The sequence below is a fragment of the Oncorhynchus gorbuscha genome, linkage group LG09 (genome assembly GCF_021184085.1).
Source record: "Oncorhynchus gorbuscha isolate QuinsamMale2020 ecotype Even-year linkage group LG09, OgorEven_v1.0, whole genome shotgun sequence".
In the NCBI taxonomy this organism is placed as follows: Eukaryota; Metazoa; Chordata; class Actinopteri; order Salmoniformes; family Salmonidae; genus Oncorhynchus; species Oncorhynchus gorbuscha.
The window spans coordinates 57,871,266-57,943,354 of NC_060181.1; the positions used below are offsets into that span (position 1 = coordinate 57,871,266).

Here is a 72,089-nt window from a genome sequence, read left to right on the forward strand (position 1 = left end):
CCCTAAGATTCTTGGTCCTAAGACAGGTGTCCCAACACTTGCAGCAGCTAGAAGGCAGTGATGGTCTTTGATTCGAGCAGCTTGCACATATGATATAACAGTACAAAACATCAGAGCAGCATGGCAATCCAGATGTGTTGTCCAGACTCCACCTGAGTGATTGTAGGGGTCCTACCCCAAATCCACTGTGTAGAGTGTCATTTATAGATGACTTGCCAATCACTGCTAAAGATATAGCACTTGAAACTGAGAAAGATCCTGTATGAAAATAGTTACGCATTTATGTCAAAAGAGAGTTGGGATGACTCTGTCCTTTGGGGTTACAGGGTGTTGATTTCACAAAGCAAGCAAAGCAGACCACTGGCAGAAATACATGAGAGTTATTGGGGTATAGTTAAGATGAACTCCTTAGCTAGAAGTCTTCACCTCGGGCCTTATTGCTTAATTATACTGCAAAATTACTGCAATAAAAAAACGGTGTTATTTTGGACACAGTATTTGCAGCATACTTCAGTTATACTGCACTCTGACTGCAATCTTTTTTCATAAGGGATAGGGTCCACGGCAATCTGATTATAATAAACCAATTAACATTCATTGTTTATTGATTATAATAAACCAATTAACGTTCATAGTCTATTTACATTCCCTCCAAGTTTTGGTGCTGGTCCCACCCAAAAGCAAGAGTGTTCCATCCAAACAATCACTTCATCTGATTTGTTTTCATAATCAACTGTCAGAGTTCAGTCGAACCTCCTCTGCAGAGCACACTTTGCATCTGACTACGTTGCAAATCAGGCTAGGTATACATGTGGATTTCCCATTAGCTCCATCAAGCATCGCCTAGATCTTGAAATCATCAGCAGCAGCAACCATTCCTCAAGTGTCCAGATAGTTATTTTCCTATTATAAGTAAAGGACATGGTATTCATGGGTTGCATGCTTCGTCACTATATCGTTTTGAAAATCCCTTTTTCCACCACCATTTTCGTATTTTCGGACAATTTAGCCTGAATGGAGGATGCTTTATGTACATGCCGGTCACAAGTGTATTACCGGGAATGCATATCAATCTTAGACAATAGTGCAGATCTAGCGCCCCACTATTGGCTGCTTAGGCTACTGATATATGATCCCCCCAAAAAATGTAAAGCCTTCTGGCTGCTGAATGCAAGAATGAATGTATACCCCTTATGATATATCATATGACCTATAAAAGCCCCGGCTGGAGGTCTAGCTGGTTTGACTTTACTACAGGCATACAGTGGCAAGAAAAAGTATGTGGAGCCTTTGGAATTACCTGGATTTCTGCATAAATTGGTCATAAAATTTAATCTGATCTTCATCTGAGTCTCAACAATAGGCAAACACAGTGTGCTTAAACTAATAACACACAAATTACTATATTTGTCTCGTCTATATTGAATACATAATTTATGGAAAAAGTATGTGAACCACGAGGCTAACGACTTCTCCAAAAGCTAATTGGAGTCAGGAGTCAGCTAACCTGGAGTCCAATCAATGAGACGAGATTGGAGATGTTGATTAGAGCTGCCCTGACCTATAAAAAACACTCACAAATATGAGTTTGCTATTCACAAGAAGCATTGCCTGATGTGAACAATGCTTCAAACAAAAGACCAAAGATTAAGAATTGTTGACTTGCATAAAGTTGGAATGATTTACAAAAGTATCTCTAAAAGCCTTGATGTTCATCAGTCCACGGTAAGACAAACTGTCTATGAATGGAGAAAGTTCGGCACTGTCGCTACTCTCCCTAGGAGTGGCCGTCCTGCAAAGATATTACTGCAAGAGCACAGCACAGAATGCTCAATGATGTTAAGAAGAATCCTAGTGTCAGGTAGACTTACAGAAATCTCTGGAACATCTCTGTTGACGAGTCTACGATACGTAAAACACTAAACAAGAATGGTATTCATGGGAGGACACCACAGAAGAAGCCACTGCTGTCAAAAAAACAGCCGCTTGTCTGAAGTTCGCAAAAGAGCAACTAGATGTTTACAGCGCTACTGGCAAAATATTCTGTGGACAGATGAAACTAAAGTTGAGTTATTTTGTAGGAACACACAACACTATGTGTGGAGAAAAATAGGCACAGCACAGCAACATCAAAATCTCATCCCAACTGTAAAGTGCGGCTGGCTTCCGGTTTGGATGGCGCTGTGTTAAGAAGCAGTGCGGCTTGGTTGGGTTGTGTATTGGAGGACGCATGGCTTTCAACCTTCGTCTCTCCCGAGCCCGTACGGGAGTTGTAGCGATGAGATAAGATAGTAGCTACTAAACAATTGGATACCACGAAATTGGGGAGAAAAAGGGGTAAAAAAATATTTTAAAAAAAAAAAAATTATAGCCTGGTCCCAGATCTGTTTATGCTGTCTTGCTAACTCATGTATGATAGTTGTCATGCCATGTTGACTTGGCTATACATAGGAGTTTGATATATAGGACAAACAGATCAAAGACCAAGCTAGCACTTGGCTGATTGTCAGAATAGAAAGGAACTACTCTAGAAATTGTTGGCTTTGTTACAGGAAAGATAAGAGAATTACTTTTTTTGTGTGGCACCTGAAAGGGCAAGCAGTAGTGTATGATATTATAGTTATGATGTAACTTGTACATTGTTTTCAGGTTTTAATTAGAAAATGTATTCCCCTATCCTTATTCTTTCAATACAGTTGTTTAATTAATATATCACTCGTCTCTCCTTATATGAAAGAGTCAATGCTTTCTGTGATTTTGTTTTGGTTCAGATATGCGTTTAATTTACTAGCTGGATAAGAGAGAGTCTGATCACGGAATATTCCGTAGAATTGTAGAAAAGTACCATCAGTCCCAAAAACAGGATCAGAATGGAAATACCTTTTTATTGAGAATGAGTTATATCTTCCAGAGCTTGAGTTGTAAAGACATAACTTGAAAAGACATACATGCCATGATTTTTACTTTCATTATAACCTTGTTTGCGATCTGAGACAGATATGAGTTTTATTTATACAAATACATGTGCCACAACCAGAGCACTTTGACAGTTTACAATAAAGAAAACAATTGCAGTGCATCTGTTTTATGGTCTTATGTAAATAATTGACAAGAGAATTTACAAAGAATGACAACCTTTCAATAGAGTCTGATTTCTTTATTGACCTAAGAATGTTTACTCATTAAAAAACATGGAATGTTAACTCCAGTGTCATCAAAGTCTATTTTGCAAAGTGATGAAATAGACTTCGATACTGAAGATTATACCATGGGCATCTCAGAGGCCTAACACAGCAAGTAATACCAAGCATACTTAGTATTGTTTATTAGTATTGCCTCAGACGCAGATGCCTATAGCCCTGTAGATAATCATGTCATTCTGCAATGAATAGACGGCCAGGACGGTCCACCAGATAAACAGGCTGTTCTGGTCCTGCATCTTCTTGTGACCTATTGAAAACAGTACAATAATGATATAGCAAATTAAGACGCATTATGTATGCCTTTTGTTTTGATGACAAAACAAAGTAGCCTACACACCTGTGGAACTTTGTCGCTTTCAGGGTGCGACTCCAGCTCCAACTGACAGGCCTTTGTTTTGTTTTTTAAGGGGTAAGGCCAAATCAAATGTAATTTGTTGTATGCTTTGTAAAACACAGGGTGTAGACTAACAGTGAAATGATTACTTATGGGCCCTTCCCAACAATACAGAGAAAATGAGAAGGCAATCAGTCTGTGTATGTAAATATCTCATTTTACATTTAGTTTCCTAATGCCTACACAATGCGATTGAGCATTTCAGTGGCCCAAAGAAGATAAAGCAAGATAAATGAACAAATGAGTATTATAAAAAAAAAATACACAGTGACTTATTAGACAAAGTGACAATTTTAAAATTACATTTAAAAAAGACTGCATGGGGGCTTTAATCTTCTCTGAACAATGAGAACATGACTTTAAATACAACCATGAGGAAACATTATGCTGAAGTACTGAAATTCCCCACAAAAGAACATTAATGTTCTCTGAACTATTTGAGAACATTCCCAATGTCAAACCAGTTGGAGAATGTTCCTAGAACCTTACCAAGATTTAAATGAAATGTAACCAAACTTTTAGGAAACATTCTGTTAAAGTAATGAAATCCCAAGAAAATAACGTTTTTGTCAAGTTCCTTAAAATATGTTGCTGATAATGTTCCAATGCCAAGCAACTACCCTGCACAATTCCCAGAAAGTTATATGCAAAATAACCATAGGAAAACCACGCTCTCACCAAGCCCTAAGAAACATATGGTTCTCAGAACATTATGTGCTTGCTGGGTCTAGCCCACTGATAAAGACAAGTGAATGAGAGAGCACTGAATATCTGTGTCCGTTTAATCCATTTAAATTGTGGAGCACACACTTGTCTGTGAAAACTGCAGCCTACATTCAATCAATTTTCCATTTATAAAATTGTCCTGTGCTTGGGTTCTCAAAACATCAGAGCAGTAAAACTAAAACAGTTTGTGAGGTATGATGACTCACCTCTGCATCTGGCACCACAATCAACTGCATTCTCATTTTCACATTCACCTATGTAGGCATATCAGAAGACAATATCATCATGATCCAGTAAAGCAATGTCACTAGAATCAACATCTACGATAAGCAATATTTAGATTTCCCTTTTCACCATCTATAAACTAGTTTCAAAACTGCTTATAATCCCTATATCCTGTTTTTAAAAGGTACCTTGATATAAAGTGGTGTATCTACCAGCTAATTGTCCATCTAAAACCAATGGTCAAAAAAGCTGATACATTTGTAATTCACCATGGATACCAAAAACACCCTTAACACACAACACAATTGTTTTTATGAAACTGATGAAAAGCCATGGTGAATGCCATCTGCAAATACCGGTAGGTGCTATACCTTTAAAATACTGTTCCTACTGTTTCAAATGTGTAGGGATTCGCCAGAGCTGGACAACCTTGCAGCTGTACAATCAAAGCCATTACACCAAGGTGCCTGACTGAGCCCCTAAGTGAAATCGCAAGTCATTTACTTCATCGTCTGTGTTTAACTTGGCACCAAACTACATGGTACAATAGTCAGGACACTGCACTAGCACCATATGGTGTATGCACCGTGTGCTGTCTGTTCTACGATACCTCAAGCCCAGACATACCTCCTGGTCAGGAAAAACTCTAAGCCCCATCTATGGCCTCTTGGCAACACCATCCCAGTTATGAAACCAATGTGGTACATTTTGAAAAACTGTTTCGAAAAGCCCCTGCACTTCTCTGATCAACAGTCCCTCAACCCCTGACATGCCTCTGGTGTAGTCAGACTCTGTCCTCCATATCAGGTCCCTAATGTAGATCTAAGTGCTGTAACTTTCAGAATGTAGAGGTCAGCCAACTGGGCAACAGAATAAGGTTAAGGCTATTCCAGATACAGACCAAGTTCAACAACCACTCGAGAGTACCGTACTATTTACTGAATTCTTGCAGGACAGTGGAACCTGATAAAATCGTGCTTATTTATTGACCAATGCATCCTTAGCCTTCATCAGGTTAACAATAAACACTCAACTTCCACTGTCCTTCAAGAATCGATTGATTCCCTCTTGCACCTTAGTTGAAGAGCGAGGTACGGGCAGTGTTCCCTTCTCTTTCTATGGTCTGTAAATCCAAAGTGAATCTGACAGAAGGCCTCCCATACAGCTACCTGAATGAAAATCACTACACAACAGCCATGGGTGACCACATTGCACTCAATATTTTAAGTCTGCTAAATGACTAAAATGGAAATGTAATGCATTTCCATAGTAACCCATTAGCAAAGCCACGTTGAACGCGGGGGTTCTATTCGCTTTCATTCTCACATGATCCCTCTATTCTTCAAGGCCAAGGCTACCTACAGTACATGCTGTTCCTGGATGAATAGCACAGCTTCAGAAGATTGAAAGAACGAGAGAGAAAGCAAGAGGGAAAGAGAAAGGGGTGTGTGTGTGTGTTTTCCAGGGTGTCAGGCTGCGTAGGAAGTTGAAAAAGCAACTCCTTCAAAGAAAATGATTTGCCAGCTTAGTGACAAAGTTTAGAAATGAATATGAAGAAATCAAGGCCCTCAGGATCTCTTGAGCTCTGTTGAATGATCCCCACCACCACAGGCAACACTTTGCTTCAATGTTTTAATTAAAACGCTACCAAACCTAAAAGCTGAGGGGAAACAAGCACACAAATAATATGCATTACTGTCATCTTGTGTGGGAATTAGTCTAAAATAACTTCTGCCATTTGCTATCATTTGCATGTAAATGGAAAGCATAGTGAGTGAACAACCGCCCGTATACACAAAGCAGCAAAATGAGATCGTTTTCAAAACTACATCTGGTGATTGTGGATCAGTTCACAGTAGCACAGTCAGGAGACCATTAAAATGACCAGTTAATATTGACCATGTGCGAGTCCCGAAAGGCACATTACTCCGCATAAAAAGTGCTCTACTTTTGACCAGATCCCTATTGGCCTCGGTCAAAAGTAGTGCACTATAAAAGGGAACAGGGTGCCATTTGGGACATTACCTAGGATGTTGTCTATAAAAGTCAGTTGCGGCAGACAACTGACATATCCATTGCTTTGCTATTTACCGGCCCCATGCCGATTCAGGAATACAAATGAGTGCAGGCGACACCATTTACTGTACCATTCTAGACTTGCCTTTTGTTTCTCTTCGGGCAACTGCACCACAATTTAAGAAGTTCAATTTAGTCATTAGGGCCTAGAATACCCTCTGACATTTCCCAAATGAAAATGTATTTGTTGCATTTTACAAGAGATTGAGCTGTGTTTAATATGGAAATGGATTAACATGCCCTCCATACTTTGCTGCATTTCATTATTTGTTTCGTAGTCGACAAGCTGGACACAAGAAAAGTTCCTTTGTGCAGTGAGCAGCTTACGTCTCTGCTGCAGGTCAGTAAGACTTTAGGGTCTGCACTATGCCAAGGCAAAGGAACTGTCTAGTCGGGGAGGACAAAGGCAAATATGCAAAGCTGAGGAAATTAAAATGTGTCTTGGATTTGCATAACAACCAATGCTAATACTCACCACTTCTTTGCTTATCCTGACATAGTTGCAAAACTATGGTAACGTTCACAAACTTCCCGGAATTTCCAGCAATCCTGGTTGGAGTATTCCAGATTTACTGTTTATTCCGACCTCAATTCTGGGAATCTTCCAACTGTCATTTCTGGAAAAACCTGGGGATTTTGGAAGGTTTCCAGAATTTTGCAAACATATCACGGCATGTAAAAAAGTTCAAGTTTAGGTCATGTGCAGAGCTCCGCAGTGGGCAAATAATGTGGGGCATTTGTTTTGATGAGGGGAAAAAGGGTTCATTTGATGTTGTAACTGACAGATGAGACACAGAGCATCTGTTTTTTTTCTCCATTTAATTCATAGAAATCACTACTTGATATAAAATGTTAAAAAAAGAAAGAAAAAAGGCTGAAGTTTGACTTCAATTACTTTGACAATGCACAAATTAAGACGATATAACTTTACAGGCATAACTTCTGCTCCCGTATGAATCGAGTTCAGCGTCATCTAGTAAATATTTTTATTTGCTCTTTTAACATTTGTCTCAATTAAGCTGATGAAACAACCAAACAAAGAACAGGTACACAAATGTGAAATGTATGGTGATATAAAACGTCTCTGTGACAGGACACGTTAGACGACGTTGCCAAAGGAAGGAGTAAAGAGTGGCTATAACTGTCTGCAGCACAATTCTACAACACAGTGTGTTCGCTAAATACGTTACAGGTTGGATGAAATACCAAGAGAATTGTTCTAACAATATTGTAAACACCAGTGCAAGAGCGATGCAGTCAAAGTAGAACTTAAACTCTTTTTTTCTCTCCCCTCATTCTGATTACTGGAGTTTGTGTGAACTATAAAACATAACATTTTTTGGCAAGTTGTTTCTTTTCTCCAAATGCATCAGCGACAGTGCAAGCCAGGAATGCAAAGATCGCTAGTGCAATAACAGCAATAAAGCACGGCCAATATTGCTAAATTAAATATGTTCAGACATTTCTCAGAAAAATCGGCAGCTCTAAAGCGATATACAATACTCAAATGCCCAGGTAACAGTTTCTTCCTTGAAGAATGTGACTATTAGTTCAATATTCCTATATCTTAAAAAGGGATAGTCACCTAATATCTAAGACTATTGGCAGTCTTAAATGCCCTGTAAGCCATCTTTGGATGCCAAAATTTGTCCCACCAAGTGTTTAAAATAAATACAAAACGTGCCACTTTAAGAGCACTGAGCTCAACCGGTCCATTTTCTCCTGTGTGTTGTCCAGGGGAACTGAACTGCCTGCCGGATGTCTTTAAAGGCCTTTAGGTTTCCTCTCCCTGCGCACCAACAAGGAAGAAGCTCAAAAGTCCGTTTTAATTTTGTCCAGAGAGTTGTCGATTTTTGTCAGAGTCTTTTTTGATGCGTAGCGCCGTTAATCTGGCGGATGGATTCTGGTACCAGCACTCCTTCATAAGTTTTGCGATGGACGTTAAAGTCTGGAAAGCGAGAGGAAATCAGAGTTAAAAATCCATTAAAGTTCACTTAAAAAAAAAAAAATCAAGTGTATAGTTCCGCAAAGCAAAGGGTAAAGCAATTATTCTTAAAATCAAAAAAAAAAGCTTATGTCCAGTACACAGAATTGTAGATGTTATCACAGGTGCAGAGAAAAGAACAAATATCAGATTGAGTAATATAAAAGAAAGTTAGAATTCTAAGCAAAAATTAATTCTGAGCACAAAAGATTTTAACTGCCAATCAGACCGTATGTTTTCAATGGAGCTGGGAAATGCGGTTGACAGGCTGTTTACAGAGACAAGTAACCGTCTGATGAGAAAGGACAACCTAGCAGATTGTGCAGAATGCTGCACTGTTTATAAATAGAGATTTGGACAGGCTCATATTCTTTATGAAAACATATTAGCTAGTTCTCTCTCCAACTCTGCTTGTCTCGTCTCTGTACTCACTGGGTCCGAGAACCATCTGTTGGGGATGTTGGGTCTCTGCTGGTCCACACACACAACCTTCTTCATGTCTTCAAAGCTGGGGTCGCTGGGCACCGCGTCATGGAAGGGAGGCTTGTAGTCCTCTACAATGCCTACACGGAGTGTGTTGGAGAATACACAACATATACATGTCAATGAGATCTCACATTAATCCGCATGGGAATTTTAATATTGAGCAATATGCAAGTGTAACAGGGAATAGGAAAAATACATGACAGAAATATCCATAAAATCTGGCGATTGGAGTTTTTATATGGTATTCCATCCTACTTAATTTGACAGCATTTTTTTTTTGTAAGTGTCACAAAATACGAGAAATGGCACATAAAATTGCTAACAAGGTACTTTGTTTGCATAGTTCTCGCTTGCTACTTATGTACTAGGTGGAAAGCCATGGGGAGAGTAAGTCATTTAACTGTGTGGAGAAAGCAAGATCCATTTCAGATAAGATGCCAGTGCCTCTAGTCCCAGACTAAGACCACAGACACGGGGGAGACTCCTCCTCTGAAGTCACATTCACTCATTTCCTCAATGAGACGGTGTTGATTTTAATCCTCGACTTGTCCTGCCAATGGTCAATACAACTGTATGCATAGCAAAGTGATACAGCGGTCTTGCTATTAGATTGCTAAACACTTCCTCTAAAAAGTGGAGGAATCAATTCTCAAATCCAGCTGGACATTATGTTCCACATACAGCTGAAGTCGGAAGTGTACATACACTTAGGTTGGAGTTAAAACTAGTTTTTCGACCGTTCCACAAATTTCTTGTTAACTAACTATATTTTTGGCAAGTCGGCTAGGACATCTACTTTGTGCATGACAAGTAATTTTTTTCAATAATTGCTTACAAACAGATTATTTCACATATAATTCACTGCATCACAATTTCAGTGGGTTAGACGTTTACATACACTAAGTTGGCTGTGCCTTTAAACAGCTTGGAAAATTCCAGAAAATTATGTCATGCTTTAAAAGCTTCTGATATGCTAATTGACATCATTTGAGTCAAATGGAGCTGTACCTGTTGATGTATTTCAAGGCTTACCTTCAAACTCAGTGCCTCTTTGCTTGACATCATGGGAAAATCAAAAGAAAAATCAGCCAAGACCCCAGGAAAAAAAATTGTAGACCTCCATAAGTCTGATTCATCCTTGAGAGCAATTTCCAAATGCCTGAAGGTACCACATTTATCTGTACAAACAATAGTACGCAAGTATGAACACCGTGGGACCACACAGCCGTCATACCGCTCAGGAAGGAGACGCATTCTGTCTCCCAGAGATGAATGTACTTCTGTGCGAAAAGTGCTAATCAATCCCAGAACAACAGCAAAGGACCTTGTGAAGATGGTGGAGGAAACGGGTACAAAAGTATCTATTTCCACAGTAAAAAGAGTCCTATATCGACATAACCTGAAAGGCAGCTCAGCTAGGAAGAAACCACTGCTCCAAAACCGCCATAAAAAAAGGCAGACTTCGGTCTGCAAGTGCAGATCGTACTATTTGGAGAAATGTCCTCTGGTCTGATGAAACAAAAATAGAACTATTTGGCCATAATGACCATAGTTATGCTTGGAGGTAAAAGGGGGAAGCTTGCAAGGGAAAGAACACTGTTCCAACCGTGAAGCACGGGGGTGGCAACATCATGTTGTGGGAGTGCTTTGCTGCAGGAGGGACTGGTGTACTTCACAAAATAGATGGCATCATGAGGAAAGAAAAATGTGGATATATTGAAGCAACATCTCAAGACATCAGTCAGGAAGTTAAAGCTTGGTCGCAAATGAGTCTTCCAAATGGACAATGACCCCAACATAACTTCCAAAGTTGTGGCAAAATGTCTTAAGGACAACAAAGTCAAGGTATTGGAGTGGCCATCCAAAGCGCTGACCTCCAGCCTATAGAAAATTTGTGGGCAGAACTGAAAAGGCGTGTGCGAGCAAGGAGGCTTACAAACCGGACTCAGGTACACCAGCTCGGTCAGGAGGAATGGGCCAAAATTCACCCAACTTATTGTGGGAAGCCTGTGGAAGGCTACCTGAAACGTTTGACCCAAGTTAAACAATTTAAAGGCAATGCTACCAAATACTAATTGAGTATGTAAACTTCTGACCCACTGAAAGAAATAAAAGCTGACATAAAATCACTCTACGCTATTACTTTGACCTTTCACATTCTTGAAATAATAGAGGTGATCATAACTGACCTAAGACAGATTTTTTTTTTTACTAGGGGTTAACAGTTGGGAATTGTGAAGAACTGAGTTTAAATTTATTTGGCGAAAGTGTAGGTAAACTTCCGACTTCAACTGTATTATGATAGGTTTTGATCATGCCCTGACAGGGACATTTGAATATTCCAAGAACAGCATGCATATGCAGACAGGCAGTTAACAGAAAGATACCTACAGAAGCTCTTTATGATCGAACTACTACATGACATGTTTAACATGCTTTATCAAACAGCCCTAAATGTATGACATTCTACATGTTTTTTTTTTAAATTCTACATTTTTCTTGAATACTTGTTATAGTTGCTGCACTGTTTTAGATGAGAGCTAGCAAGTAAGTGTTTCATTGCACTGTGTACACTGCACTGTATTCTATGCATATGACAAATCAACTTTGATTTGATGGTCAATGAGGAAAGGAGTGAGAGAGAACAGAAGAAACCATTCAACGTGTATTGTACTGACCGTTGCTGACCGTGCTCCTTGCAATCTCCCACAGGACCAGGCCAAAGGCCCAGATGTCCACTCTCTTGAAGGACTCAAAGCAGTCCATCTGGATGGAGTCGTCCAAGACCTCTGGGGCCATGTAGCGCTTCGTGCCCACTTTTGGGTTGTTGCCCACGTCTAACTCGTTTGTGTCTTGGAAATGCATCACAGCAAGACCTAGGCCAGAAAATATTTTTATTATCATTAAAAGGATTCAAAATATGGTGTCTATGTACCAAAATGATTGTCCCTATTAAATTAATATATCTGAAGCACAGTGTACTGTCCTCTGGTGGACGTGATTAAAATAGCATTGGTAAAAATAAAAACTTGTCAAAAACAACCACATTTATCCAACATCAAATTATGCCACGATCGCATCACAACAAAAACAACTCGTCAACATCCTGTTTGTGAGCAGAATGCAGCTCATAAACAACTTAAAAGGGATGACGGTCGTGATCTTAGCAGTAGTCTCAATGAGTAGTCAGAGCTACCTGAAATGACTCACGTACCATTGGCACCGAGAACTTTTGAGTGTGGGACATGAGTGCTCCTTAATGCATGTTTGGTTAAGGCTTAAAGAGCTTCCTGCTCTGTTCTTCCTCTAATGCTAAAAAAAACAGGGTAGATGAGGGAAGAGGGTTGGAGTGGTTTGGTATTTTATTAGGATCCCAAATTAGCTGTTGCAAAAGCAGCAGCTACTCTTCCTGGGGTCCACACAAAACCTAATACAGAATGACAAAATACAGAAGATCAATAGACAAGAACAGCAAGGACAGAACTACATACATTTGTTTAAAAAAGGCACACGTAGTCTACATGTCAATGCACATAAGATGGAAGATGAGTTGGTTCAGGTTATTAGATCAACCTACACTGTAGTGTCTACAAACACTACAAGAACAAGACCATCCACATGTATCGATCACATTTTTACCAATGCTGTAGAACTTTGCTTTAAAGCTGTATCCGTACCCATTGGATGCAGTGATCCCAATATAGTGGCTATATCCAGGAAAGGCAAAGTTCTAACAGCTGGGCCTAAAATTGTGTATAAGAGATTATACAAAAGATTTTGCTGTGACTTATGTGGATGATGTTAAAAATATGTGTTGGTCTGGTGTGATTAACGAGGAGCATCCAGACGCTGCATTTTATGAATTTATGAAATTGCTTCTTCCAATTATTGATAAACATGCACCTGTTAAGAAACTGACTGTTAGAACTGTTAAGGCTCCATGGATTGATGAGGAATTGAACAACTGTATGGTTGAAAGAGATGGGGCAAAAGGAGTGGCTAATAAGTCTGGCTGGACATCTGACTGGCTGACTTACTGCAAATTGAGAAATTATGTGACTAAACTCAACAAAAAGAAGAAACTTTATTATGAAGCCAAGATCAATGATATAAAGAATGGAAAAAAATGTTGGAGCACTTCTAATTAAATTATGGTCAGAAAGACAAATTAAACTCCATCTTTCAGCGAATCAGATGGCTTATTCATTACAACGCCATTTGATGTTGCCAATTATTTCAATGATTATTTCATTGACAAAGTGGGCAAACTTAGGCAGGAAATGCCCACGACAAACAGTGAGCAAATATATTCATGCATAAAAAATAAATAATGAAAAGAAAAGCATTGCAAGTTTGAATTTTGTAAAGTTAGTGTGGGAGAGGTGGAAAAATGATTGTTAACGATCAATAATGACAAACCTCCTGGCATTGACAACTTAGATGGAAAGCTACTGAGGATGGTGGCTGACTCCATAACCACTCCTATCTGTCATATTTTTAATCTGAGCCTAGAGGAAAGTCTTTGTCCTCAAGCCTGGAGGGAAGCCAAAGTAATTCCGCTACCCAAGAGTGGTAAAGCGGCTTTTACTGGTTCTAACAGCAGAACTATAAGCATGCTGCCAGCTCTTAGCAAACTGTTGGGGAAAAAATGTGTTTGACCAAATACAATTTCTCTGTAAACAAATTAACAACAGACTTTCAGCATGCTTATAGAGAAGGACACTCAACATGTACTGCACTGACACAAATTACTGATGGTTGGTTGAAAGAAATTGATAATAAGAAGATTGTGGGAGCTGTACTGTTAGATTTCAGTGCAGCCGTTGATATTATTGACCATAACCTGTTGTTGAAAAAACTTAAGTGCTATGGCTTTTCAACCTCTGTCATTTCGTGGATTCAGAGCTATCTAATAGAACTAAGGTTTTTCTTTAATGGAAGCTTCTCTAATGTCAAACATGTGAAGTGTGGTGTACCGCAGGGCAGCTCTCTAGGCCCTCTACTCTTTTCTATTTTTACCAATGACATGCCACTGGCATTAAATCAAAGCATGTGTGTCCCTGCATGCTGATGATGATTCAACCATATACGCATCAGCAACCACAGCTAAAAGAAGTCACTGAAATCCTTAACAAAGAGTTGCAGTCAGTTTTGGAATGGGTGGCCAGTAATAAACTGTTACTGGACATCTCTAAAACTAAGAGCATTGTATTTTGTACAAATCACTCCTTAAGTGCTAGACCTCAGCTGAATCTGGTAATGAATGGTGTGGCTGTTGAATAAGTTGAGACTAAATTACTTGGCGTTACCTTAGATTGTAAACTGTCATGGTCAAAACATATAGATTCAATGGTTGCACAGATGGGAGGAGGTCTAGCCGTAATAAAGAGATGCTCTGTTTTTTTGACACCACACTCCAAAGAGCAAGTCCTGCAGGCTCTAGTTTTGTCTAATCTTGATAATTGTCCAGGCGTGTGGTCCAGTGCGGCAAGGACAGACCTAGATAAGCTGCAGCTGGCCCAGAACAGAGCGGCATGTTTCGTTCTTAATTGTAATCAGAGGGCTGATATAAATGCTACGCATGTCTCCCTTGGCTAAGAGTATAGGAGAAACGGACTGCATCGCTTCTTTTTATAAGACATATTAATGTGTTGAAAATCCCAAATTGTTTGCATAGTCATCTTACACACAGCTCTGACACACACACACACACACACACACTTATCCCACCAGACATGCCACCAGATGGTCTTTTCATAGTCCCCAAATCCAGAACAAACTCAAGAAAACATACAGTATAGAGCCGTTATTGCATGGAATTTCCTTCCATCTCATATTGCTCAAATAAACAGCAAACCTGGTTTCAAAAAAACAGACAAAGCAACACCTCGCGGCACAACGCCTTTCCCCTATTTGACCTAGATAGTTTGTGTGTTGATATGTAGGCTACATGTGCCTTTTTAAAAATGGATGTATGTAGTTCTGTCCTTGAGCTGTTCTAATGATGTTTTGTATTATGTAATCCTGTATTATGTTTCATTGAAAATAACAAAAACAGCAGGGATCTAGACAGCCACAAACCCGGGACAATCCGTGGTCCCAGCCACAAATGGCTAACCGTGTCACGGGCTGCGTTCAAGAAAACCTCGCTAGCTTGATATGCAGCTAGCTAGCTGCTAAGCTAGAGACGAGCAGTCCCAGCAACTGCGTCAAGTGATCCAAACTATGAAGCTAGATAGCTCCCAAGAACTTTGGTGACAGTTTGTAAAGGCGCTATTACCACCACTGTTTTTATTTCAATGTTATTTTTAGCCCTTTTTCTCCCCAATTCCATGGTATCCAATTGGTAGTTACCTTTGACCATGCTGGTCATTTATGAACATTTGAACATCTTGGTCATGTTCTGTTATAATCTCTACCCGGCACAGCCAGAAGAGGACTGGTCACCCCACATAGCCCGGTTCCTCTCTAGGTTTCTTCCTAGGTTTTGGCCTTTCTAGGGAGTTTTTCCTAGCCACCGTGCTTTTATACCTGCATTGTTTGCTGTTTGGGGTTTTAGGCTGGGTTTCTGTACAGCACTTTGAGATATCAGCTGATGTACGAAGGGCTATATAAATAAATTTGATTTGATTTGATTTGTCCCATCGCTGCAACTCCCGTACAGACTTGGCTCTCGACCTTCGCCTCTCCCATGCGTCCTCCGAAACACAACCCAACCAAGCCGCACTGGTTCTTGACATAATGCCCCCTTAGCCCAAAAGTCAGCCACACAAATGTGTTGGAGGAAAGAGTCACTAGAGCGTGATGGTACAAGGACATCTCGGCCGGCCAAGCACTCCCCTAATCCGGGCCAGTTGTGCGCCGCCCCATGGGTCTCTATGGTCGCGGCTGGCTGTGACAGAGCCTGAACTCGAACCAGTATCTCTAGTGGCACAGCTAGCACTGCAAAGCAGTGCCTTAGACCACCGCCCCACTCAGGAGGCCCTATTACCACCAATAGGTCATATGGACACAACAGAAAACGGTCACATTATATTAATTTACAACATCTAAATGAACAACAACCAGTGGAGGCTGGTGGGAGGAGCTATTGGAGGACAGGCTCATTGTAGTAGCTGGAATGGAATAGATGGAACGAGTCAAATGTGGTTTCTATGTTTGATACCGTTCCATTTATTCCATTCCAACCATTACAATGAGCCCGTCCTTCTATAGCTCATCCCACCAGCCGCCTCTGACAACAACCAATACAAATCTTGAATGAACGCACACAGTATGCTTTATATCCACAACACTATGCTTTTACCCAGGTCGGCGATGCAGCACTGGCCGTTCTTGTTGACGAGTATGTTTTTGCTTTTGAGGTCTCGGTGGGCGATTGCCGGCTTGCCCTGGGTGCCGAAGATCTCCACGTGGAGGTGTGCCAGGCCGCTGGCGATGGACAAAGCCATTCGCAGACAGCTGGCTGTGTCTAGGGTGCTCAGCTGCAGGTAGTCGTACAGGGAGCCCATCTCATGGAAGTGGGTGATTAGCCACAGCTGTGTACTCGAGTTTCGGGAAGTCATGTCCGAAGCGATGAAGCCTGCAGTCAAGGACACACACACACACACACACACACACACACACACACACACACATTAGAGCCCAGGGAAAAGTTGGGAAAGGTATTTCTTCAAATTCAATATGACAGATATTTTTTCTCAAAAATAAAAAAGATTGCCAGACAGATGGGGTGAATCCTAACTCCCACAGGTCAAATGTTTACTTAGTCTTCCATTGACACCAATGCAGGACTAAGTAAAAACACAAAAACAAAAAAAACATTCCACTTTAGTGAGAGTTTGGATTTGCCCCATATAGACCAGCTCCTGTCAGACTGGGTTGCTTCGCCCAGAGTGTATCTGGAGGTACGTACCCAGGATGTTCTCATGCCTCAGCAGCACTGTGTTGTAGATCTCAGTCTCTCTGAACCAGGACTTCTCATCTCTGGAGGAGAAGATCTTCACGGCCACACTCTCCCCCTGCCACTGGCCTCGCCAAACCTCACCGTAGCGCCCCTTACCTATAGCGGGGGAAACAGGGGAGAGATGAGAAAACAGCAGACATTCTCAAGTCCTGCTTTCATAAGTAATGTTTTTCGAGCAGAAGTGCTGACCGAGGATCAGTTTTAGATCATCGTTATTAAAATGATACGGGCAGGGGAGACCTGATCCCAGATCAGCACTTTGAGATGCTTTGGGAATACAGATCTGGCCTAAAATGACATTCATCAAATACAGTGGATAAATATCAACCCGTCAAACTAAGACAGGAATACAGAACAGGAATGTTCCCCTCCTAACTCAAAAGTCAGATAATCTCTGTACATAGATTGTTTTGCTGATTGTATTGGTTTTATAAAGTCAGTGTTACACAAAACTGTAGACCATTAGTTAATGGAACACAATACCTTTATTTTGGTCATCTTACTCAACTTGACCTTTTGCATGAGCTACATCCCCATTTGACACAAAACCAAACATGTTTGTTAAAAATATTTTTGTTGGTAGATACTTTGGCTATCTGGCTAGGTTTCAGACCGAGCTGGAAGAAAACTTCCAAAACAATTATACTAAGAAACTCCCAGGGTCAAGGAACAGCACAGGCTCTTTTGCAAAACAAATCTGTTCCAAAGGTGCTTCACTTTAAGATGTCTTAAAGGGGCATTTTACTCAAAAACCACATCCATGCATAAAATGGATGCCCTGATCCTAAACGTACACCTCAGCTACTGAACAAAGAGAGAACAGACTGTATTGGATACTGACCCACACATTCGTTGAGTGTGATTTGTCGAGCGACGGTTCTCTGAACTAGGAAGGGGAGTCCGGAGCCACTTCCCGACGTGCACGAATGATCCAGCAAATCCTGAGAGAAGGGGAGGGACAGCCAATAAATGAACAGCATCCAGAGGGTGCCGGTAGACCCGAAATGAAAAAGCTGTCCCAGCCCCGGACATAGCAGAGCATCTGGGATTCGTTGGAGCCTGATTGCAGTGGGAGTTGTTCATACTGCTCAGACTCCAAGGGCTCTCTTGCCGTCTCTCTGTCTGGTTCGTGGCCACACTGCAGAGATGTCGGCCTGTCAAATCAAATTTTATTTGTCACGTGCTTCGTAAAGAACAGGTGTAGACTAACAGTGAAATGCTTACTTACAAACAATTCAGAGGATTTAAAAAATAATAATAATAACAACAGCGAATAAATACACAATGGGTAACAATAACTTGGCTCTAGATAGATATATATATATAGCAGTGTGTGTGTGTGTGTGTGTGTGTGTGTGTGTGTGTGTGTGTAGAGTCGATAAGCAGGGGTACAAGGTAATTGATGTAGATATGTACATATAGGTAGGGATAACGTTTCTAGGCAACAGGATAGATAGACAGTAGCAGGAGTGTATGTGATAAGTCAAAAGAGTTACTGCAAAAAGGGTCAGTGCAGATAGTCCAGGTAGCTATTTGGTTAACTATTAAGCAATCTTATGGCTTGGGGTAGAAGCTGTTCAGGGTCCTGTTGGTTGGTTGGGTCTGTCTGTGTGTCTGGCCTCCCTGGAGCAGCTGCAGAGAGTCCTCTGCTTGGTAAACAACAGCAGTCCCTGGTGATTAGTGAGCTGAGGGGGCTGATAGATGTGATGTAATCCCAGCCCTAGACTCCAAACAGGCACAATGCTGCTAAGCCTTTAATGTGCATCTTATCTCCAGGCTTCTGCAGGGCACCATGACTGACACAAGGGAGCAGTGTTGAGCAACTCCAAATTTGGCTGAGAAAAACACTAACAAGCAGAGAGGACAAAAATGGAAACATTTAAGAGATAGATACTTCATGCATAAAACAACAGTTGTGTGAAAGCAGGTAAAGGAAAGCTAAATGGAAGCTGTAAATCCAAATGAGAACTCATTTTGTTGTGAGTTTAACATCCCCGTTTGGTGGGAGGGCAGATCTGGGCTGTTCGGTGGAAGGGGGTAGGGGAGAGAGGAGTGGGGGGAAATTCAGCCACAGCATTATCATAATCACCACAGACTTAGACACCCAGGGCCTCGGGAGAGGGAGACCGGGAGAGGGAGACCTGCATGTGTTTTAAGGAAATGTGTTTACAATGTTTGACTGCCACCACTGTTCCTAATAACTTTCCTCTGGGTGCTGCCAAGCACTTTTTAATTACACTGAAACATTCTGCGGCAGCATATTTTGGGTTTCCGTTGCCAATACTGTGATGGGTTTGGAAATAGCTTGAAATAGATCCAAAAAAAAAAAAAAAAAATCGGCAATTCCTCTAGCACACCCCAGCCCACTGTTTTCAGGGATACTGGTCAGTTGTCACGCTTTGCTGTAAACACCTAGACGTGTTTAGTGTTTTCCTTAAAGTTTTTAATTAAATTCATGGGATTTTCAAACCAAGTTTATCAAACGAACACTGATTACAGTTGCGAGCACAAAGCATTCTTTCACGACAGTATGCAAAAATTCTACACAACGAGCAATTTTGTTGAAATCATGTGTATCCGTAATAAGACATTTTCTCTGGTAAAACAAGACGTCCATTTTCCATCACATTTGTAGAAGAAATACTTTCATTCCCAATTGAAGGGGCAGAAAATTAATCCCAGCACAGTTGATATAGGCCAACTACATGAACACCCAGGAACATTGAGTGCATGACTACCTAGCACGCACTCTAGTCTAGTGCACACAAAAATGCTCAACATAATCACATAGCTTGAGAGTCCATAAATGTTTGCAGTGCTGTACTGTGTGGACTAACCACTCAAACCACAGCTCCCCACCCAGCCCATCCCAGACCTTGGCCCAAATTTCTAAAGCCTCTCAGAGTAGAGTGCTGATCGAGGATCAGTTAACTTTTAGATCATAATGAAATTACATTATGGACAGGCAGGACCTGATCCTTGTAAAGCTCTCCTACTCTGAAATTCTGATAACATGGGCCCTGGTATGGCGCAGTATGATCATGTCCTACTCACCGCCAGTGTGCTATCCCCCACGTTGGAGGCTATGAGTCCGTCTATGGTGCCGTACTCCGCCTCCCGGGCCGTCAGCCTCTCCATCTGGTTCTGGTGGATCCGTCTGAACACCAGGATGGCGATGCCCGAGAGGACGATGAGCACGATGACCGGAGCCACGATGACGATGGCCAGTGTAGTCAAGCTGTAGTTGGGAAGGTCGCCTGCTACGAGGAGAAGAAAGGGGTTTAAGTTCATTTGAACATCTAGGTACATACAGTAAAACTTGGACACAGCTGCTCATTCCTGGGTTTCTTTATTTTTACCATTTTCTACATAGTAGAATAATAGTGAAGATATCAAAACTATGAAATACCACGGACGGAATCATGTAGTAAACAAAAGTGTTAAATATTTTACATTTGAGATTCTGCAAAGTAGCCACCCTTTTGCCTTGATGACAACTTTGCACACTATTAGCATTCTTTCAACCAGCGTCATGGAGTAGTCACCTGGAATGCATTTCAATTAACAGGCGTGCCTTGTTAAATTTGTGGAATTTCTTTTGTTCTTAATGTGCTTGAGCCAATCAGTTGCATTGGGACAAGGTAGAGGTGGTATACAGAAGATAACCCCATTTGGTAAAAGACCGAGTCCATATTATGGCAAGAACAGCTCAAATAAGCAAAGAGAAACGACAGTCCATCACTTTAAGACATGAAGTTCAGTCAATCTGGAAAATTTCAAGAACTTTGAAAGATTCTTCAAGTACAGACACAAAAACCATTTAAGCGCTGTGATTAAACTAGTTCTCATAAGGAACGTCACAGGAAAGGAAGAGGATAAGTTCATTAGAGTTATCAGCCTCAAACATTGCAGCCCAAATAAATTATTCAGAGTTCACGTAATAGACATTTCAACATCAACTGTTCAGAGGAGACAGCGTGAATCAGGCCTTCATGGTCAAATTGCTGCAAATAAACCACTACTAAGATGAAGAGACTCGTTTGGGCCAAAAAACACGAGCAACAGACATTTGGTGAAAACCTGTCCTTTGGTCTGATGAGTCCAAATTTGAGATATCTGGTTTCAACCGCTGTGTCTTTGTGAGATGCATTGGAAAGGTGGAATCCTATGACGGTGCCATGTTGAAAGTCACCGAGCTCCCCGTAAGGTCGTTATAGTGCCAATGTGTGTCTATGTAGATGTCATGTCTGTGTGCTTGATTTTTATACTTTGTAACAAAATGAGGAAAAAAGTCAAGGTGGTCTTGTCAACAACATATATATGGGTATCTCACTCTTGTTAGTTTAATGTTTTTAGAAACATTTGTTAGTTTACAGAAGATTTGATTTAGCCAAATCCACTAATTGGAAGTGGTGTCCACATATTTATATGTGTGTGTGTGTGTGTGTGTGTGTGTGTGTGTGTGTGTGTGTGTGTGTGTGTGTGTGTGTGTGTGTGTGTGTGTGTGTACAGTTGAAGTCGGAAGTTTACAAGCATCTTAGCCAAATACATTTACACTCAGTTTCACAATTCCTGACATTTAATCCAAGTAAAAATTACTACTTTATTTTAAGAATGTAAGATGTCAGAATAATAGTAGAGAGATTTCTTTCTTTCATCACATTCCCAGTGGGTCAGAAGTTTACATAGCCTCAATTAGTATTTGGTAGCATTGCCTTTAAATTGTTTAACTTGGGTCAAATGTTTTAGGTAGCCTTCCACAAGCTTCCCACAATAAGTTGGGTGAATTTTGGCCCTTTCCTCCTAACAGAGCTGGTGTAACTGGGTCAGGTTTGTAGGCCTCCTTGCACACACATGTTGTTTTCAGTTCTGCCCACACATTTTCTATAAGATTGAGGTCAGGGCTTTGTGATGGCTACTCCAATACCTTGACTGTGTTGTCCTTAAGCCATTTTGCCACAACTTTGGAAGTGTCCTTGGGGTCATTGTCCATTTGGAAAACCCATTTGCGACCAAGCTTTAACTTCCTGACTGATGTCTTGAGATGTTGTTTCAATATATCCATGTAATTTTCGTGCCTCATGATGCAATTATTTTGTGAAGTGCACCAGTCCCTCCTGCAGCAAAGCGCCCTCACAAAATGATGCTACCACCCCCGTGCTTCACAGTTGGGATGGTGTTCTTCTGCTTGCAAGCCTCCCCCTTTTTCCTCCAAACATAACGATGGGCATTATGGCCAAACAGTTCTATTTTTTTTTCATCAGACCAAAAAGTACAATCTTTGTCCCCATGTGCAGTTGCAAACCGTAGTCTAGCTATTTTTATGGCGGTTTTGCAGCAGTGGCTTCTTCCTCGCTGAGTGGCCTTCCAGGTTATGTCGATGTAGGACTCGTTTTACTGTGGACATAACAAGATTCAACAACTAAGACATAAACTGAACATGTTCCACAGACAAGTGACTAACAGAAATGGAATAATGTGCCCCTGAATAAAGGGATGGGGAGTGGTTTGAAGGTAAGCCAAAATCAAACACCTCCAATTGTAAATGATGTCAGTCAAAGTACTGGTGTGGCCAGTCAACTTAGCTGCATTTGTGATACAGTGAATTAGTGAAATTATCTGTCAAACAATTGTGCATCTCCTCCTCATTGACTGCACCAGATTTGCCTGTTCTTGCTGTGAGATGTTACTCATGTGTAAATATTTGCATGAACATCTTCCACCAAAACTGGCACCTGCAAACAAAGGGGGGTTTCCCCAGGACATTTCTGAACTGGATTTGAATATTGAGATCCCCACTCTTCCACCAAGGCACCTAGCTCTTCGGTCCCAGACATGCTCAATAGCCATGGCAGAACACTGACATTCCTGTCTTAATGAAAATCACACATAGAACGAGCAGTATGGCTGGTGGCATTGTCATGATAGAGGGTCATGTCAGGATGATCCTGCAGGAAGGGTACCACATGAGGGAGGAGGATGTCTTCACTGTAATGCACAGCTTTGAGTTTGCTTGCAATGACAAGCTCAGTCCGATGATGCTGCGACACACCGCCCCAAACCATGACGGACCCTCCGCCTCCAAATCGATCCTGCTCCAGAGTACAGGCCTCAGTGTAAGGCTCATTACTTCGATGATAAACGTGAATCCGATCATCACCCCTGGTGAGACAAAACATTGTCTCGTCAGGGAAGAGCACTTTTTGCCAGTCCTGTCTGGTTCAGCAACGGTGGGTTTGTGCCCATAGGCGACGTTGTTGCCGGTGATGTCTGGTGAGGACCTGCCTTACAACAGGTCTAAAGCCCTCAGTCCAGCCTCTCTCAGCCTATTGCGGACAGTCTGAGCACTGATGGAGGGATTGCGCGTTCCTGGTGTAACTGGTTGTTGCCATCCTGTACCTGTCCCGCAGGTGTGATGTTCGGATGTACCAATCCTGGTGTTGTTACACATTGTCTGCCACTGAGAGGACGATCACCTGTCCGCCCTGTCTCCGTGTACAACTGTCTTTGGCGTCTCACAGTACGGGCATTGTAATTTATTGCCCTGGCCACATTTGCAGTCCTCATGCCTCCTTGCAGCATGTTCACACAGATGAGCAGGGACCCTGGGCATCTTTCATTTGGTGTTTTTCAGAGTCAGTAGAAAGGCCTCGTTAGTGTCCTATGTTTTCATAACTGTGACCTTAATTGCCTACCGTCTGTAAGCTGTTAGTGTCTTAATGACCGTTCCACAGGTGCATGTTCATCAATTGTTAATTGAACATGCATGGGAAACGGTGTTAAAACCCTTAACAATGAATGATCTGTGTCTTTGAAAGACAGGGTCCTGAAAAAGGGACGTTTCTTTTTTTTGCTGAAATATCTAACGTGGATACACACACTCTTTTTACTGGGGATGGGAGAGTAGTCATTGAGGTTCATAGAACAGAGTTGGGTGACCACAGCTATACATGGCATTCAGTCTGTGTCTCATATGGCACCCTATTCCCTAGTAAACTACCCTTTGGGTCCTGGTCCAAAGGAGTGCACCACGTAGGGCAGTGTTTCCCAACCCCTAAAACTACACATTTTTATTGTGGCCCCAGACAAGCACAGCTGACTCAACTTGTCAACTAATCATCAAGCCCTTGAGTTGAATGTGGTGTGTTTGTCTGGGGATAAAATGTATACTGTTGGGTGTACTTGTGGACCGGATGTGGGAACCACTGCCGTAGGGAATAGGGTGCCAATTGGGACGCATCTCAGTGCCCTCTGTTCTGCTTTGCCCCAGAGCTCTGTGTCAAAACACGCTGACAATCTCAGAGAGGACAGAGGAGGAAGTAGACCGTGACTAAACAATATTCAAACGTCCGTCTCTTCTCTCCAGACTCTCCCCTCCTCTGCTGTAGAGGTGCTCCGGGTGTAACCGCCATCACCGACCCTGAAAAGCAAACCAATAGATGGCTGTGCAGCAAACGGCTATGGCAGACAATTTCACACACCCTGGCGTGGTGCCCTCGCTGGAGAATGGCCAAGTGGATGGAATGAGCCTCCCCTCGGACCTTAAACGCGGGCAGAACTAACCCTTATAGACTGTTACAGACCGTCCAAATTGGAAAAGAGGATTCCTAGAGTCCTGTTTGCACTTGGCCTGACAATAAGGCTAAACCGGTAGAGCATCATGAATGAATGGGTAAGAAAAGTATATCCCAAAGAAAATCACAGCGCCTCGTCACCACTGGTTTATCAATTGAGCACCTGCCTGTGAACCGTGTCAGTGAATCCATTAGAGACAGCAGATCACCGAGAGCATATGGCACAGAAATGTTTTCGTTTTCCTGGCATGAATAACCTTGGTTTGAATGCAAATGTGCATCACGCAGACCTCTCATTAGAATAGGGATGCATATAAATTAATGTCAGCCATTGAGTGCGGATCCCAAATGGCACCCTATTCCCTATATAGTGCACTACTCAGGGAATATGGTTCCATTTGGGACGCAAGTGCATTTATTTACCCATGACAGGCAGCTCCACGGTGATATTCATGTTACACAGGTGGCCCTGGCAGCACTCCACGATCTGGTCGCGGGAGGGCGGCGTCTTGCAGGTCATCCTGCTCTGCTCGTACACCTTGAAGCAGCCCTTCTGGGAGACCAGGGCTCCGTCGCTGACCGTCAGACTGGAGAAGCAGTGCTGGCCTACACAGCGCCGCCCGGTGGCACACGAGCGCCCCTCGCACACACACTCGTGCTCGCCGGCAGACTTCACTTTATCCTCTATACAGGTAACAGGAAGACAGTAGGGTGAAGTTGCCCCTAGACGCTGATCTTGGGTCAGTTTAGAATTTTCCCCACTAATGGTTAAGAATAGGGGAAGCGGATACTAGATCTGTACTTAGGGCAAGCTTCACCCAGGAGCAAGTTATTCCCCATATAAACATTAGCTTTCCTGTGTGTAAACCAAATAAATGTAAAGAAACACTTTATAGCCTCAAAAAATATAATAATGATGATACCATGGATGGTCAGTCCTTGCATCCTATAGTGCTGTTCATGAATTTGAGAGTGGTAACATTTCTCGTGCCTCATCCCACAGCTTTTTACCCAGGATAAGGGGCAGGGAGTACTCTGTTATTGTTTCAAATGCTGATTGCTGCTTTAATGCATATCTGTACCACTAATTAAATCTAAATGAATTATGAAACAAAGTGAGAAAGTGTCGGTGAGGCCAAGATCCTAAAAGATTCAAATACATAGTAATGATTTCAGTGAAAACAGGGTGGTAGGTTACCTTTCGCTGGTGCTTCCACAGTGATGTTCAGGTTACACAGGTGCCCCTGGCAACACTTGACTATTTGGCTGGGAGAAGGAGGGGTGGCGCAGGTGGCTCTCCCCTGGTCGTCATCCCGAAGGCAGCCCTTCTGGCGAACCACAAACCCGTCACTGATCTTGACAGAGGAGAAACACTGCTGGCCCGTACAGCGCTCGCCGCCATCACACGACCGCCCCTCACACACACACTCAATGCCTTGCAAGGCAGGCATCACTTCCTCATCTGTTAAAAAATAAAAAAAAACAATTAAAAAGTGGAGGAGATCAGAGAAATCAACGAATGCTTGTAATTGTCAATCATTGAAGAGAATAGAACACATTTTCTGGTAGTTTTGTTGTTTATTCACTTATGTCCCCAAATGGCCTTCACACAAATGAACACACTGAATGGAAAATGCGTCGTTAGCTAGATCTATGTGCAAAGTGGCGATGTGCTGCTTAGGTAGGTCGGTATCGGTAGTAGAAATGTTTGTGAGTCAGCACATTGCTAGTGCTAAGCCTACGTTGAGGGCGGGATAAAAGCATGAGTGTGATGAATCCCGCGAGAATAAATGGGTCACCTCTCGCTGGTGTTGCCACTGTGACATTCATGTTGCAAAGGTCGCCATGGCAGCACTCCACCGTCGGGTTATGGGATGGGGGGCTTTCGCAACTTATGGACTCCTCGCTCCGGCCCACAATGCATCCCTTCCGCTGGACGGAAATGGCGTTCTGGACGGAGAGGGCCGAGAAGCACTGCTGACCAAAACACCGGTCTCCTCCGTCGCATGACGGCCCGTCGCACGCACACTCGTAGTCGCTCACTCTCCCCTCATCTGCACGGGAAACACAGTCAGACATGGGACAGAGCCGAAAAGGAAAAACACATTTAACCATCGATAATGGCATACAGTATACTGTGTGGCTGCTCGGCCTTGTGAATATCATGGTCATATCGTGGTCATCTTAGTGCAGGAGCTTTGGTATATTCAACCCTCCTCATTTTCTTCTCTCTTTGATTTGAGAGTTCTATCATTTAGCTGCTACACTAAAGTAGATGATGCAGAATAATAAGTATCCCCAGCCAGCCAGACAGTGACAGTGTGAAATCCTCAGTTCTCCCAGAGCTCAGTCTGAGAGCCTGTCACTGCAGTTGTTAAAAAATGCTGCAAGACAGCGTGGGGAGAGGGAGAGCGGCACGGGGACAGAATGAGAGCCAAATCATGCCCTTGACAGACAGTTTTATTAACTCACCTTTCACGCTGGAGGAGGGTAAAACCAGAAGTATGAAGACCAGGAAAAACATGTCTCCGTCTAACATTGTAGACCTGGAAGACAAGAGTAGAAGTTCCATTGGAATAGTGTGTTCGCTAAACGTGGACCTAGCTTACAATCTATGTACTCAGAAGATTCCCTGACAAGACAAAACACATTTACTTGCATCACACAGATAAATTGACAAGCAGCTTCTGTATAAATGCCTTTGTTATGTCCACTAAAATGAAATCACGCCAATGGTGTGACAGGATAAAAGGAAAGAAAGAGATGAAAGTAAAGGATTGAATTCTAAAGGAGCACCATGACAGAGGGGAATTTTACTGAGAGGAAAAAAAGACCTTTCCTTGTTTTCAGTAAAGAGTCAACACCAAGTTTAAAATGCTCAAGTAAAGTGGGTCTCATTCCTTCCTGTTGTCCTGGCAACAAGGCATTGAGTGGCAAGCAATTGGGCGACTAGTGCTCTCCTATTGGCTGAGCTGTACTGGGAGAAAGAGACAGACTACTTGGCAGCGAGTGGAGCAGACAGACGCAGGAGGAGAACGAAGAGGAGGACGAGATGATCACAGCAGGGAGCCCAAATAGAAACATTCCAAATGAAGAGGCTGCCTTTAACCATTCCATATCGCATGCATCTTTAGGCACAGCAACCTAAAAATGTACATTTAGGTCCGTTTGACTTCGGCTGTGACCTGTCGGACTGATTCAAACAGAGCCCACCGCACTCCATGGCAACACATCCACACCCCATAAAGAGGACGCATGTTTTCCAAACTATTCCTGTACCAACTCCACATTGATAAGACTTGACGATTTTTGGCCAACGGCAACATACTCCCTACAATTCCGCCACCTATTCCCCATGCAGCGTGTTCATGACATACTAAGCCAGGGCAGACCGTTATCTTGGCAGTGTTTGTGTCTGCCCGCTGATAAATACCCCAGTGTTTCTCCCAAAGCCTTTGTGCCGGCTCCCAGACATAAATGATTAAGCACGCAATGTTAGCATTACCCCAACGGCGTCTGTATGGCCCCGCTCACACACAGACCACATGTTGCTCCTTTCTAAAACCAGAGCACAAAACAGAGGCTGCCACTGAAAGATAATCATGGGCTCTGTGCAGAGCAGCGTGGGGGTAAGAGGACCGAGGGGGGGGGGGGGGCACAAGTATGGCATGGGGGGCAACGAGAGCGCAGAGGGACCGGGGGATAATGCAGCCACAAAGTCCAAATTCGCGACAAAAATTTAAGGTTAGGGTTAGGCATGAGGTTAGCAATGAGGTTAAGGTTAAGATTAGATTTGAAATCAGATTAAGAAGAAAAGTGGTATAAATGGTCGGGCTTTAGCCATAATGACTTTGTGGCTGTGTTAAAGAGTGACAACCAGGTAGGGTAGGGCACTGTGGAGGAAAGGGAGGGGGGCAGGTGAAGTGTGCCACCCAAAAATGAGCCCAGGGTACAGACAGGTAAAGGAGTATATACACCCAATGGAAAAGCATAGTTTGTAGTGCAATGATGCAATGCCGTTTTGTCACTAAAAGGGGAAGCTCCTTGTACTACTCTCGAAATTCCTACATACCCCCGTGCCACATGAAAATGTTCATGTGCCTGATCATTCCTTGCGCAGCCGTGGGTGCAGTGTTGTGTAGGCAATGAAGCGGGTTTTTGTTACCACCAACTCGCTTGGTTCCTTGGTCTGATCTACCAGTGCCTTCAGAAAGTATTCAGACCCCTTGGCTTTTTCCACATCTTGTTACGTTACGGCCTTATTCTAAAATAGATGACCTTTTATTTATCCACATACAATACTCCATAATGACAAAGAGAAAATAGGTTGACATTTATGCAAATGTATAAAAATACCTTATTCACAAATTCTCAGACCTTTTGCTAATGAGACTCGAAATTGAGCTCAGGTGCATCCTGTGTCCATTGATCAACCTTGAGATGTTTACACAACTTGGATTCCACTTGTGGTATATTTCAGTTGATTGGACAGAATTTGGAAAGGCACACACCGGTCTATATAAAGGTCCCACAGATGACAGTGCATGTCAGAGCAAAAACCAAGCCATGAGGTCGAAGGAATTGTCTGTAGAGCTCTGAGACAGGATTGTGTTGAGGCACAGATTTGGGGAAGGGTATGAAAAAATTTCTGCAGCATTGAAGGTCCCCAAGACCAGGATGGATCATTCTTAAATTGAAGAAGTTTGAAACCACCACGATTTGACACTCTGGAGAAAACCTGGCACCATCCCGACGAAGAAGCATGGTGGTGGCAGCATCATACTGCAAAAAGGTCGACCAAAAAAAACAGCTGTTTTTGCTTTGTCATCATGGGGTATTGTGTGGAGATTGAGGGAGGGGGGCACTATTTAATCCATTTTAGAATGAGGCTGTAACAAAATGTGGGAAAAGTCAAGGGGTCTGAATAATTTCCGAATGCATCAAAGTGGTCTATTTTGCATTGACAACCAAATATTATCTCAGCGACAATAAACCAAATGATAATGTAGCTTTATTAATCCCCCCCACCACAAAAAAAGTATTTTGTTTAGAAGTAATAACTAGTGATTCCAGGCTATTTTGGTTAAAAAATTCAAATACATAAAAAGCGAGCCATGTGCTTTTTCCCCTATGCCAAAAACATGACCTTTTTTGCTGATACAGTGGGGCAAAAAAAGTATTTAGTCAGCCACCAATTGTGCAAGTTCTCCCACTTAAAAAGATGAGGCCTGTAATTTATCATAGGTACACTTCAACTATGACAGACAAAATGAGAAAAAAATCCAGAAAATCACATTGTAGGATTTTTTATGAATTTATTTGCTAATTATGGTGGAAAACAAGTATTTGGTCAATAACAAAAGTTTCTCAATACTTTGTTATATACCCTTTGTTGGCAATGACAGAGGTCAAATGTTTTCACACACTGTTGCTGGTATTTTGGCCCATTCCTCCATGCAGATCTCCTCTAGAGCAGTGATGTTTTAGGGCTGTTGCTGGGCAACGCGGACTTTCAACTCCCTCCAAAGATTTTCTATGGGGTTGAGATCTGGAGACTGGCTAGGCCACTCCAGGACCTTGAAATGCTTCTTACGAAGCCACTCCTTTGTTGCCTGGGCGGTGTGTTTGGGATCATTGTCATGCTGAAAGACCCAGCCACGTTTCATCTTCAATGCCCTTACTGATGGAAGGAGGTTTTCACTCAAAATCTCACGATACATGGTCCCATTCATTCTTTCCTTTACACAGATCAGTCGTCCTGGTCCCTTTGCAGAAAAACAGCCCAAAGCATGATATTTCCACCCCCATGCTTCACAGAAGGTATGGTGTTCTTTGGATGCAACTCAGCATTCTTTGTCCTCCAAAAACGACAAGTTGAGTTTTTACCAAAAAGTTATATTTTGGTTTCATCTGACCATATGACATTCTCCCAATCTTCTTCTGGGTCATCCAAATGCTCTCTAGCAAACTTCAGACGGGCCTGGACATGTACTGGCTTAAGCAGGGGGACACGTCTGGCACTGCAGGATTTGAGTCCCTGGAGGCGTAGTTTGTTACTGATGGTAGGCTTTGTTACTTTGGTCCCAGCTCTCTGCAGGTCATTCACTAGGTCCCCCCGTGTGGTTCTGGGATTTTTGCTCACCGTTCTTGTGATCATTTTGACCCCACGGGGTGAGATTTTGCGTGGAGCCTCAGATCGAGGAAGATTGCCAGAAATCTTGCCTGTTTGTAGGTGACCAAATACTTGTTTTCCACCATAATTTGCAAATAAATTCATTAAAAATCCTAGTGTGAGTTTCTGGATTTTTCCCCCCTCATTTTGTCTGTCATAGTTGAGTACCTATGATGAAAATTACAGGCCTCTCTCATATTTTTAAGTGGGAGAACTTGCACAATTGGTGGCTGACTGAATACTTTTTTGCCCCACTGTATGTGAGTGAATACATTCAAGCCTCATTCAAATTTGTGATAATGTTTTAGGTTACACCGTCAAGTATAATATTTATCCAATTATAAATCGGATTATTTCACACGGAAATGTGGGAAGCTAATCAACTTCAAAAATCACTTCAAGATTGTGGTCTTGATTTAGCTTGGCATTGAATAAGCATCCCATTTTGCACTGATAACCAAATATAAACCAAATATAATCCAAACATTAGAATCCTCCAACAAGGTATTTTGTTTAGAAGGGATTACTATGTGATTCTATGCTATTTTGTAAAAACAGCTGTAGTCGTGCTTCTTTTTTTCTTCTCCTCCATCACTAAAAAGTATATTCTGTTTTTAGCTAATATGGGAATGAATACATTGAAGTAGCATACCAAAATTGGGATAATGTTGTAAGTGTACACATATTTGCCAGGACATATTTTACGCAACTATACATCAAATTATTCACATGGAGACATGGGAAGCTAAAAAGGCTAGCTAGTTTGCTAAATTTTTAGTCAGACTAAAGCTAGCTACTACTAGCAGCATATAGCAAGGGCAGATTACTTTTGCTTGCTTTCACCACAAAGACAAACAAAAAAAGGCAGCTGTCGCCCCCTTGTGAATGGGACTCTAGGCAGCACGGACCAGCGAGGTTATCATGCTGCCAAAAATCAGACTCTACCCATTTATTTGTTCAGCAGTCTTATGGCTTTGGGGTGGAACCTGTTGAGGAGCCTCTTGGTCCTAGTCTTGGCGATCCGGTACCGCTTGCCGTTCGGTAGCAGAGAAAAGTCTATTGAGTGACTGGAGTCTGACAATTTTATGGGCTTTCCTCTGACATCACCTATTATACAGGTCCTGGATGGGAGGAAGCTTGGCCCCAGTGATGTACTGGGCCGTTCGCACTACTCTCTGTAGTGCCTTACGGTCCGATGCCAAGCAGTTGCCATACCAGGCGGTGATCCAGCCGGTCAGGATGATCTCGATGGTGCAGATGTAGAACCTTTTGATGATCTGGGGACACATGCAAAATCTTTTCAGTCTCCTGAGGTGGAAAAGGTTTTGTCGTGCCCTCTTCACAACTGTCTTGGTTATGTTTGGACCATGATAGTTCGTTGATGTGGACACCAGGGAACTTGAAACACTCGACCAGCTCCACTACAGCCCCGTCGATGTTAATGGGGGCCTGTTCGGCCCGCCTTTTCCTATAGTCGGCCCGCCTTTTCCTTAGTCTTGCTCACATTGAGGAAGAGGTTGTTGGGAGGTGTTTAGTCCCAGAGTCCTTAGCTTAGTGATGAGCTTTGTGGGCACTATGGTGTTCCCCCCTGATTTTGGGTAACTAACAGATTTTTGCAACAAACACCACGGGTGCAGAAGCAGACAGGGGTGGAATAAAATGACACAGATCTCCCCAACACAGTGATTCAGGATGTGTTCCCCCAGGCACTTAATAGATCACCTCAATTATCTGTCCGATGCATCTCAGCCACTTCCACTTAATCTGCCTCTAGCCTTCAACTAAAAATGGAGTGTTTCATTTGGTATATTTGACAAAAAAAATGTCACCGTCTGCAGTCTGCCTCCGCACAAAGACAAGAATGCAACCCAATTTGAGAGAGGATACCCTAGCTTTTGAACCATATCAAAGGCAAAAACCCTACCGCCATCTTGAGCTTGCACCAATACCAGGTGATAGATTAACAAGTTGGGTTCGGCAAGGCAGAGTCGGACAGATCTGATGCAGTAGTTTGGCTGAGGGATTACGATGTGCTCCTCCTGATATTAGGCCGCAAGTTGGAGACAAACGAGGCCAGCAACATCTGCAGAACACATTGAGCAAAACAGAAAGAGCGGTACATTTTTGGGAGTTGTGTGCTTGTGCTCCCTCTGTCCCTGCATATTGAAACCTCTGGCAGTCTCTTAGTTGCAATGACTTAACAGAGCCGACATCCTGACAGGGTTGTGCTGTATCTTGGGATAGAATCTAGTATCACTGTAGTACTCGACCAAGGGAAGGATAAAAAATAAAAAACACAATAAATAAAAAATACAGAGCGCCCTATAAAGTACATAAGCAGGGGATTGGAAGGGGTGGGTGTTGGCAGTGGAAAGGCTTTGCTGAGATGTTGTCTTTGAGGACCAAGTGGGACCAAAAATGTGGCCACGTTGTGGTCAAGGCAGCTCGAGGAAAGAATCAAGTTTCATGCAGTCTTCCTTCCCTCTCAAACGATTCAAAGTCCCTGCTCCTTTTCAAAACCCTACATTTGCATCAAGATGAACATTTCGGTGTTGACTGTTGTCACATACACCAGATATTTGGATTCATCCGCTTCTACCCAACCACCATGACTCCATCATATGTTTGTTTGTTTGGTCGGTTGCGATATGCTCAGGTAACGATTGGTGCGATGCATTGTATAACAGTATATTGAGTGAGTGAGTGAGTGAGTGAGTGAGTGAGTGAGTGAGTGAGTGAGTGAGTGAGTGAGTGAGTGAGTGAGTGAGTGAGTGAGTGAGTGAGTGAGTGAGTGAGTGAGTGAGTGAGTGAGTGAGTGAGTGTGTGAGTGTGTGAGTGTGTGAGTGTGTGAGTGTGTGAGTGTGTGTTGCTTGGGCCTGGGAGCCCTGCAGGAGCTGCTGAGTCATCAGGCTGCCGAGCTGGGAGACAGGAGGTGGAATCTGTGTCTGAGCTGGCGCTGGCATAGTTACCATGGCACAAATAGCCCCAGAGGATCCACAGGGAGAGCTGGGCAGAGCAAGGCACAGCTGACCCAGTCTTGTCCTGCTCCGGGGCCCATGCCTCCCCCCACATGTCCCCATCCCACTCAGAGAGGAGCGTGACACCAGGAATACGCAGATGGCCCGCTCCGAGGTAGATATGGGTGTGACACAGACAGCGCTGGGGGCAAACTAGCCCCCTGCGAGCTCACCTTGCATTTACACAGCAGACTCACACAGCACATCGAATCAAACACGCCACCAATCGCTGCTCACAGCCAAACAGCCAAGTGTATCAGCGCGAACAAAGTAAAGCAGACATAGATTTGCAGTGTTTATTCGGTTGTTCACTAGACCTGTCTGGAAACTCCACAGAGAGAGCTGAGAATAGTCAGAGTTAAAGATAGGTGTGGCGTACGGCAAATATAAATACTATAGGCTATATGAGAAACAGGAGTATCTCATAACTGCACAACAGATTGCATATGCCATATACAAAACTAAAAACAATTCAAAATTGGAAAAAAAATTGCCAATTTCAACCAACAAATGAGATGTTAGTGTTTTTTATTATAGTGTACTAGGAGCATGGGAAGGCAAAGAAAATGGCCTTGCTTCCAATTGAACAGCAGTGAAATGCCACACTTAAGTTTAAGTGCAGTGCTTCAAATCAAGAGCAATGACAACTTCTGTCTTACCCAGGCACTGCTGTTTAACTCATCCAATGATTAATCATTGGTTTTGTGTGATGTTTGGGGGGGGGGGTGGGGGGGCTTGCATATTCATGCAGCATTTGCACTTCCATTTAGAGATATTACACTTCAAGAATGTGTCATCCTACAATTTAAAAAAATGCAAACAAAAGAAAATGAACAATCCACAAAGGGAGACAGAGAGGGAGACAGAGAGCTCTGTAAAAGCTAAACAGTCGAAAGAACTCCAGGGCCGCAAACAACTCTGCTACGTTAATTAATTACGGCACGCAAGACAGCTAACAACTGGGGGTTGCCATAATCACACTAAATCTGTTCATTGGAAGAAAACATTCATGAAGCTATGGAAATCCTCCTCCACCCTTGCTAGGGGCCTCAAATGGGAGATTAAAGATGAAGTAAAAAGCCCACAGGCAGGCAGCCCTCCGTGGCCCCCAGGACCCTACAGTGGCCCATTCTGACCCTGCCGTAGCCCTGCCTGGGCTCTCTCCCTCTCCTTTCTCTCTCCGGGGCTTCACTCAACAGCCGACTCTCTCACAATGTAAGGAATGTCATCAAATGCAAATGGGCCTTTTCTTGTAAACTCACAGTACTGACACTCCTTTCCTGGTAAGAGGTGAGCGCAGCAGGTTCGGTTCAGTGCAGGATAGGGTCATTTCTGATATAATACACATGCCCCCGTGTGTATCCCTTGTAATCTGAGACAAAAGATGTCTTCTCTTTCAGCAGTACTTTTTTTTTTTTACCATTACTCGGGCTTCGACAACGACCAGAGAGACCCTCCTGAAAATGGTCAGGCTTGAACGGCCATTTTGTTTCTCCTTAGTCTCAGATGATCCATTCCTCACTGAGTAGAATGGAAGATGTTGGCAGGGACGAATGACATGGCCAAAACAACCTTGTTTACTTTGAAATTACATTGGATTGAGGAGATGGCTGTATTCAATGGTATCAAACCCGCAGCCAAGGATCTGAACGAAACATAACCCTGTCGCCTTCAGCCTCAACCGCTGACACTTTGTTCAGGTGAGACTTGAAAGCAAGAAATGGTAAATGTACGATTGCAATCACAGAAGCTCTAAAAATGTACTAAAACCCCGAGCATCAAGTGAATTCCTGAACAATCAAAAAAAAAAATACATATATGTGCTTTGTGCTAGAGATATATCAAGGGCAATTATTCAAGCGCCACGATGAAGACATTCAAGACGAGAAGTCAGCATATTGATGGACAGAGTATACTGCGACCGGCAGCAGTCACCATGGCACCGCAAATTTCTCTGTGTGGACCACCAACACAACACTCGACAGGGCCAATTCAAACACAGTCTCTATGACCTTTAGCAATGTTTGCAGGAAGTGGAATGCACAAACACTCTCCCTCTGAATGACCCACTGATGAAGTTCAGTGTGCTGCAGGGACACAGCTCTCCAATACCACCTTGATTTGTATCACACAGACTCTTGTTCCACCTCTTCTCCGCCGTCAGACCCGCTTGGTCACATTTGGACTCCCGGACAAATATCCAGAGATACTGTAGTTTCGCCTTCGAAGCCCACAATGTACGGTAGCAATGAGAAGAAGAATCATAGGCGACCTCACCAAGCACATAATTCCAATATGTTTCTATTGAATTGATGTCCTGTGTCAGAGAGTGAGCTTTGCCATTGAGAGTGGGCTTAAAAAGATCAGCAAACCCCCCCCCCCCGGCCAGTCGGCCGGCCAGCCACACACACACACACACACACACACACACACACACACACACACAGTCCTGCGTGTCTCCCCGTCAGATTGAGGCTTCCCACACAGCACTACCGGACCACCACAGTCACACCCTCCTGTCAAATGGAAGCATTATGACCTGGGTTTGTTTTATATTCCTGAGTGAGAATTCTTCGTAGGAGTGGGACCAACTCCCATTCAATTGTTCCTTCAATTACAGAGGACAGGCGACAATACGTTGTAGTCCATCTGCTCTCATTGATCTTGAAGCATAGGAGCACACAAAAGTTTCACATAATGTCCTTGAGAACAGAGGTAATAGGCGACAAATTTCAGGCTATTTCTAAATGTGTAGAAACCTCCTGTTCTGCCTCAATCCTCGGTGTTAACTAGCTTCCTTACGAAGCCATGGAGAGAGAACAAATAACAGCATCACAAAATTGGAAAGGAAGTCCAAGAACTGCAACACACCACAGACTCACACATGTTTGATATTAGCGATAGTTTCACCAATGTTAGTCTTCAAGGGATACTTCGGGATTTTTTGCAATGAGGCCCTTTATCTATCTACTTCCCCAGAGTCAAAAGAACTCACAGATACCATCTCTTATGTCTCTGTGTCCAGTATGAAAGTCAGTTTAGCGAGCCAATGCTAACTAGCACTAGCGCAATGGCTAAGTCTATGGGTATCTGCTGGCAGAAACAAATCCTAGCAGATCAATTCTAAATGGTTTGAGCATTGACACGTCATGCCAAAAATGGCATATTTGCATCTCTTCACCATCAGCTTATTACATCACACAAAACCGTACATGCCCCACATCTCTAACACTGCTCATTTGAACTTTCCAAACAGACTTGAGTTAAATAAGGGAATCCTTAAAATTGTCTAAATGAGGGAATAATTCAACAAACCAAATGAATGTACAAATCACACAAATCAGGGGATCGATCAAACAGAGGTCACTGCTAAAATAGGGTATTGATCATTGTTTAATTCTACTCGTAAACTACATCCACTTCAAAGCCCAGGAATGGGGAAAGGCAGAAGAACCAGAGGGCCATAACTTTCCCCCTAACAGCTGAGCGATAAGAGCTCTGAAGCTAGTGAAGAGCTCATAAAATGTGTATTGCAGATGGTCTCCAGTGCAGTCTCAGGGTAGTGGGAGAGGGAGAGAGAGAGAGAGAGAGAGGGGCCAGGAACACTGCGTATCGGTGTCTGCTTTAGTCTGCGTAGACAGCAGACTCCAGTCTCCTCTCGATTTGCCTTTCACTCACATTTGAAGAGAGAATAGAACTTGAAATCAATAACCCACTGGAGAGCCACCAAAGGAGATCCTGGAAGCAGACACACACGTAGGACCAAAGTCTGTCTGGGGCACAGCCGCTGTCTGACTTCCTGTCTAGCATCAGCCGAGGCTGCAGAGCCAGCTAGGCCCCAGACGACGAGGCTGCAGAGCCAGCTAGGCCCCAGACGACGAGGCTGCAGAGCCAGCTAGGCCCCAGACGACGAGGCTGCAGAGCCAGCTAGGCCCCAGACGACGAGGCTGCAGAGCCAGCTAGGCCCCAGACGACGAGGCTGCAGAGCCAGCTAGGCCCCAGACGACGAGGCTGCAGAGCCAGCTAGGCCCCAGACGACGAGGCTGCAGAGCCAGCTAGGCCCCAGACGACGAGGCTGCAGAGCCAGAGCCAGCTAGGCCCCAGACCCTGCAGAGCCAGCTAGGCCCCAGACGGCTGCAGAGCCAGCTAGGCCCCAGACGACGAGGCTGCAGAGCCAGCTAGGCCCCAGACGACGAGGCTGCAGAGCCAGCTGCCCCAGAGCCAGCTAGGCCCCAGACGACGAGGCTGCAGAGCCAGCTAGGCCCCAGACGACGAGGCTGCAGAGCCAGCTAGGCCCCAGACGACGAGGCTGCAGAGCCAGCTAGGCCCCAGACGACGCAGAGCCAGGCCCCAGACGACGAGGCTGCAGAGCCAGCTAGGCCCCAGACGACGAGGCTGCAGAGCCAGCTAGGCCCCAGACGACGAGGCTGCAGAGCCAGCTAGGCCCCAGACGACGAGGCTGCACTCATCCTGATATGTTGTGGCTGCACAGGGCTTATGATTATTAAAGGCTCAAGGATTTTGACTAAAAATAACAGTCTTAAAAAGCCACACACATGCTGTGTTCCTCCGCAGCCCCCCCCCTCCTCCCTCCCCGCATCCACAACTGCCAGGTCCAACTCTAATCCAGACAGAAAAAAGTACAATTTACTCGCATGTCAGTGCACACCACATAAGGTCAAGAGTGCCAACCTCACTGCTGATGGGTCCTTAAAACCTTATCAGTCTCAGGAAATCCCACAGTGAAAAAGCTCAAATTCACTACTTTCATTCATCGGCTTTCTCTGTCCTCATATTTAGCCTCGCAATGAACTGTTTTGCCATTTGCTTTTCAGGACGACCAGGGATACGAGGAAAACAAAACTATTTGAAATAAAACAGTTGAACTCGTGAGTTTTATTGACAAATGTCAATTAAAAAGAAAGGTCCACCAAGGAAAAACCTGATTTAAAAAAATGCATTTTAAAGAACGCTGTAAGTACAGAAATTGTTTGCTCAGTGAGAAATGAATATCCAAGTAGTCACTGACAACTGTGTGGAGTTTGACAGCAACTATGCGAGCACATTGCAGTAGTTTAAGGCACTATGTCCTGGGAATTCATATGATCTTCTATGTAGAACTTCCTACCTTCTGACGACTCTCTTGCAGCTTGTAAGCGTCGGAGAGCAAAACGCAGCTCTAGCTCAGCCCCCGTTAACTAATGGTTGGTATTTGTGGAGGCAGAAGAAATAAACGAATCCAATGCAACAACCCAGCAGTCTGTAGCTCAAACGCACAATGTTTAAAATGGGTTGGAATCCAAAAACGCGCCGGCGATAGGAGATCTCTCGTCTGTCGACGGAGTCTCCGCCAAGTCCCGCCTCCCTCGCTCTTCCTCCGTCCCTCCGCTCTCTCTCACACAACCTCTTCTCTCTCACTCCCAGGCTGGTTTGAGACGGAGGCACTTACACCACCACGCCTGAGCCAGCCCCAGATTCCTGCTCAGACTTGAAGCACTGCATCTCTGTGCATGACACAGTCTGCTGTTAATGACAGCGTGTGTGTAACCTGATCCTCCAGCAGGCCAACCAGGGCTCCCTCGCTCTGTCTCCGAGCAAGGCAAGCTCTTCTCTTCTCCCCCTGCTCTGCTATTGTCTCAGCCCATACTGCCAGCTGTTTCTGACAGCCAAATTACTGTGCACAGAGAAATGATTGCTGTCGGAGGACTATTCTTTCCATCGCGCTCTTTCTTTCTCGCGCGCCTCTGCTTTCTGAAATGTTCAGGCCTCAGTGGGCAAATTATACACTTTGTGGTGCTCTGAAAGAACAGCTGCGGAACGGATCTGCTGAGGAAAGGCCAGCCTATCTGCTCAAATGGAAGTGGATATCATGTAATGTGGGGATAATTACTTTGATCGTGTCTATGGGAGAGAATTGGAAACCGTCTGTTAAAAACAATTGACAATACAGTATGATGAATCAGAAACTATGTTGAACCCACTAACCCAACATGAACACTTGGCGTTGAAATGGACTTGAACAAAAACATCAAAACATCAGAATAGAGCATTTCTGGTTGTTGTACGCCATTATAATACCCCAGTAGGTGAAGGGTGCATGAATATAATAATACTCCATAAGTCAAATAAAGTTTTGAAAAAAACATTAAGGAGCGTCAACGGGAACATCATCACATCCAGAATCACATACGCAAGATACCATTGCTTTGACCACTACTTGAAATTAACTTGACATCTTTATGGAAGAAAGGAGCGCTAACGCTCTGAGTTGTCTACAATAGATTTCCACAACATCTACTAGTGTCACTGGCCCGAAGCACAATGGTTACATTGTCAGGAGAGACACTGGAGAAAGAGAGCTTATCGGGACGTTATGGGTGAGCAGGCACGAACAAGTCGGACGGACCTTTCACCTCAACTGAATAGAGTGGGAGCCCTGTCTCCGTCCAGACTGACTGACGTCGCGCTATCTGACCGCGATCAGCAGACTCCAGGAATCAACTAACCTTAGTGAGACACTCCAGTTCACCAACCACTCACACAGCTCCATTAGTAGGTACAAACTAGTATTAACAACGTCCCTCAAAAGACATTTCTATCAGTTATAGGCACCATTTCTAGCATTGTTTCATAGACAGGTCAGAGCTACAGATTCCCTTCAATATGGATTCCAACCAAAGAAATGACCAGTGACCAACCACTCATTTATGTATTCCAAGCTGTCTAGAAGTCTATTCCATGACCAAATTCACCTGCCAATACACATATCGTGCACATGTGTGACAATGGCAACAGTAGGGCAGTCAATCATCAGCTTCAAAAGAGACTATTTTCAAGGTTCAAGGCAATACCTGCCTCGACACATTACGATGATCTCACATAGTAGTCGCAGCTGTAACCCGATTACTCAGATAGCAGAGAATGTACACATCATCATCATTACCTCTTGACTCATTTTAGCATGGAGGCTAACCTTGGAGACTTTATGACACACTGGAGAGACACTGATGCCCATGGGATGTAAGGAGATGATTTGTTTAATCAATTAGAAGGAAGTAAGGGACAACTGCTAATATTAAGATTGCCATTCACAGCCAATAACTGACTGTGTGTGTGTGTGTGTGTGTGTGTGTGTGTGTGTGTGTGTGTGTGTGTGTGTGTGTGTGTGTGTGTGTGTGTGTGTGTGTGTGTGTGTGTGTGTGTGTGTGTGTGTGTGTGTGTGTGTGTGTGTGTGTGTAACCTGAGAGAAGTTCATTGAGAAGAGCAGGACCTCTAAATTATGACACCAATGACCTGTAAGTGTTAAACAAAAATCCATATACCTTTCAAATTAAATATGCACCAGATTCAGACGCACCAGTCTGCTTACTTTGCCAAGGAAATGCCTTTCAAATCTTTGCCGCATGATCATTTGATCACATTTTTTTTCTGCACGTCATTTCTGTGATAGGGTTTGTCTTAAAACATACTCGTGCAAAACGTAATGAACAAATATTTAATAAGTACATGCTATATAAAAAAAGTGTTCATATTATGTAATGTAGCCAAAGTGAGGCCAAAAGTAATTAGTTTAGTTCACTTTGTGTGCACAGACAGCACACTATCAGGGAGTATTCAATGTGTGCCCCAATCTCGTTAAATATTTATAGTTCTTCCCCCACTCTGGCTACAGGACCATTGTGGTGCTTATTGCCCAGCGTGGGCTTGATGGAAACACACGATCAAGGAGTGATGCTCCCAACAAAGTCTACATGACAAAAGGCACACTAACAAAGTGAAAGACAATTTGACGCAATTGAGCCTACGAGTGACTGGAACCCCTGAGCATCAAAAATCGCCGCCAAACAGATACCCAAATCTAGCCTATATCTTGACATACTTGAGTCAAGGAGAGTTTGAGTTCGTTTTTGTGGTAACGTTGATCCTGTCTAGGCTTCTGTAAATAGTAACACAAATGTTTTCCTCCACAGTCGTTTTATGTATTGTTTCTTCAGATTGAAAAAAAGTGACCTAAATAATAGGGCTAATATTTCAAATAGATACATTAAACCTTGTCTGGTTGACCTAAAGCTTGTGAGAGACGGAATATGCCACTCACTGCTTTATTGAGCGAAAAAACTACTGTGATAGTGGGCGACATACAAGGCTACATTTGTACTCTTTAGGGTCCCCGCAAGTCCAAAGTATAGGCTGCGCATAGGACTCTAGCCTACAGGTAGCCAGACATTCCTAATAAAATATATAAACAAACCAAAACAACTTACCTTGCATGGAAAACTTACGAAGTGATTTGAGGACGCACAGACGTAACCTACAATGTGCTTACTGCACAAGTCAGGCTATTTTGCTGTATCTTGAAAATTCACCGACAAGAACCTATTTGTTTGGTTTCTTAAATGCAAGACTCCGGTTTCAGTCGACATTGCCCTACTTCGGCTTCGATACTATGTTACAATACAACGAATGTTCATAATCCAAAGTAACGCAAAATTGCGGTCAGTAACTTCGCCGGTGTTCTTCACTCCATATACGAACGGTAATAACCCCTAGGCGGATATTTCATGTAGCAGAGCTAGGCTACGGCAAATCCTAGGAGGAAGTAGCCTGCAACTCACTGTAATAAGAGGACCATGATCACATCATTTCCTCTGCGCATATTTCCACACCAGCCACCTGGGGAGGCGGTCATCTATGATATTTGAATTTGAAATGTATACATTTTCAGTCATCTGATTTGAAAAACATGCATGTTAGGAAAATAGTATAGCCTATGTGATAGTGTTCATCAAATTCTAATCCTTGAGACCTACATTCAAGAACAAAAAATCCCTGAATAAGCAATACGCTATTTTCTAAAATACAAGGAGTCGTAATATAAAACCAACCTTAGTCCTATCCAACCGAGTTAGATCAGTATGGAAGCTCATTCCTGCAAGCAAAAATAAATACATCTGATTACCGGTTATGAGATAGTAAGCAGGGTTGGGTAGGTTGTAGTCTGTTACAGTAATTAGTTACCCAACCCAAAATTGTAATCAGTAACGTAATTGTTTTTATGCCCAAACTCAGTAACGTAATCGGATTACTTTCAGTTACTTTACATTACTTTCCCTTTAAGAGGCATTAGAAGAAGGCAAAATGAATATTACCAATTGAACGTCATCTATTGCAGGACAAATCAATATTAGAGTTTACATAGCTCGCCTGTAATGGATGTTGCATTTTACTTTATGGGTTGGTTATGTAGGCTTCTATAGGCTATGTCGTTACGTTAAAAACCAAAGTCTGTCAGATTTCTAGTCATTCCAATTAAAGCAATACCGCTTGATCTTCAAGAATATGACTTGGAAATATAGATTTGGCGAATTGTTTTACCTGAGCATAATACTTTTTTTGGAACTCAGTCGGGGTCTCGATTTACTGTTGTGAGTTAGAATAGTAAGATACTCAAGGTGCAATTTAGAAATGTTGTTGTGCATCAACAGTTTTTCTCATCTTATGTCAGTCACTGACAGTCACTCAATTAGCCATGTCAGCTAACAATTGTTATACTGTTAAATTAGTCTAGCCAGCTATCTAAACTTGTATTAATAATGGCAGAATACCAACTGGGCATGCAGGGCACATGCCCAGGTGCCCTAAGGTCATGAGCGCTTGAACATGGTACGGATGTTATAGGTTATATTCTATCACCAATGGTTTTTAAAATGTATTTTTTACAATTTGTTTTTGTTTTTCCATGGTACATAATCAGACATATTTCAATATCTTACAGTTTCAATTGATATTGCTTTTCTAGCCCCCTCCTCCAGGTTTGGTGAATGGACCAACCAGACCCTCATGACCGCCATGGGCGAGTCCCTTGACGGGTACCAGGAATAGGGGGAGAACAACCTGAAGGTAATTCACTTCGTACACAACATCAGCCTCCAGGCCTCCACCGAGTACGGAAGGAAGCCGCAGCTGTTGACTAAGGTAAACAATGCAATTGTAGATATAATTATTACATATACTGTAGTCTTTCAAAATTGTGGTTGACTTAGTGTTGTTTGTCTATTGCTATTTTTGTATAACGTACTTTCAGATCACTGAAACCCCACCTGATGTGTTGGTAGTTGGCGATCAGAACGCCTTCGCGTACTACCTTCAGGCACGGACTGTAGCGGATGTGCAGGTTTTTGACCAGGTAAAAATGATTGTCCGCTGTTAATTAAAATTCTGGCCCTCCAAGAGGAAGAAATGTATTTGTAAAATGATCCATAATTGCATTTATTCCTGTTATCAATCAAGGTGAAACTGAATATCGACAAGGCACAGGAGAAACAGAAGGAGAGCTACCGGAACAGAATCAAGAAGGGGACCAAGTGCTACGGCATCCAGGCAAAAATGTAAGAAGGACAAAAGGAAGGCGAGACCTGGGAAACCTCGCTGCTCTTTTGCTCCTAGCTGGGGTCACCATCTGTTAAAGTGAATATATAAAACATCTCAGATAATAACTATTTGCATTTGCACACAAAATAACCTGAAGCTAGTTTTAGATTCCCCAACACTGATATTTTTTCTCTTCCTAGGGTTACCATCTTGGATGGTTGACCACTGAAAGCCCTGATGCCCTAAACCTCAGTGAAGCCCAATAGAAAAAGTATGTTAAGCATTTGTTGACATTTGAGAAAGCAAGAAATTGTAGTTTCTAAAAATATACCTCTTCAATTTACCTCCAAATTACTTTTGGACCATTGACTGTCCAAGCCCCACCAGAGCCAGTACATACGGATCAGTCTGATTCTCTGTGCTCTGAGTCGGAGGGGGACCAGCTTGAGGTAGGATATACCTTCCAAAATAGTTTAAAAGCACATATCTCCCATTTATAACACTGCACTAATCCATCAAATTTTCTCACAGTAAAGTGTAACCTGTGCGTTTGCTTGTTTGCTTGTTTACGTCTCTGTCTCCTAGCCTGGTCCGTATAACTCTGCTCCTGTTCTCCAGGATCTAGGTGTTCTGCCCAACACCCAGATGGGGATCCACCTGTCATCCGTTACCAACCACCCTCCAACTTTTCATTACATCAGCTACAGCTACGGTTATTGTCATGTTGTAGTTATCTGATTAAAGGTTGTCTTGCACTATCATGCTAGGCACATACTATGTGAGATACACAGATTTCCGAAAAACACTAGCACTGCAAAGACTCAGAACAAAGAGAGCAGCAGTGCCTGGACCTTGCAGTCTCCCTCTTCAAGTCTCCATTCCGTCATTGGCTGCCTGTTGAGAACAAGTGACAGGCGGAACCTCCGACCCACACAGCAACCACCTCCTCTATATTCTACACAACAGAATTCCGTATTTTAGTCTGTGATTGCCGTGTGTGCAAAAAAATATGTGAAAATGTATTAATGACACAGCTGTACCGAAAAAAAAATCACTTTTATGTATTAAAATCTTAAATAATTGCCAGGTTGGATTTCACCGCTGTTTCACAAGGTGTTCATTATTGTAAGTCGTAAGGTATCCCTTGATGGTATTTATTTGTTCCACATTATTAATTATTTTATCCTAGGACCTACAATAGATACATATACAGTGCCTTCAGAAAGCATTCAGACCTCTTGACTTTTGTCACATTTTGTTAGGTTACAATCTACTTCCAAAATGTATTAAACTGTTTTTTCCCTCATCAATCTACACACAATACCCCATAATAACAAAGAAAAACTGGTTTTCAGAAATGTCTGCAAATTTTTTTATTTTTTTTTAACAGAAATCTCACATTTACATAATTATTCAGACCCTTTACTCAGTACTTTGTTGAAGCACCTTTGGCAGTCATTACAGCCTCGAGTCTTCTTGGTATGACACTACAAGCTGAACACACTTGTATTTGGGGAGTTTCTCCCATTCTTCTCTGTAGATCCTCTCAAGAGGATCTATCAGGTTGGATGGGGAGCATTGCTGCACAGCTATTTTCAGGTATCTCCAGAGATATTTGATTGGGTTCAAGTCCAGGCTCTGGCTGGGCCACTCAAGGACATTCAGAGACTTGTCCTGAAGCCACGCCTGCGTTGTCTTGGCTGTGTGCTTAGGATAATTTTTGTCCCGGTCTGAGGTGCAGAGTGCTCTGGAGCAGGTTTCCATCAAGGATCTCTCTCTATTTTGCTCCATTCCTCTTTGCCTCAATCCTGACTAGGCTCCCAGTCCCTGCTGCTGAAAAACATTCCCACAGCATGATGCTGCCACCACCATTCTTCACCGTGGGGATGGTGCCAGGTTTCCTCCAGTCGTGGCGCTTCGCAATCAGGCCAATGAGTTCAACCTTGGTTTCATCAGACCAGAGAATCCTGTTTCTCACTGTGTTCTTGGGGACCTTCAATGCTGCAGACATTTTTTGGTACCCTTCCCCAGATCTGTGCCTTGACACAATCCTCTCTCAGAGCTCTACGGGCAATTCCTTTGACCTCGTGGCTTGGTTTTTGCTCTGACATGCACTGTCATCTGTGGGACATTATATAGACAGGTGTGTGCCTTTCCAAATCAGCTAGGGTGCTGATTTGAAAAAGAGATGGCGCCTGAAGAAATGGAAGCCGTTTTATGGGTATCTAACTAATTGTGCTATTATTTGGGGGGGGGGTTCCCGTTATTTGTGACTTAGTTGGTACATAATGTTTCTGCCACCGTATCTTACAGCAGAAAAGAGCTTCTAGATATCAGGACAGCGATCACTCACCTCGGATTAGACAAAGATGTTTTTCTTCAACAAGCAGAATGCACAGGATGTATTTCAGACACCCGACAAGGCCGAAATCCTCGTCATTGGCAAGAGAAAGAGACGCAGGTATAGAGGACACAGGGCGGGGTGCCTCGTAACAATCTGCCTATGGCGAGTGGGAAATCTGCCCTGACCAACAATATTGACTTTGAGTTTAAAAAATATATAATTACAGGAACAGTGCACATTAATCAACGTTTCAGTAAAAGTTCCGGTAAAAGTTATCCAACCAGCTAATTTTCAACCGCAGTCCCTGGGCAGGTTATTAAAAACGATTACAATACAGACAATCAATGAGCAGTGAGCACACACAGAGCAACATAGGACAAGCAAGCAACAAGTCCAATTCCATAAAAACAACAGTGTTTCCACACCTCACAAGCTACAGACAACAGACAACATGGAAAGCGGCAATACACAGCTAGGGATTATGTTCACAAATCTGATTGACCTTTAACCATGTCTTCATGTTTTTGTGAAAGTGTGATATGTGGTGCAGTTATGTGTGTCTGGCGGCAGTGTATTCCAGACATGGGAAGCTCTCACAGAGAAAGCAGATTGACTAAAGGTGCTTTTCCTTAAGGGAACTATACAGTCACCTCCCATTTCAGACCTTGTGGATCTGCTGCCATATGTTTGGGTTTTCTGTTTAACAAAAGTACTGAGTGGAGTGGGAGCCAGGGCACTTAGAATCTTGAATACAAGACATGCGTCGGTGTATTGCACAAGATTTTCCCAACTCATGAGCTCATGCTTTCTGAGGATGTAACAGTGATGATGGCTATTGGGCTTCCTTTCAAGCACTTTGAGAGCCTGTTTGTAGGCAGACTGAATATGTTTTAATGTTGTACAGCAAGCTTGGCCCCAACTAGTCAAGCAGTATGTTAAGTGGGGGAGCATCATAGATTTGAAGTACAGTTTTGCTACCCCTACAATTTCATATAAATCGAAAATTAGCTAGGTTGAAATTGGTTATTTGAATTACCTTTTTCACCTGCTTTTTAAAAGAGAGGTTGGAATCAAGTATGATGCCAAGTTACTTCAAATCAGATACCACCTGGAGATCCTCCCCTGACACATAGATATCTGGCTCAGTAGCATCAGTTGTCTTCTTTGTGAAGAACATGCAGACAGTTTTTTTTCACATTGAGATGCAAACATGAGCCACTGAGTCACTTTGTAACCTGGACCATTACAGTAGTGAGTTCTTGTGCAGCTTGTTGTTTGCTCTTTGCATGCACATATATCACTGTATCATCTGCATGCATTTGCACTTCAGACCCAGTACAGACAGAAGGCAGATCAGTAATGTACTGGCTGAACATTAGGGGCCCCAGTACTGACCCTTGCGGCACCCTCAGATCATAGCTAAGAGTGGGCAACAGCTCATTGCTCATTCTGACACACTGAGTTCTGCCTTCAAGGTATGATTTCATCCATCTCAAGGCATCGGGGGAAAAGTTGAACTTGGACAATTTTGTGATGAGAACCTCATGGTTAACAGTATCAAGAGCCCTCCGTAGGTCCAGAAACACAGCCCCAACAACGCCCCCTTTGTCAAACTTGGACTTCACATTTTCCAGAAGAAAACAGTTGGCGGTTTCTGTGGAGTGTTTCGCTCTGAAGCCAAACTGCACGGAGTTTAATGTGAAGGGGCTGTTGTTGAGGTGGGCAATCAGTTGTTCTGCTAGACACTTTTCAACAACCTTCAACACCACAGGTAGTATACTAATGGGCCTGTAGTTACTCACGACATCAGGGTCACCCGATTTAAAGATGGCCATTATTATGGCCGACTTCCATACAGTTGGAAACACCCCGTGGCGAATAGATGTGTTGGTGACCTTAGTAATCGGGCCAATGACTGACTCTTGGTAGTTTTTAAGAAAGGTAGAGTCCAGCCCAAACACATTTTTGGCTTTAGAGTTCTTTAGTGAGCTTATCACCCTGTTCACCTTTGACTCAGAAACCTCCCTTATGATGAAGACAGGTTGAGCATCATTCACTAGGACTGAGCCCAAGAAACCAGTGGAGGGGTTCTGTGTCAGTACCCAGACAGAGTCAATAAAGTAGGAATTGAAGGCTATTGCTATTTCGACTGCATCCTGTGTTAGATTGTTATTCACCATGACTTCTAGTCTTTTTGCAGTGTTACTTATGGTCTTTCCCTGTTAACTTTTTTAGATTCTCCCAGATCAATTTAGGATTTCCCTTTGCTTCACCAATTATGTTAATAAAAAAGTTTGCCTGACTATCAGCTTCCACGTCTGTATAGGACAAGAGATCATTCCAGTTAATTCCCTTAATTGCATTTTCGAAATAATTTAATTCACTCTTAGGTATTCTTCGTTGATCTGGCTTTCTAACAGTAGAGAGGTTAAACTTGCTCTTAGAAAGCTTTCTGGCTATAAGTGTCAGATTATGATCAGACAGCCCAGTAACCATATTGAATGATTTAGTCACTCTCTCTGGTTTATTACTGAACACCAGATCAATCTGTGTTTTAGAGCAACAAGTCACCCTGGTTGGCCATTTAACTAGCTGTGTAAGGTCAAAGGTATTAGTGATCCGTTTGAGGGTTTTCCTACAAGACTTGTCTTCATAATTCATGTTAAAATCTCCCATTAAGATGACCTCTTTCCCAAAATCACATTCCCTAAGCATGTTATTAAACTGATCAAAAAACCCACTTTTGGTGGAAGGTGGTCTATTCATTTCAATAAGGGAAAAATACATTTTGAGAGACAGTGTAATGTTCAGGCCAATACATTCAAGTCCATTATCACATGACCACCCAATTTGTTGACATAGGATATGTTCTTTAATGTAAATCATCACATACCCCTCCTCTTCCTTCACACACCCCTCCTCTTCCTTCACACACCCCTCCTCTTCCTTCCATCCTGTCTCTCCTGAAAACGTAGCCAGGCACAATCAAAGCAGCATATGGAGAGTTTTTATGGAGCCACGTCTCTGAAAGGCAGAGGAAGTTAAGGTTGGAGTCTGTGAGAAGATGTTGAATTTGATCACTTTTTGGAATGACACTACGAATGTTCAAGTGCCCCCCTAGTAGTCCCTTGGGCTTAGCTCGTGGGTCCCAGAGGACTCGAGAGGGATTGACACATTGAAAAAAGTTACATTTTCTGTGTTTTCTGATAGTGTTTTTGTTTAATTTTGATTAGGGGCAGTTCGATAGTGCAATTAACAATCCCTCCCGCTTGCACTGGGTGCGGGGAACTAATTAAAACAGCTTGCGTACCAGAAATAGAGTCAGGGATCGCATATAGTGACTTGGATATGTTTGAAGAGTCAAATTCCATCCTGGTGAGTCGAGAGAAACCATGGGACCATAGCACTCACCCACTTCTGCAGCGGCGACGATCAATGGACAGGGCCATCCACTGCTTTCCACTCCGGTGAGTGTCGCTGGCTCGATGATGTTAGGCCCAGGATTGAGATTGGCTCGGTGATGTTAGGCCCAGGATTGAGTTGCACATCCCCGGCGAGCAGGAGGGTAGTGAACAGGTAGTTTAACAGTTTCCGATAAATGTTGGACTTGTGTATGTTACGCCTAAGCGGTTCAGTGAAATAGGGAGCGAGGTAGACTTGGCCATTATTCAGAACATTATGGTATGCTGTGTACTGTCCTCTCCCGTGGAACGGTGAACCAATGTGTTTGGTGTAGATATTCGGCAGTAGATTAATTGTGTCATCCCAGCAAGGACGCACTGAGATTATCAGAAGAGCAGCTACATAACTGTCAATCATGGCAATGAACTGGAGATAAAACACATAATTGCACTTTAAATCTTTGCATGAGTTACTTAGCTGGGGTCGGCGTACACCTGATGTTTTAGATGAAATAATAGCATCTGTAGGAGAAGCGGCAGCTGCCGCACCACCCTCTCTTCCATCCGCCATTGTTTTTTGAGCACAGCCTGATGTTACGAGGTACGATCACGAATATCCTACCAACGGGTCATTAAAAACTGTAATATCTTATGTTTCACCGAATCGTGGCTGAATGATGACATGGAGAACATTCAGCAGGATTGACCCTGCACCGGTAAGATAGAACAGCACACTCCGATAAAACGAGGGGGGGGCGGTCTGTGTATATTTGTAAACAACAGCTGGTGCACGAAATCTAAGGAAGTCTCTTGATTTGGCTCACCTGAAGTAGAGTATCTCATGATAAGCTGTTGACCACACTATTTGCCAAGAGAGTTTTCATCAATTTTTTTTGCGCCTGTTTACATTTACATTACATTTAAGTCATTTAGCAGACGCTCTTATCCAGAGCGACTTACAAATTGGTGCATTCACCTTATGACATCCAGTGGGACAGTCACTTAACAATAGTGCATCTAAAACTTAGGGGGGGTGGGGTGAGAGGGATTACTTAACCTATCCTAGGTATTCCTTAAAGAGGTGGGGTTTCAGGTGTCTCCGGAAGGTGGTGATTGACTCCGCTGTCCTGGCGTCGTGAGGGAGTTTGTTCCACCATTGGGGGGCCAGGGCAGCGAACAGTTTTGACTGGGCTGAGCGGGAGCTGTACTTCCTCAGTGGTAGGGAGGCGAGCAGGCCAGAGGTGGATGAACGCAGTGCCCTTGTTTGGGTGTAGGGCCTGTTTATTTACCACCACAGACAGATGCTGGCACTGACTAAGAGTCAGCTGTATAAGGAAATAAGCAAACAGGAGACCGCTCACCCAGAGGCGACGCTCCTAGTGGCCGGGGACTTTAATGCAGGGAAACTTAAATCAGTTTTACCTATTTTCTATCAACATGTTAAATGCACAACCAGAGGGGAAAAAAATTCTATATCATCTTTACTCCACACACAGAGACGTGTACAAAGCTCTCGCTCGCCTTCCATTTGTCAAATCTGACCATAATACTATCCTCCTGACTCCTGCTTACAAGCAAAAATTAAAGCAGGAAGCACCGGTGACTCGGTCTATTAAAAAGTAGTCAGATGAAGCAGATGCTAATCTACAGGACTGTTTTGCTAGCATAGACTGGAATATGTTCCGGGATTCTTCCGATGGCATTGAGGAGTACACCACATCAGTCACTGGCTTTATCAATAAGTGCATCGAGGACGTCGTCCCCACAGTGACTGTACATACATACCCCAACCAGAAGCCATGGATTACAGGCAACATTCGCACTGAGCTAGAGCGTAGAGCTATCGCTTTTAGGATGCAGGACTCTAACCCGAAGCTTATAAGAAAACCTTCTATGCCCTCCGACGAACCATCAAACAGGCAAAGCGCCAATACAGGACTAAGATTGAATCGTACCACACTGGCTCCGACGCTCGTCGGATGTGACAGGGCCTGCAAACTATTACAGACTACAAAGTGACACGAGCCTACCAGAGCCTACCAGACAAGCAAAATCACTTCTATGCTCGCTTTGAGGCAAGCAACACTGAGGCATGCATGAGAGCAACAGCTGTTCCAGCCAACTGTGTGATTACGCTCTCCATAGCCAACGTGAGTAAGACCTTTAAACAGGTCAACATTCACAAGGGTGCTGGGCCAGACAGATTACCAGCACGTGTGCTCCGAGCATGTGTTGACCAACTGGCAGGTCTCTTCACTGACATCTTCAACATGTCCCTGATTGAGTCTTTATACCAACACTTGTCAAGCAGAACACCATAGTCCCTGTTCCCAAGAGCACTAAGGTAACCTGCCTAAATGACTACAGACCCGTAGCATTCACATTCGTAGCCATGAAGTGCTTTGAATGGCCCACATTAACACCATTATCCCAGAAACCCTAGACCTATTCCAATTTGCATACCGCCCAAACAGATCCACAGATGATGCAATACCTATTGCACTCCACACTGCCCTTTCCCACCTGAACAAAAGGAACACGTATGTGAGAATGCTATTCATTGACTACAGCTCAGCGTTCAACACCATTGTGCCCTCAAAGCTCATCTCTAAGCTAAGGATCCTGGGACTAAACACCTCCCTCTGCAACTGGATCCTGGACTTCCTGACGGGCCGCCCCCAGGTGGTGAGGGTAGGTACCAGCACATCTGCCACACTGATCCTCAACATTGGAGCCCCTCAAGGGTGCATGCTCAGTCCCCTCCTGTGCTCCCTGTTCGCCCACGACTGCATGGCCTGGCACGACTCCAACACCATAATTAAGTTTGCAGACGACACAACAGTGGTAGGCCTGATCAACGACAACGATGAGACAGATTATAGGGAGGAGGTCAGAGACCTGGCCGGGTGGTGCCAGAATAACAACCTATCCCTCAATGTAATCAAGACAAATGAGATGAATGTGGACTACAGGAAAAGGAGGACTGAGTGCGCCCCCATTCTCATCGACGGGGCTGTAGTGGAGCAGGTTGAGAGCTTCAAGTTCCTTGATGTCCACATCACCATCAAACTAGAAGGCTCCTCAACAGCTTTTACCCGCAAGCCATTAGATTCCTGAACAGACAATCAAATGGCCACCTGGATTATTTGCATTGTGTGTGTGTACCCCCCCCCCCCCTCCCCGGTGCCCCGGCACATTGACTCTGTACCGGTACCACCTGTATATAGCCTCGCTGCTGTTATTTTCACTGTCATTTTACTTTTTAAATTGTATTTATTTACTTATCTATTGCTTACCTAATATCTATTTTTTACTTTAAAATTGCACTGTTGGTTAGGGCTTATAAGTAAGCATTTCACTGTAAGGTCTACACCTGTTGTATTCGGAGCATGTGACAAATAAACTTTGATTTGATTTGAAGTGGATGAAACTGTAGGGAAAATGGCGCAGCACTAGTCTGAGTACCAGTCTCTCTCTTTAGCTAACATTCCACTTGCCTCTCCTTGTCAATGCCAAATAGACCGGCCTTTCAGAAATCAAAACATTCAATATGTGCTGGATTTACGGCAGTTGCTCATTGGTTGTTAGAAAAAACGTTCATTTTTTCCATGACAACATGTGGAGTATGAAAAAATATAATGAAAATGTATAGCATAGTCAAAAACAAACATTTAGCTGTTAGCTTGGCAAGGTGTATTTTAAGGCTTAAAATCAAGCAACTTTTGACAAACTGGTTTCATCTAGACAAACAAAAAACGGATGCTGAGCAACCGGATACCAACATGTTCTGTGGAGAAAAAAAGCTAGTTTCAACATTTGCATAATCGTTGTGATTGGAGGATAGCTGTGATTGAGTCAGGTTTAAATTCTCTGTTCTCTTCAAGCACATTAATGATATAATGTTCATACTTGAAGATGTCAGAAAGGCCGGTCTCTTTGGCACATGACATGGAGTACACGGAATGGATTAGCTAAAGGGACTGGTACCCAGACTAGCGCAGCACAGCTTCCAGAAAAACTGTTGCTTTCAAACTAGGGATTTCATGGTTAATTGGGGTAAAACAGTAATTCTGCCCAGAGATTATGCATGTATGAACTACACATTGACACATCCAGCCCAAAGCGGGATGTGTAAAATACACTTAGTAGTCGCCAAAGTTCCGGAGCATGTCTTTAATTAAATCTGATGTCAACCAGATGTCATCAAACAGATACCAACTCACATCAACAAAATGACTTAGTACCTCCTTATTATGACTTAGTATCTCATATTATGACTCACATATCTCATAATAATGGCCTACTATCTCATAGTTATGACTATCTAGCTCATAATAATGAATTACTCTCATAATAACGACTTACTATCTCATAATAATGACTATACTATCTCACAAATATGACTTGCTTATCTCATAAAAATGACTCACATATCTCATAATTAGGGCATACTATCTCATAAATAATGACTTAGTATCTTATAACTTGTAGTCAGATTTTCATTTTTTGGTGGCCGGAACGAGCTTCCATAGAGATGGGAGGAAAGATGTTGTCTTCATTTTCTGCATTGCAAGCCCATTCATGGAAAATTAGCCTAATGTTTTAAGACTAGGCATAAATAGAGGTCTAGCTACAAGGTATTCAAATAATAAAGCAGAAGATAAAATATTCTTATAATTTTTTTAATATATATATTTTTTGAACAAATTTGTTCAACTATATTGTGGGTTATGGATAGGCTACAATAAGTAGCAGATAAAGGGTTTGGTGGATTATTCATAATTTAAATATTGTATTTATTTATTTAATAAACAGTCAAAAACTAAATATAGATATCAGCTCTAATTCAAATGAATTTCACATCATTTCTGTTTTTAAACCCATTAACGAAAAAAGGTTATTGAACACATTCCTAAAAAAGTAACGCTCCAGCCCTGTTTCCATAGTAACAAAACTCTCGACACAGTCAGACGTTTGTTTTGTCACTCCCTGCAAGTTAGCTCGAAATCCATACTCGGGTTTTCTCCGCACTATTTTTGCCGGTGTCCAGATTTGCAAACGCAGTATAGCTGGTAATGTAAGTCATGTTTTGCAATTATGCTTGAACCTCACATTAACTTACTAGCTACCTATACTTACACCCATGTACTAAAACGAACACGTATAGCTATCTGCTAACGCTAGCTGGCAACGCCTTATTGCTAAGCTAACGTCCTTACCGAGCTAGCAATTTGACCAGCAGTGTACGCTAGGATGACAATGTACTGCGTTCTTTTTTCAACAGAAAGACAACAGTAGACATGAACACTGACACAGATCGCCGACAAAACGACAATGGCAAGTACAATTGGTCTTCAAATGTGCAACGCTGACTAGCTAGCTAACGTAGCTAACTACCGTTAGCTGTGAAGGCCTAGCTAATATCTCTGATTCTGACTCTTGGCTAGCTAGCTAACGTTACACCTCTTATTCTAACAAGCCTCTAAGATGTAAAGTTACCAGGTGAAGGTGCTAGCTAGTTGAAGTAGCTAACGTTAGCTAACGATCTAGCAACAACTTGAAGCAAAGCCTTTATAATTGTGTGTTTTTTTTATTTTAGGCGTTGGCAATGGTGATGGTGATGATGATTCAACAAAAGCTGCCCCGACTTCCCAGATTCCTGGGCTGTCTGACGATGCTAACAATGGTCCTGAGGAGAGGACTAAAGGACGCCGTACTGGAGTTAATGAGTCCGATTCTGCTTATACTAAACTGGCTAAACAAGGAGGACAGAGGGGTAAAAACGGTATTCTGTTTGACCTAGAAATAACAAAGACTATTATCTCCCCTTTCATCTGTGGAAATGAAGTAAGTTATTGCTAGCTATCTGTCTAGCTCATAGACTGTAAAAAAAAGTGCAGCTAGGTAAAATGACACACCCATCCAGTTTGTAAGGATGGCCAAGCGAGACACTTTAAAACATTTTTTTTGTCGTTAACTAGCAAATAGCTAGTATTATTAACTGGGTGGGTTGAGCCCTGAATTCTGATTGGCTGACAGCCATGGTATATCAGACTGTATACCACTGGTATGACAAAACATATTTATTTTTACTGCTCTAATTACGTTGGTAAACAGTTTATAATGCCAATAAGGCAACCCGGTGGGGGGGGGGGGGGTTGTGGTATATGGCTAAGGGCTGTATCCAGGCACTCTGCATTGCATCGTGCATTAAGAACAGCCCTTACCCATGGTATATTGGCCATATACCACAACCCCCTTGTACCTAACCAGGGGTTATTGCTTAAGTATACCAGGGGTTCCCAAACTTTTCCACGCAGGCCCCCCTTTCAGCATTAGGGAACATCACTCATCTCAGACAAGTTATAAATAGCTCCAAATCAAATTTTATTGGTCACATACACATGCTTACCAGATGTTATTGTGGGCGTAGTGAAATGCTTATGCTTCTAGATCCGACAGTGCACCAGTATCTGTAACAGGTAATATCTAACAATTCCACAACCAAACCTAATATCTAACAAATCCTACAACAAAACCTAATACACCCAATCTAGTAAAGGAATGGGGGTAAGAATATATAAGTATAAAATATATGGATGAGCAGTGATAATGTGGCTAAGATGCAATAGTAAAGGTCCCTAAGGTATGCAATGACTGACATGACAAGAGGAAAACTGATGATGCGCTACCCAATTTCAAACTTGCGGCTTGTGCATTTTACTATTACAACTTTAAAGAGTAAGTTGCCAGACTGATTTCCTTTAAAAAGCCCACCCCCCCTGCTGATCCCTGGGGCACACCCCACAGTTTGGGAACCACTGTAGTGTACAACATTGGTAACTAAGTTCTTTTCATTCATTTACAGGTTTATTGTGGCATGAGGAGACCAATTTGGACACCAAACCTAATTCTGCATCATCTTACAAAGCTCCAAACTGGTTCTCTGGATCTCCAAAAGCTCAAGAGCAAGCAAGGTACAGCCAAAAAGGCAAATTAAGATGAGAATAATGATGGTTACTCTGGATTAATAAATAATCTATTTGTGAAGTTAGTTTGTTCGTAATTTATGTCTACTTAGCCAGGCCAAGATGGTTTGTGTGCATTGATCATCCAAATTTCATATTTGTTTGAGGTTGTATGGTTGTTGTACCCTATTGTAAAACGGGTGTGTTCAGTTTGCTAAATGTTTTGTCACATTGCTTGGCGGTTTGTACTGAATGACACGTTTCCCCCAAACGGTGCACACCGTTCTTCAACAGCCTTTGTGTGTTTGCTCCCGTTTGGTGGGTGTGGTGGAGTGTGGGCTGATCAATATGGGCGTGGTTACCATTTGATATCGCAAAACCCATGCAGAGCACAGTATGCACATTCAGCCTCTGGGCCACTATTATCACAACATTCTTCAACTAGTTCTTCAGAACATCCGCCGTCTCTCACGTATCAAACATTGCACACTGTTGAGTCCTGCTGAATGCAGCCCAGTTATACAGGCTAAGGCTATTATTAGTATAATGGGTCATTTGACATTTGTAAATTTGTCTTTCTTCCAGCCCAACCGAGAGCTTTCAAAACTACATGTCAACTAATGCTCCCTTTGGGAGTGATAATAAGTCAACTTGGGAAAGGGACTTTGATGACAAAGAGAAGGTGAATGGAGAAATCCTTGCAATTTCACTTCTGATGATGCGCTACCCAGCAAATGTAACAATACTTCCCCGTTCATATTGTGCTACGATAAATTGAGTTAATAGTTTATTCTGAGGTCTTCAAAGTCCAGTATGCAGACAGACCTGTTTAGATTATTTTGGACATTGACTTCTCTTTTGACAGCATGATATCACCTGCCTAGTATCATGAAAAGCTACATGTTTTTAGCTCATTACAAATATTAGCTAACCATGGATAGAGTTCTCAGACTCAACACCTACCGTATCTAGTGAACTTATAACCAACCACTATACCACCATCTTTGGCTATATCCCCATTTGTTGCTGAAATGTATTTGATTAGCATCAAATTGTCACTGGCGTTTACCATATTTGAATTATTCTACATTTATCAGATTCCTCTCTTGCAGTTGCAGTGATAGAGAAGAAAGTGACATAGTATGTCCAATAGAAGCTGATGTTGCCAATTGAAATAGGGGGTTTCATCCCGTGTTCAATCCTGACGTGATTCCAGATGATAAATTACTATTCAAGACACTTTTTGTTTCTGCTGTCAGATCTCTCCCAACAGCCAGATGGAGAACTTGTCCTTAGCATCGGGAAAGAATGAAGATGCAGCAGGCAATTTCAAGAAAACGTGAGTGACCCCATTGAAATGTTTACACCATATATCCACAAGATGGCAATGTTATACTTTTTCATTCACAGCACAGCAGAGTGCAGCTCCAGGCAGCTTGGGTACCTTTACAACTCTCTGTTATATGCTCAAAGATTCATATATATATTGTACAAAAATATAAACGCTACAATTTAAACTTTTAATGAGTTACAGTTCATATAAGGGAATCAGTCAATTGAAATAAATTCATTAGGCCCTAATCGATGGATTTCACATGACTGAGCAGCCGTGGGTGGGCCTGGTAGGGCATAGGCCTACCCACTGTGGAGCCAGGCTCAGCCAATCAGATTGGGGTTTTTCCCCACAAAAGGGCTTTATTACAGACAGAAATGCTCCTCAGTTTCATCAGCTGTCTGGGTGGCTGGTCTCAGATGATCCCGCAGTTGAAGAAACCTGGATGTGGAGGTCCTGGGCTGGCGTGGATACACGTGGTCTGTAGTTGTGAGGCCGGTTGGACGTACTGCCAAATTCTCTAAAATGTCTTTGGAGGTGGCTTATGGTAGAGAAATTAACATTAAATTCTCTGGTAACAGCTCTGGTGGACATTCCTGCAGTCAGCATGCCAATTGCACGCTCCTTCAAGACTTGAGGTGTGGCATTGTGTTATGACAAAACTGCACATTTTAGAGTGGCCTTTTATTGTTCCCAGTACAAGGTGCACCTGATTATGCTGTTTAATCAGCTTCTTGATATGCCACACCTGTCAGGTGGATGGATTATTTTGGCAAAGGAGACATTTTCACAAACAGGGATGGTCTGCAAATTTGTGTACAAAATTTGAGAGAGAGAGAGAAGCTTTTTGTGTGTTTGGAAAATGTATGTGATCTTTAATTTCAGCTCATGAAACATGGGACCAACACTATACATGTTGCGTTTATATTTTTGTCCGTATATTTACATTCAAATAGAAATAGAGGTCAAACACACATGATTTCAGTATGTAATTCCTATTGATTGTCAATGATATGGGATTCTTTGTACTGTAAGAATACAAATAATTATGAAGTACTGTTTTGTAATGTGAAAAAAAAAACTGGTAACAGCATTTCTGTGTTCATTCAAAAAACATTGTGACAAAGTGTTTGAAGTACCGTAATTGCTGGACTATTAAGCGCACCTGAATATAAACCGCACCCACTGAATTAATTAAAAATATGTATTTTGTACATAAATAAGCCACACATAAGCCGCAGGTGCCTACCGATACATTGAAACAACTTAACTTTACACAGCCTTTAAATGAAACACGGCTTGTAACAAAAATTAAAACAGTAGCCTACCAAGAAAGTCATTGGTCACTATCTGGTAATATGGGAAAAATATATAATTTGTTGCCGCTTACTGGTTTTGATAGAACAGGGGCCAGCTCTTAGGCCTATACAAGATGAACATAGTTTGTTTCTAACTTTAAAAATGTAAGTCTCGTCTAAGCTGCATTATCGCCCCAAAATAGTGTACACAATTACTGCACACATTATGAAAGAACTATGCAAACAAATGTTGGATTAGTTTTTCCTATATAAAATGGCCTTAAATATACAAATACTAAATCCATTTGATTAAAAAAATGTTAGATATGGAAACACTGTGTGACAACGGTAACTACAAAAATCATAAATGTTGGTTTCTAATATAAATTAGGTATTTGAATTATAATTATTGTTTTTATTCATAACAAATTGTTATCTTGAATAAAATTATTCACTGGCCATATTTTTACAAATGATATTGTACATTTATTAAAGCAGTATTGTACTGTATTATTAATGCGTTTATAAAAACATTGTTTGGCCATATTTTATTTTTACAAAAAAATATGTTAAAATCATATGACTCATGCCAATATTACTTAAAAATGACAGAAAATGCCATTTTCACTTTCTTTTGCTTTTGACTTCCAGGGCCCTCCGACTTGTTTCCATTTAGCAACAAATGCATTTGATCCGTTTCCTAAGAACAAATACTTCGAAATTTTGATTTAATGTTTATCACCCAAGTTTGAGTTTCCATTTTTTTATTGAAGGAAATGTGTACACAGTTTTATGAGAACAATTTGTGGGGCATTTCAGTAGCAGCTAACTATTTCTGCCTTCGCGGCTAGTTCAAACTCTGAAATTTCCGACTTGCTAACAAGTTGAAGTTCAACCAGTTAGCAAGTCAGAAATTTCAGAGTTTCCTTATTCCCACTAGCATGTGATCTGGAGAGGAGTTGCATGTCATGTGACTTCACCAAAGGACCTCATTGGCTAGTGTAAGGCTCCCCCTTTTTGTCAAGTTCAATGGTGTTTATTTCTTCATTCATGGAAGCAAGTGGATGAAGAGAAATGGTATGTTGCCTCATGGCAACATTTTCTGCATTAAATGTGAAACATAGATTGCAATGTGAAAAGTAGGGTAATTTACCAAGCGCAACAGTTTATGAGTGTTAATTAAAGCTACACTCTTGGTGTATTTGTGTTTCAGCCCAGCAGCCCCGCTACCAATTGATGGGGCTGAAGAAATGTAACTATTTTTAACATTTACAGACCGCTTTGGATGCACTTCAATGGTATCATCAATATAGTTTTTAAAATGTTTGAAGCCATATATTGTTAACAAAGGCATTTGTTTAAAAATAATGGATTAAAACAACATTCAATTTTGAGTTATGAAGGGACCGTTTTACTCACAAGCTCATGAGGCAAGTTATGTTATACAATTTTCCTTTGACATCATTCAAGAATCAATGGGTATTGGCCTCGTATCATTCATTTTGGTGACCAAAATCGGGCGCAAATATCCCAGATTGCACCTTTGTCTCTCCAGAAGCTTGCAGATTCAATGTGCTGACAATATATGTTGTGGTAGTCTTGAACCTGGCCTTCCTAGTTCTCATACAATATAGCACTGCCCAAAACCCCTGCCCCATACTTTGTTAGAATGGATAAGGCCGATGTGATGTGGCCAAGGAATAGAGTTCGTTAAAGGGCTCATCTTTCTATTTGTCCCATTATGGCATCTGTAACAACACGGGCAGCGCCATTGAGGCCATCTCCATTTTGAAGTAGTCGGGTTTTTCTTTTGTGTTTGAAAAAAGCACAAAGCTAATAATGGTGATTTACCACCACCTGCAGTGCCGGCGACCTGAACCAAATCTTGTCATTGATCTACTGTGGCACCAGATGGCGATGACATTTACAAACTATTATTAAACCAACTTGAAGAAGTAGACAATAGTGATGCATGGGTCAGCTGTTTGTTCACCCGGACCCACCTGCAATTCCTAATAATCCATCCGCAACCGCCCGACTAAATCTGGGACCCTAACTCCGCCAATAGGCTGATAGAAAATGTGCTCTACAGTCAGTGACGACGGAACAATTTTTTTTGACGGGGTGCCGAATTAATTTTTTTCCAGACTATTTTTGATATGTTTCTGCTTTTCAACTTGCCTATGATTGGACAGCTTTTCTTCAGTCATTACTGCACTAGGAGATTAAATAAACCCTGAAATAATATCATCAATGTGATTTATAACATCAATGTAACAAATCAATGAATTCAATCTAGTTGACGTCGGTTAAGTTCCCCTTTCATCTATGCTTCTCTCGTGCAGCATGAAAAGCAGTGAAAACAACCCAACATGTTTCTGATAAGATTTAAGTTTGTCTCGGATGCATATTTTATGTGGTTGGAATACTATCAGCTTTTATGACGCTGATAAAGATGGCACCTTTACAGACGGTCCCTAACCGCGCATTCATTATTTCAAGATGCTGAAAGAAATAAGTCATATTTCTCTACTCCTGTTCCAGAGTTCAAATGTACATTTGGTGTATCACTTTACTGCAATAAGTGCTCAATTCTGCAGGAGTTAATATTATATTAGGCTAAGTGAGAGCTTATAGACCTACAGTCAGTTTTCAGTTAGGTTACAATTCCATTTAACCCATCTGGCTACAATTCCCTTGAGGTGCCATATTTGAAGTCCCCCGTCTCTTGGCTCTCGAATTTGTCTAAACCATCACAGTCATCACACATAACGTAGTCGGCACTGCTATCATCCTCTTCTAGCACGTCACCAAATCTTTCCCAAACGTTGCTTTCCTGGCCCTCCCTTCTTTTTATTTTCAACTCTCCGTTTCTCCGTTTCCTTTTTGCCTCAGTGGACCGGCATTTAAAAAAAAAAAACTCCCAAGTTGACTTAACACAGCGCGCATCCAACCCAGAAGCACCAATGTGTCGGAGGAAACACCTGGCAACCTTGGTTAGCGCACACTGCGCCCGGCCCGCCACAGGAGTCACTGGTGCGCGATGAGACAAGGATATCCCTACTGGCCAAACCCTCCCTAACGACTCTAGGCCAATTGTGTGTCGCCCCACAGACCTCCCGGTCGCGGCCGGTTACGACAGAGCCTGGGTGCGAACCCAGCGTCTCTGGTGGCACAGCTAGCGCTGCAGTACAGCGCCCTTAACCACTGCGCCAACCGGGAGGCTACATTTAGGGATTTCTAATGCATTGTTTTCTCTTTATTCAACCCGACTCCTACCCGCCCTTCAGAGGACTGCGATTATGAATCACCGCCCTACGGATAAAACAAAGGGGACTGCGGGTTATGAGTCCCTAGTAGACAATGCTCTAAACATTATCTGATCGCTCCCAGCCCATAGGAATCCCCACCCATTTAACTACTTCAACATGGTGGAAGATCTAAATGGCAATGTCCATGCAGAAATGGGTCCTCTAACACTATGGGCCGATGCCAGACTTGCCTGTCTGCAAATAATACTGATGAAAGAGTACAGATGTCCTCACAAACGTTCAGCTCAGTTAGCTATATGAAACAATACATCGACAGATCGCTAGCTTCAAATAGTGTGATGACATGACCTCCCCTGACTTTGTTTTTGCTACCAATGTGGTCTTTACTCTACAATGCAAGTCATTGAACAAATGTTTATTTTTTTTATTTTTTTTACATTTGCCACCTGTCAGTGACCTGTGGCATCGATCTGTTAAACATAGGCCTACAGAGATGTCTCTTAAGCGTACAACATTGTCAGAGATGGCTACGGCTTCACAGTCAATACATTATTAGAACCATAATGAATAAAATTACATGTGAAGATATTGTTGACCCATTTTGTAGGGTACAAAACAGTTCAACTGTATCTCAGTTAGAGGTAAGTGTTTTCAGGGTCCATCTTCAGTGTTTGCTGTTTTTTTTTAACCTTTATTTTACTAGGCAAGTCAGTTAAGAACAAATTCTTATTTTCAATGACGGCCTAGGAACAGTAGGTTAACTGCCTGTTCGGGGGCAGAACGACAGATTTGTACCTTGTCAGCTCGGGGATTCGAACTTGAAACCTTACGGTTACTAGTCCAACGCTCTAACCACTAGGCTACCCTGCCACCGTTAGTGTACTCCCCCCCCCCCCCCCCCCCCCCCCCACCATATCAATATTACCATCAGCTGGCAGATTCTCCCACGTTTTTTATGGTTTTGAACCCTCCACTAGCTCTAAATGTTCAAGAGCTCAGTGTTTTGTTTTCCGCATTTTATCTAGGCCCCATTTTGTCCCCCCGCTGTGTTTTAAATGCTTGCATTTTGGTCTTGCAGATCTCAGAAATCTCAGAATTCGACCCCTGTCAACATGTCTACGCTCTTGAGCTTTGGCTATTTAGAGGACCAGAAAGGGGCACCAAATACGCATTCATCAAGTAAGTAGCTGTTTGTGACAGTGGGTTGATGTTGGAACTTCAAGGTCATTTGAATTCAGTTGGCAATTTGGCTCATTGCTCAGAAGCACATGCCACATAGACTAACTAATAAAATATTGAATGTATATGAAGTCATATAGATTTATTTGACAATAAATTGATACAAAGGACACCGAAGTAGAGTTGCAAAATTTCAACGGGTGTTCCATTCAGACAAGATGATATGCCTGTCGATAAATCAGTCGGGGGAAATCGTGACTTGCATTGTTATCCGTGATCATGGGGTGGGACTGCAAATCAAAATGTGTGTGGGTGGGTGGGGGGGGGGCACCCACACAAATTAACTTGTGTGTATTCCTGCAGGTTCCAAGGAGTAGAAAGGAGCAAAGGCAGTGACGCACGACTGACTCCTCAATGTTCTCCTCCACAACGTTCCTTCACCAGGTTTTGCCTGTTCACAACCGCTCATAGATCGATTAAAAGCAGTTTGTTTAGGTTCAAGTCAGAGTTAAGGCACTCTTGTCATGCTACATGTTTATGCTTGTCCCTAGACGTATACACAACTGCAAAACTTGATTCTGTTAGATTGCGCTCACAGACCCACTCTGTTCTGTGCCTGAAGTTGCTAATGAACTGCATTTTCACTGTAACACTAACAGCTAATGTACTAGCCTGAGCTATGCTCTTGTTCGTCTGTTGTAGTTTGGGGAATGATGGTTTACTTTTAAAAGGTGTCTATGGCTTAGAAGGGCTCCTCTAAAAATGCCTGCTGTTTTGAAGTGTTATGTCTTTTTTTGTGTGTGTGTGCCTCGTTATGGTTGCTATAAAGATTTGTTTTAAAGAAAATAAATGTGTGGTGCATGGAAGCATTGGATGTGTTCTCATTCTCTTTGTGTGCTTAATGAAGCTCAATGAAGCACTCATTACCATTTGAAATGGTATCTAGACATGTATTAGTTGAAGTGTGACTCGTAGCTAGATTGTTCCAGAAACCTGAGATCTCTATGAATTGACTTACATAATTGTTCCTTCCTCTTTTCCACTGTCGTCATAGTGGAAATTGTGTTCTACCGACGTAATTGACACAGGATACAAAGTGAATATTCAGTATCATCGGACATATTTCTCCCCGTAAATGATTAAACAAGTTCCCTAAGTTAAATAAAAGGTTATCTTTTTTTTTTTTTTAAGAATGTTTTAAACAAATGACTAGGATATGTGGCATATCTAAAACAACCGGTGAAGGTAATATGTTTTGATGATACACACACACACACACACACACACACACACACACACACACACACACACACACACACACACACACACACACACACACACACACACACACACACACACACACACACAGTCAAATATTTGTGCACACTCAATTGGTTTGGAACCTGAACGTCATGAGATGCCCGGGATTCTGTGACAATTACATAACAGTCTAGTTTGTGTTTGAAAACTGGCCAGGACAGCCATTTTTGTTTGTGTAACAACATTCATCGTGTTGTGAGAATGGTTGAATGGTTTGAGAATGGTTGAATGGTTTGAGAATGGTTTGAGAATGGTTGAATGGTTTGAGAATAGTTGAATGGTTTGAGAATGGTTGAATGCACCTGGCAATCAGAACATTGACTTGGCTTTTTAACCATTTCACTCAATTTCAATTCCATGGCCCTTGTACAGTATTTTTCACCACCGAAGTAATGAATAGGTTTTTTTATTTAAATTATATATATATACTGTTTTGAGTCATGACTTTGGATCTGGGCCAAGTATTTGGAAAGTTTGTCTGTCTAAGTTAGTGTTTGTTTGAGATCACTTCACGTTTCAGTGGGAGAGACCAGACCAATGACTGGACCAGACAGTCACTACCCTTCCCTCCCCAACCAATCACTCCTGAGAGAAGTCACAGGTCAAAGTTATATCAGCACAAGAGGCAGAGACGGGCAAAAGAGTATTTAGGAACTGCTACACAGCACAACAGAGAATATTACCCTTTGAATTCAGAAGAACCTTTCTAGCCTGAAAGGTATGTTTTGCACTTGTGGCTGTAGTAATATTGTGGCTATAAATATTGTGTTTATAACATATTGTGTCATAATTCAACAGTTGATAGCAATTGTAAATGTTTTCTTCATATTTCTTTTAGGATACAGCGAACAACTATGTCACCTATTTTACTGAACGGTATAGGGACTGTCAATGACCATTCTGAATATAGCGAGTGAGTATATGTATTTTACTTTGAGGTTTTATTATAGTACTGGTTATTGTCCTGCACTAAAGAACCTTCTGTTATGCAATTGTCATGTGCTCTCTCGTGTCAATGATATTACAGACCCGAGGTCCCTTTCAAAAACCCCCAGATCCATGTGAAGAACCCCCATTTGGATACAATGGAAGAGGACATTCTCTATCACTTCAACCTGGGGACCAAGACCCACAACCTACCTGAGATGTTCGGAGACATCAAGGTTTGTGAAAGTTACCCAGACAAAATAGGCGCAAGTACCTGATTCATGGAAGCTAGTCTCATAGACGAAGGAATTACAACGGCCTCTCTGTCTCCCCCGTGAAGTTTGTGTGCGTCGGCGGCAGTGCCAATCGGATGAGGTCCTTTGCTCAGTTCATTCACCAGGAGCTGGCCTTGCCCGGAAACATGGATGAAGTCACAGACATCTGTGAGGGAACCGACCGCTACTCCATGTACAAAGTGGGACCCGTACTTTCTATCAGTGTAAGTATCGCACGAAGCACACATCTCCCTCGCACGAGATGACGACCTGACTTGACTTTCGATAGCCTGTCTAAGACTTTACATCTTGGAAGTGAAGATTCCAGTGACTTGACACCTGAAATGGTGTTCTGTTATTATCAGATGTTTGTCCAGTTTGGTGTGTTGCTGTATCTTCTTATAATAGTGTATTGGATTTATTTAGCGCTGTTCTACCTGGGTGCTCAAAGCGCTTTACAATAGTAACCTCTACCACAATAGTCACCTCTACCACCACCCCCATTGTATGGTACATATCTGGGTGATGCACAGCAGTCATTTTTTTTGTGCCAGAACAGAATTGAAAGTCTATTCCACGTTGGTTCAAAGGAATTTCTTTGAAATGACGTGGAAACAACGTTGATTCAACCAGTGCGTGCCCAGTGGGAAGAGTGCCTGGCGACCTGAGCTGCTTCCCGCTGTGCAGCTGTAGCACGGTGTCGCCGGCAAAAGCTAACGTGGCCAAATGTTTTCCTCCAAGTAAGGTAGCAGCCTTCATGGACAAATAATTGTTCATTTGGTAACCGTCTGGATGTCCCCGTGATACAGTCTACTCGTTAGGGAGAGCATGCACGACAAGTCGGCGTTTCACAACACCAGGACGTAGTGACCTTCGCCACCTCACCTGCCGAGCACTGCTTTCCTGCAGTTCTGTTAACCTTTGTTAACCTCACCCCACTGTTTCTGCAGCATGGTATGGGCATCCCTTCCATCTCCATCATGCTCCATGAGCTCATCAAACTGCTGCATCATGCCCGCTGCATCGACTTCATCCTCTTCCGCATTGGCACCTCCGGTGGAGTCGGTAAGAGCATACTGTCCCCCTTCCGTTCTTCTTTCAAATGTTGATACACATTTAATACATGTTTATCTAGTTGAGTGCCACGGCTCTCTAAAGTCATGTCACCCTTACAGGTCTGGCACCAGGAACAGTAGTGGTCACAGACAAGGCGGTGGACTGCTTCTTCCGCGCCCATTTTGAGCAGGTGGTTCTAGGTAAGGTGGTCACAAGGAGCACAGAGCTGGACGTGGGCGTCTCCAAGGAGCTGCTGCAGTGCTCCTCCGAGTTAGAGGACGTGCCCACCATCATCGGCAACACCATGTGCACCAGTGACTTCTATGAAGGTAACCACATCACGTGACTCACCTCTGTCCACTCTGCTACACAAAAGCCCTAAGTTAAAGCTACAGTCTGCAAGTTTTGTTGTATTTCGAATCGCAGACTGCCTCTTTTTTAAATTTAGGATGATCATTCCCAATGTTGCCTACTAGCCTTCTGGTCTAACCCAGTCTGTTTTCTGTTGTGGTCCTCCAGGTCAGGGTCGGCTGGATGGAGCTCTCTGCTCCTTCTCCACTGAGGACAAGTTGGAGTACCTGAGGAAAGCCTTTAACACGGGAGTCAGGAATATTGAGATGGAGTCCACCGTCTTCGCAGCCATGTGTCGTGCCTGTGGCATCAAAGGTATTATTCCAAATAAATGACAGTCCCACTGTCTCCAATGCTACTAACTTTGACAGAGAGAACCTGTAATCAAAAATGCTTTTGTTTTTACACTTTTTTAAATTTTTTACATTGTTTTGATATTTCTAACAGATTTCACCTTTGTCCTCCGCAGCTGCAGTCGTATGCGTGACTTTGTTGAACCGTTTTGACGGGGACCAGATCGCCACCCCTCATGATGTGCTGGTGGAGTACCAACAGAGACCTCAGGTTCTGGTGGCCCACTTCATCAAGAAACGCCTGGGCCTCGTCGTCTAAGCTCCCTCCGATCACCTCTGCTGCCCTTGGAGTGTATATAGCTACAGTCCCAACTGATATGTGGATATATGTATATAGACAAGTTGATATGTGATCAGATATTATTTAAACAGAGTTCTAAGAGTACATGAAAATACATTTTGCAGATTTGTTTAAACGAAGCTCAAAGAGTGGGCTCTTATGCAATTGTGTGGTATTTGTGTATATTTGTATGGTATTATATATTGTGTGACTGAGTACTTTGACTGTGTAGAAGAAGTCGTTTGTGTTACTTCTGGATGACATTAAGTCCTGTGACTTAAAACGAATCAAATATTTAAACAAAGAAGCACTCTGACTGAAATTTAATCAAATGACTCATGCAGGAGTTAGGCACTGGTGTAGCTGGGATATATTTAGAAATGGAAATACATCTGACTTCATTGTACCTGACATTTTAAAATCATGAATAAATTCATTTCAGGCCTGGCTGATATGGGTCCATATCCTCTTATTCCGCATGGATTAGTAAGAAAGGACTAACTTCGAAATGGAGATGAGACACTACAGAATTGCGGCCTAGACCAGCCTGCACTGACACGTAGTACAATCAGCATATTGTTACAATACCCATGGATGTTACACAGTCAAATGAGCAAATATATACAGCTAAACATACATGAAAGGTTTGTTGTGATGACAGGCAAGTTTTATCTAAAGTCACAGTGGCATAAAACACAGAAATTCTGTGTTCAATGGAAGTATCAGATGTTGATGAATAGCAGAGGGAGGCATATGAGGAATAGTGCAAGGAATATGTTCAAAGTTGAGCCAACATAGTCTGAATTGACAATCACAGAAAAAGCCCAAAGAAGAAATACTGACAACTCTGTGGACAAATATCACTTATCTATATGACCTGTACCTGCAACCAGGTTTCCAAGTTGCGTAAAAAGCTATTCAACTTCATATCATATGCAAATATGCTCTCTCACTGGCCTGGGAAAAGGCTATTTATATTATGACTTATTCCTGGACAACCGGCACAGCCAGAAGAGGACTGGCCACCCCACATAGCCCGGTTCCTCTCTAGGTTTCTTCCTAGGTTTTGGCCTTTCTAGGGAGTTTTTCCTAGCCACCGTGCTTTTACACCTGCATTGTTTGCTGTTTGGGGTTTTAGGCTGGGTTTCTGTACAGCACTTTGAGATATCAGCTGATGTACGAAGGGCTATATAAATAAATTTGATTTGATTTGAACTGGTTAGCGGTTTTGATTGAATTAGGGCTAAACACTCTTTGTGGAAGACTTGAGTCCCGTGGAGTCAGTGTCCTGTCGAGGTGGTCTGGGTGGCTGGACTACAGAGAGAACCTCCTTGGCATACAGTGTGTTGTGGATTCCTTCTACCCACAGGGCCTGTTCAATCCTTACTCTTCGATTAGACCCAATATGGAAAGCAACAGAGGGAATAGAGAAGTAATAGGGCTTTGGTCAAAAGAAGTGCAGGACACTGGAAATACCGGTGCCATTTGGGATTTTACATTTTACGGTCAAAAAAAGTGTCAAACAAATATGAGGACGATACTGTTACACCCTTGTCCTCATTTTCTTTCGGAAATTTAGGTATTCTAGTCAAACGTGTCTTTCCTCACCTGTCTCAAACCAAGGTCAGCTGTTCGTTGATCACAAATTTCAATTGGGAGGAGATGATCTGACAGTCACTGGCCTGATTACACAATAGGCTGCAGGTAGACCAGTGTGCTCTCCTGCACAGTGGAGTCATGACACAATGTACCAGACAGACGGACTGTATGTTGATTCACCCACCGGCCTTGATGGGAAGCTTTGGTTGAGCCAGGTCAAACATTGTTGTGAATGATTTTCTGGGTTTCGTGTCAGTGAGTGAGTCAGAAAAGCAGTAAACACAAAATAGTACATTGACACAAACTTTGGAACTAGTGGAGAAAACCAAACGCTTAAAGCAACGGTGTCAAAGATATGGGCCCGCATCCGGGCCACTGGGGGGGTCTGATCCGGCCTGCGGGAGTTTTGAGCAAACAAATGTAATAGTACAAAATGTTTAAAGACCTAGTGGAGTCAAAAATGTGATTTTCTGTGTTTTATATAAACGGAATGTACAAAAAATTAGGAACACCTTCCTAATATTGAGTTGCACTCTTTTTTGCCCCCAGAACAGCTTCAATTCATCAATTTATCATTGATGCTGACCCATGTTGACTCCAATGCTTCCCACAGTAGTGTCAAGTTGGCTGGATGTCCTTTGGGTCCTTTGGGGGGTGGACCATTCTTGATACACATGGAAAACTGTTAAACATGAAAAACCGAGCAGAACTGCAGTTCTTGACAGACTCACACCGGTGTGCCTGGCATCTAATATCATACCCGGTTCAAAGGCACTTTTGCCTTGCCCATTCACCCTCTGAATAGCACACATCCACAATCCATGTCTCAAGGCTCTTCCCCCCTTCATCTCCACTGATTAAAGTGGATTTAACAGGTGTAATCAATAAGGGATCATAGCTTTCACCTGGATTCACCTGGTCAGCAGGTGTTCCTCATGTTTTGTACACTAAGTGTATATTTCCACACTATGAGGTTGGAATAATACTGTGGAATTGTGTAAATGATGATAATGCCCTTTTAGTGTAAGAGCAGTTTGAAAAGACCGCCTGAAATTTCAGCGTGTTTTAGTGGGAGAGAGTTTTGGTCTTCCATGGTGACAAAAAGAGAGTTAGCAAAATTCTAACTTAAGAAATTGCTCTTTGCTAAGAATTAATTTAAAATATATATTTTTGACCATTTTAATTAAAAACCACAAAATCACAGATAATAATATATAATTCAGAAAAACTACAACCAAATCGAAACTGTGTAGAATGTCACGCATCTAACTGCCAGAGAGGGGGGGGTCTGCCCTTGGTTACACACACCTGTCACCATCATTACGCTTCACTGCGCAATATTGGACTCACCTGCACTCCATTACCTTGTTGATTACCCCCTCTTTATCTGTCTGCTCCTCACGTTATTCCATGTGTCAGCATAGATGCCGTTATTTTTCCCCTGTCCAGACACTGGTCCTGTCCTGTTTCACTAAATGCGCTGTCCCTGTACCTGCTTCTTGTCACCAGCGTCGACCCTCACGTAGAAGGATAATGGACCTACATTCATACAGTTTCTTCACTGTGTCCAGCTCGCTAATAAAAACTTAAAGATGGATTGAGAACTATGTATTTTTTGTTTGTTAAGGAGAAGTAAGTTGGTGGTTGAAGATATCCCTCTAGTGGTGTGGGGGCTGTGCTTTGGCAAAGTGGGTGGGGTTATATCCTTCCTGTTTGGCCCTGTCCGGGGGTGTCCTCGGATGGGGCCACAGTGTCTCCTGACCCCTCCTGTCTCAGCCTCCAGTATTTATGCTGCAGTAGTTTGTCGGGGGGCTAGGGTCAGTTTGTTATATCTGGAGTACTTCTCCTGTCCTATTCGGTGTCCTGTGTGAATCTAAGTGTGCGTTCTCTAATTCTCTCCTTCTTTCTTTCTCTCTCTCGGAGGACCTGAGCCCTAGGA

The 72,089-nt window shown here is 42.7% G+C and overlaps 3 protein-coding genes and 2 long non-coding RNA genes across 8 annotated transcripts; 3 read left to right on the forward strand and 2 right to left on the reverse strand.

Annotated features, from left to right (window-relative positions):
• Positions 1-3,153: 3,153 nt before the first annotated feature.
• Positions 3,154-5,111, reverse strand: LOC124043050. The gene is made up of 3 exons (XR_006840257.1): positions 4,920-5,111; positions 4,530-4,577; positions 3,154-3,450 (listed from the first exon to the last, which is right to left on the reverse strand). It is a non-coding gene; the product is annotated as an uncharacterized LOC124043050 (long non-coding RNA).
• A 2,315-nt stretch (positions 5,112-7,426) lies between these two features.
• Positions 7,427-39,427, reverse strand: LOC124043819 (activin receptor type-1-like). Its single transcript, XM_046362813.1, is given in 13 exon segments — positions 7,427-8,493; positions 8,495-8,572; positions 9,041-9,171; positions 11,773-11,970; positions 16,401-16,676; positions 17,010-17,156; positions 17,902-18,001; positions 20,115-20,320; positions 25,058-25,318; positions 25,833-26,096; positions 26,434-26,688; positions 27,107-27,180; positions 38,952-39,427. Coding segments are annotated over 12 exon segments (2,040 nt in total). The 5' UTR covers positions 27,174-27,180; positions 38,952-39,427; the 3' UTR covers positions 7,427-8,436.
• A 4,231-nt stretch (positions 39,428-43,658) lies between these two features.
• Positions 43,659-45,287, forward strand: LOC124043052. The gene is made up of 5 exons (XR_006840258.1): positions 43,659-43,798; positions 43,908-44,009; positions 44,114-44,211; positions 44,395-44,643; positions 44,813-45,287. It is a non-coding gene; the product is annotated as an uncharacterized LOC124043052 (long non-coding RNA).
• Positions 45,288-54,864: 9,577 nt separating this feature from the next.
• LOC124043821 (uncharacterized protein C7orf57 homolog) lies at positions 54,865-64,855 on the forward strand. Of its 4 annotated transcripts, none has more exons than XM_046362815.1 (9): positions 54,865-55,016; positions 55,224-55,276; positions 55,539-55,724; positions 56,808-56,916; positions 57,493-57,589; positions 58,167-58,246; positions 60,752-60,790; positions 63,889-63,989; positions 64,353-64,855. In XM_046362815.1, the coding sequence occupies exons 2-9, from the start codon at positions 55,240-55,242 to the stop codon at positions 64,364-64,366; spliced, it is 663 nt and encodes a 220-aa protein (XP_046218771.1). In that variant the 5' UTR covers positions 54,865-55,016; positions 55,224-55,239; the 3' UTR covers positions 64,367-64,855. The 4 variants fall into 4 exon arrangements, with proteins under 4 accessions (XP_046218771.1, XP_046218772.1, XP_046218773.1 ...); XM_046362816.1 differs by having other exon boundaries at positions 55,539-55,715; XM_046362817.1 differs by lacking the exon at positions 60,752-60,790.
• Positions 64,856-65,592: 737 nt separating this feature from the next.
• LOC124043820 (uridine phosphorylase 2-like) lies at positions 65,593-68,998 on the forward strand. The gene is made up of 8 exons (XM_046362814.1): positions 65,593-66,027; positions 66,148-66,222; positions 66,337-66,472; positions 66,577-66,735; positions 67,462-67,576; positions 67,687-67,896; positions 68,087-68,233; positions 68,388-68,998. The coding sequence occupies exons 2-8, from the start codon at positions 66,164-66,166 to the stop codon at positions 68,528-68,530; spliced, it is 969 nt and encodes a 322-aa protein (XP_046218770.1). The 5' UTR covers positions 65,593-66,027; positions 66,148-66,163; the 3' UTR covers positions 68,531-68,998.
• Positions 68,999-72,089: the final 3,091 nt, after the last annotated feature.

Coding starts and splice junctions, on each gene's coding strand:
- LOC124043821 (XM_046362815.1), top strand. CDS start 55,240: ATGAACACTGACACAGATCGCCGACAAAACGACAATG. Junction 55,277..55,538: donor TCGCCGACAAAACGACAATG/GCAAGTACAATT, acceptor TTTTTATTTTAG/GCGTTGGCAATGGTGATGGT. Junction 60,791..63,888: donor ATTGATGGGGCTGAAGAAAT/GTAACTATTTTT, acceptor TTGGTCTTGCAG/ATCTCAGAAATCTCAGAATT.
- LOC124043820 (XM_046362814.1), top strand. CDS start 66,164: ATGTCACCTATTTTACTGAACGGTATAGGGACTGTCAATGACCATTCT. Junction 66,223..66,336: donor GACCATTCTGAATATAGCGA/GTGAGTATATGT, acceptor ATGATATTACAG/ACCCGAGGTCCCTTTCAAAA. Junction 68,234..68,387: donor TCGTGCCTGTGGCATCAAAG/GTATTATTCCAA, acceptor TGTCCTCCGCAG/CTGCAGTCGTATGCGTGACT.